This window comes from Rutidosis leptorrhynchoides, chromosome 6 (genome assembly GCF_046630445.1).
Source record: "Rutidosis leptorrhynchoides isolate AG116_Rl617_1_P2 chromosome 6, CSIRO_AGI_Rlap_v1, whole genome shotgun sequence".
Lineage (NCBI taxonomy): Eukaryota > Viridiplantae > Streptophyta > Magnoliopsida > Asterales > Asteraceae > Rutidosis > Rutidosis leptorrhynchoides.
The window spans coordinates 364,156,093-364,228,181 of NC_092338.1; the positions used below are offsets into that span (position 1 = coordinate 364,156,093).

At 33.4% G+C, this 72,089-nt stretch overlaps 1 protein-coding gene across 1 annotated transcript; it reads right to left on the reverse strand.

Moving 5' to 3' along the window:
• Positions 1 to 26,230: 26,230 nt before the first annotated feature.
• On the reverse strand, positions 26,231 to 27,321 carry LOC139854856 (uncharacterized). Its single transcript, XM_071844133.1, has 2 exons — positions 26,463 to 27,321; positions 26,231 to 26,373 (listed from the first exon to the last, which is right to left on the reverse strand). Exons 1-2 carry the CDS (start codon positions 27,319 to 27,321, stop codon positions 26,231 to 26,233), a joined length of 1,002 nt encoding a protein of 333 aa, XP_071700234.1.
• Between the last annotated feature and the right edge of the window lie 44,768 nt (positions 27,322 to 72,089).

The following is a 72,089-nucleotide window of genomic DNA, read 5'->3' on the forward strand; positions in this document are numbered from 1 at the left end:
TATTAAGTCTGGTAATCTAAGAATTAGGGAACAGACACCCTAATTGACGCGAATCCTAAAGATAGATCTATTGGGCCTAACAAACCCCATCCAAAGTACCGGATGCTTTAGTACTTCGAAATTTATATCATATCCGAAGGGTGTCCCGGAATGATGGGGATATTCTTATATATGCATCTTGTTATTGTCGGTTACCAGGTGTTCACCATATGAATGATTTTTATCTCTATGTATGGGATGTGTATTGAAACATGAAATCTTGTGGTCTATTGTTACGATTTGATATATATAGGTTAAACCTATAACTCACCAACATTTTTGTTGACGTTTAAAGCATGTTTATTCTCAGGTGAATATTAAGAGCTTCCGCTGTTGCATACTAAAATAAGGACAAGATTTGGAGTCCATGTTTGTATGATATTGTGTAAAAACTGCATTCAAGAAACTGATTTCGATGTAACCTATTTGTATTGTAAACCATTATGTAATGGTCGTGTGTAAACAGGATATTTTAGATTATCATTATTTGATAATCTACGTAAAGCTTTTTAAACCTTTATTTATGAAATAAAGGTTATGGTTTGTTTTAAAAATGAATGCAGTCTTTGAAAAACGTCTCATATAGAGGTCAAAACCTCGCAACGAAATCAATTAATATGGAACGTTTTTAATCAATAAGAACGAGACATTTCACCTTAAGTGCTTTTTCTTTAGACAAAGATTTAGGTGCTTTAGAATTTTGCGACGCTATTTATAAATTTTAATTCCTTTTATGTTTTGACGCGCTACTCTATTTTTATTTTTTGACGCCTTTTTTTTTCGACCTTTTATTTTTCGACGCACTTTTTCTTTTTCTTTTCGACGCTCTAGTTTTAGGACTTAGAATTTTCTCTACTTCTTCTCTAATATTTCAAAACGAAAAATTATTTTAAGCGGTTAAATTGATAGACATCCAAAATTTTCTGGTTCGTAGTAATAGTTAGATTTGTTAGTGGCTGAGTTGTGAGCTTCCGATTTAATGGGTTCTGGCTCACTGCTACTTCTATTGGCTATTCGAAACGTGGGCAAAATCAGAAAAGTCTATTAATTTGAAAAGTTATATAATTTTTATCTTTTATAACTAATAGGATATTCAGTGAATGCACCGAGCGAAAGGTTCACCACCTTTTATACGTTCACCACATGTAACTCGATCAAGACATCTAGCTAATATTGTCGCCATTGATTTTTCTTTAGAATCGTCATCAAGTCGACCAAGTACTCCAATTCAAATTTCCGATAATCCATTTTTTGAACCCGACCTCACAATTGAGAATCCGGAGAATATTCAGGGACAATTCAGAGATCCTGAACCATTAATCTTTTCTCCGGAACCACCAATCATTCAAACAGAGATTGTTGAGGAACAAACCATTAAATCAGAATACTCTAGTGATTCAGATTCAACAAATTCAATCATGAAAAATCTGGAACCTCTAAGTATGGAAGACCGAATGAGAGCTAAATGCACTGGCCAAGGTCACGCAATTACTCAACCAGACATTAATGCGCCAGATTATGAAATCAAAGGATAAATCCTACACATGGTAACTAATCAATGCCAATTTAGTGATGCACCGAAGGAAGATCCAAATGAACATCTTCGTACCTTTAATAGGAACTGTACTCTATTTAAAATCCGAGAAGTTGAGGATGAACAGATATATCTCATGTTATTTCCCTGGATTTTAAAGGGAGAAGCCAAAGATTGGTTAGAATCGTTACCTGAAGGGGCGATTGATACATGGGACGTTTTAGTTGAAAAATTTCTTAAACAATTCTTTCCGGCATCTAAAGCCGTGAGACTTCAAGGAGAAATTGTTACGTTCACATAAAAGCCAAATGAAACTCTATATGAGGCGTGGACAAGATTTGGAAAGTTATTAAGAGGATGTCCGCAATATGGTTTAGACACTTATCAAATAGTACAAATATTCTACCAAGGATGCGACATCACTACACGAAAAGACATCGATATAGTAGCTGGTGGTTCCATTATGAAGAAAACCGCAACTGACGCTTACAAAATTATTGATAACACTGCTTCCCACTCACATGAGTGGCACCAAGAAAAAGATATCGTTAGATCATCTAAAGCAGCTAGAGCCGATTCTAGCCATGACTTTGATTCCATTTCTGCAAAGATAGACGCTGTCGAGAGACGAACGGAAAAGATGACTAAAGATATTCACTCAATACGAATTAGTTGTGAGCAGTGTAGAGGACCACATTTGACAAAAGATTGTCCCAGTATTGAACAAACAATGGAACAAAGAGAGAATGTTTCATACATAAACCAAAGGCCTGGAAATAATTATCAGAATAATTATCAACCGCCAAGATCAATTTACAATCAAAACCAGAATTATAACCGAAATGTTCCATACAACAACCAACAAGGTCCTAGCAATCAACAAGTATCTAATAATACTTACAATCAGCAAAGACCTATTTTTCAAAACAAACCACCACAAACCGAAGATAAAAAGCTAAATTTAGAAGATATGATGTCAAAGCTAGTTGAATCTCAAACTCAATTTTTCACATCTCAGAAACAAACGAATGAACAAAATGCTCAAGCATTTAGAAATCAACAAGCTTCTATTCAAAATTTGGAACAAGAAGTGAGCAACCTAGCAAGGTTGATAGGTGAAAGAAAACCGGGAAGTCTACCTAGCGATACAAATGCTAACCCCCGGAATGAAACAGCTAAAGCCATTACCACAAGAAGTGGTATTACACTTAAACCACCTGAAATGCCTGTAATTTCTGATGACTCTATTCCTACTCCACAAGAACCACAATCTGAACAAGATAAGGAAAAAGAACCGGTAGTTGAAAAGGTTAATGAAGATAACACAGTTAAGGCAAAACCTTATGTTAAACCATACCAACCACCACTTCCTTACCCAAGTAAAATGAGAAAAGAAAGACTTGAAGCCGAACAATCTAAATTTTTGGATATGTTTAAACAAATAAATGTTAATCTTCCTTTCATTGATGTGATTTCAGGAATGCCTAGATATGCTAAATTTCTGAAAGATCTAATCACAAATAGAAATAAAATGGAAGAACTCTCGGCTGTTACTATGAATGCTAATTGTTCTGCAGTGTTGTTGAATAAGATACCAGAAAAATTATCAGATCCAGGAAGTTTCACGATTCCATGTTTTCTGGGTAGTCTTAGTTCAATACAAGCATTGGCAGATTTAGGTGCTAGTATAAATTTAATGCCGTATTCACTATACGCTAAACTAGACCTTGGAGAATTGAAACCAACAAGAATAAGTATACAACTAGCCGATCGATCAGTAAAATATCCTAGAGGGATAATGGAGAACATGCTAGTTAAAGTTGGTACTTTAGTATTTCCAGTAGATTTTATTATTCTGGACATGGAAGAAGATTCTCGAGTTCCTCTCATATTAGGAAGACCATTCTTAAACACGGCTAAAGCAATAATAGACGTGTTTGGTAAGAAACTGACCCTAAGTATAGAGGACGAGAGTGTTACCTTTTCTGTTGATAGAGCCATGCAACAACCGCAATCTGCATATGATACATGTTATTATATTCAAAATATAGATTCACATGCAGAATTGTTAGAAGAATTTCCAGAATTACAAGGAACATGAGAATGTTCTTTAGGAGAAGGAACTGAACCAATTGATGAAGCTGAAATGTTAGCTACACTCATGGTTAATGGATATGAACCAACAACAGAAGAAATTCAAATGCTAAAAGAAGAAGACAGATATCGATACAAATCATCGATAGAAGAACCACCGATATTAGAGTTAAAGCCACTTCTAAACCATTTGGAATACGCTTATTTACATGGTGAATCTGAATTACCTGTAATATTATCGTCTTCTCTTACAGAAAATGAAAAATCTCAACTCATTTCTGTGCTAAAAGCTCATAAACCAGCTATTGCATGGAAAATTCATGATATTAAAGGAATAAGTCCTTATAGAAGAAGGTCATAAAACGTATGTGCAACGCCAACGAAGACTAAATCCTAATATGCAAGATGTTGTTAAGAAAGAAATTATTAAACTGCTTGCTGCAGGTTTAATTTATCCAATCTCTGATAGTCCATGGGTAAGCCCAGTTCAATGCGTACCAAAGAAGGGTGGCATGACTGTCATCACAAATGAAAAAAATGAGCTTATTCCTACTAGGACTGTAACAGGATGGCGTGTTTGTATTGATTATAGAAAATTAAATGACGCCACCAGAAAAGATCACTTTCCCTTACCTTTCATTGATCAAATGTTGGAAAGATTAGCCGAAAATAGTTACTATTGTTTTCTTGACGGTTTTTTCGGATACTTTCAAATTCCAATAGCACCCGAGGATCAAGAGAAAACCACATTCACGTGCCCTTATGGTACTTTTGCTTACAAACGCATGCCATTTGGACTTTGCAACGCCCCTGCAACCTTTCAAAGATGCATGATGGTGATTTTTCATGACATGATAGAAGAATGCATGGAAGTTTTCATGGATGACTTTTCAGTCTTCGGTGATACTTTTGAATCATGTCTAGTTAATCTTGAACGAATGCTTATTAGATGCGAACAATCAAATCTAGTACTTAATTGGGAGAAATGCCATTTCATGGTTAAAGAAGGCATCGTTCTTGGTCATAAAATTTCAAAGGAAGGAATTGAAGTGGATAGAGCTAAAGTAGATGTGATTGCTAAACTTCCACATCCCACCAATGTTAGAGGAGTTAGGAGTTTTCTAAGGCATGCAGGTTTTTACCGACGTTTCATAAAAGATTTTTCTAAAATTGCCACTCCTATGAATAAACTCCTAGAAAAGGATGCTCCATTCATCTTTTCAGATGAATGCATCAAATCTTTTAATATTCTTAAAGAAAAACTCACTAATGCGCCGATCATGATAACTCCAAATTGGAATCTACCATTTGAACTAATGTGCGATGCAAGTGATTTTGCAATGGGAGCCGTTTTAAGTCAAAGGATTAAAAAACAATTTCAACCTATATATTATGCTAGTAAGACGTTACAAGGAGCTCAAACGAATTACACAACTACTGAAAAAGAACTCCTTGCTATTGTCTTTGCTTTTGACAAATTTCGTTCATATCTCGTTATAGCTAAAACGGTAGTCTATACCAACCATTCTGCTCTTAGATACCTATTTTCAAAACAAGATGCTAAACCACGATTAATCCATTGGATCTTACTCTTACAAGAGTTCGATATTGAAATCCGAGACAAAAAGGGAGCAGAAAATCTCGTAGCTGATCATCTTTCTCGTCTTGAAAATCCTGAATTAGAAGTTCTAAATGAATCAGCCATACAAGATAACTTCCCTGATGAATATCTATTGAAGATAGATTATAATGAAATTCCATAGTTTGCAGACTATGCAAACTACTTAGTATGTGGATTCCTTGAAAAAGGGTTGTCGTACCAAAAACGAAAGAAATTTTTTAGTGATATAAAACACTATTTCTGGGAGGATCCACATTTGTTTAAAAGTTGTCCCGATGGAATAATACGCCGATGTGTATTCAGAGATGAAGCCAGTCAAATTTTAAACCATTGTCACACAGGACCAACAGGAGGGCATTATGGGCCTCAACTTACAGCAAGAAAAGTTTACGACGCTGGATTCTATTGGCCTACAATTTTCAAAGATGCACACCTTCTTTGCAAATCCTGTGATGCTTGTCAAAGGGCCGGAAAAATAAGTCAACGTGATGAAATGCCACAAAATGTCATTCAAGTATGTGAAGTATTTGACATTTGGGGTATTGACTTTATGGGTCCATTTCCAAAATCTCATAATAATGTCTACATTCTCGTTGCCATTGATTATGTATCTAAATGGGCGGAAGCACAAGCTCTCTCAACTAATGATGCACGAGTTGTAGTCAACTTTTTAAAAAGCCTTTTTGCAAGGTTTGGAACACCGAAAGCTTTAATAAGTGATCAGGGTACTCATTTTTGTAATAATCAACTTGAGAAAGTTCTCAAAAGATATGGAGTAACTCATAAAATCTCAACCGCTTATGATCCACAAACAAGTAGACAAGTTGAAAATACCAACCGAGCTTTAAAACGTATTCTAGAGAAAACCGTAGGATCAAATCTGAAGAAATGGTCCATGAAATTGGAGGATGCACTCTGGACTTTTAGAACAGCCTACAAAACTCCAATTGGTACCACACCTTTTAGACTCGTTTATGAAAAAGCATGTCATCTTCCAATAGAAATTGAACACAAAGCATTTTGGGATTTGAAGACATCTAATCTAGATTTACATGAAGCTGGACGTCTAAGATTAAGTCAACTAAACGAATTAGAAGAATTAAGACTTGAGGCATATGAAAATTCCTTAATCTATAAGGAAAGAACGAAGAAATGGCATGATAAAAGAATTAGAAGTTCAAAAGAATTTAAAGAAGGAGACAGAGTTCTTCTTTTCTATTCACGATTCAAGTTATTTCCTGGAAAATTGAAATCAAGATGGTCTGGACCATTTATAGTCAAAAGAGTTTTCCCATACGGAACAATAGAGTTAATAAATTCAAATGGGATTGAATTTAAAGTTAATGGTCGCAGAGTTAAACATTACATACATGGTCCGATGGAAGTTGACAATGAAGTCAATCATAATTTCACCATTCAAGAAAACCCTCAAAATGAAAACATAAATATGTTATCAACAACATATGAAAAATCAAAATTGGAAAATAGGGAGGATTCAAATTGGAGTGATGAAGAAGAATTCCTATATAAACCTCCCATTCCAAGAAATGAAGAAAAAGAAGTTCAAATAGAAGTGAAAGAATCAAGAAAAGAACACCCAAAAAAGGTTTACAAACCAACTCGACTTACTAAAGTAGGAGACCCGGGTGAATTTATCATTTCTTGCTTGCTTAATGATGGTGCTATATATAATGGACTTGCAGATTTAGGAGCAAGTGCAAATATTATGCCTCTTTCCTTATACAAAAGATTAGGTATGGATAAATTAAAACCAACCAAAATAGGTGTTCAATCATTTGACCTAACCATTAAACATCCGGTTGGAATAGAAAATAATTTACTTGTTAACGTGGGAAGTTTGACCTTTGTTGCAAACTTCATAGTTATTAATATGGAGGAAAACCTTGATATTCCTCTAATTTTAGGTCGCCCATTTTTAGCAACCACCGAGGCGTTCATTGATGTAAGAGAAGGTAGAATGACACTTAGGGATGGTGATAAATCGGTCACCTTTGTGAACCGAAAGTTTAAATATCCACCAACCAAAACTGTTAAACCAATAAAAAAGCCTAAGTGTGGGGAAGATGAAGAAACACTTAAAGATGATCCGATAACAAAGAACCCTGTTGATGATACGAAATTAGATGAACCCGTTTTTAATAGTTCAACGAAGAAACTTTATAAACGGATTCACGATGCTAGGATTAAGGGAAACTTTAAGTTATGTAACCGATTAGTATCCAATTTATCGCCAAAAGAAAAGGCAATGTTAGTTGAATTTGTGAAAGTTACAGAGGAAATCAACAATTGGCTTGAAGTAAAAGTCAAAGATATACAAGTTGTTGATAGTCCAATTGAAAACGAAGTTAATCACAATTTCGACACCAAATCTAACTAAGTGTGGGGAGAATAGAATCTATTTAGGGTTATTTATATTTCTGTTAGAGTTAGATATTCTGTTTTCGTGTAGTTTCCAAAAATGGAATCCGTATGGTCTTTCCCTAGCAGACCCTAAAGAACTAGTCTTCTCCCCCCATTCTGAATTTTTATTTTTTTAGGTTTTACGAGATGAAGAATTCCTTTGATCTGAACCATGGTCTAAGGCTACATGCTATGATTACTAAACGTAATAATGACACACTTCCGAGTGAACTGGTATCATTCATAAGAGGCAAAATGGACGGAGTAAGAAAAGAACTCAGAAAAGATCATCATAAGATACATTTTGGTAAAGGAAAATCAAAATCCGCAACAAAAAGAAGAGCACAACACCTTGAAAGATGTTACAAATGCGGAAAATAGTCACACGAATGTAAATGTTCAAATAATCAAACATATTCAAATACCGAATTTGTTACTCTATGCAGAGAAGGACCGTTCATATGTTTAGAAGAAAAGATATTGAAGATTTGAGGTTATGCTTACGTAGCTATGGAGAACCAAATCACACGACTCTCCTATGAGTCGGCTAAAGCAGGTCTCTGAGAATTCTTTCTCACAGGTAAGTATGTACAGTTTTTATTTTTATTTTTATTGCTTTTAACCTTTTGATAATAAACGCTGAATCGTTCGCTATAAAGTATTAAATTGGTATTCAATAAAATTAGGTATGCGTAACCGAAATTATTGATATCATACAAAAATTTATTACATCACTGCGAAATTTACCGTTTATTCTTAAGGTATAAGTATCTTTAATCAATCAACCCAAAATATTTCAGAAATTCGTCAGGACTAAAACTAGGTCGTTGAAGCGAAATTACTTTACCGAAAAGAGGAGCGTATATTTTTGATAATATTTGATTGATTAAAGTGGGATAAAAGACCAAAAAGATTTTTAATTTTATTTTTTTACCATGTTTTTAAAATTAATATAGAAATATTAAATTAATATCATAAACTTTTTAGAATCAATATATTCAAGTTTGTAATAATTTGAAAAAAATTTTAATATTTTTAATATAAGTTTGTATGTATAAAAACATAATATAAATTTTGTGTGAATTTTTAATATTAATAATATGAATTTTTAATTTTATGTATTTTAAATTTAAGTTTGGTGTGGATTTAAAAACAAAAATTTACTTTATTTCACTAAGTTAAAAATATGATTTTTAAAATTCATCATGAGTTGAAAACTAGGTCGTTGAACCGAAATTGCTTTACCCAAGGGAGGGACGAGAACTTTTATTATCATTATTTTTAATCTTATTGAATTAAAGTATGCTAAAAAAATTTTAATATTTTTAATATAAGTTTGTATGTATAAAAACATAATATAAATTTGGTGTGAATTTTTAATATTAATAATATGAATTTTTAATTTTATGTATTTTAAATTTAAGTTTGGTGTGAATTTAAAAACAAAAATTTACTTTATTTCACTAAGTTAAAAATATGATTTTTAAAATTCGTCGTGAGTTGAAAACTAGGTCGTTGAACCGAAATTGCTTTACCCAAGGGAGGGACGAGAACTTTTATTATCATTATTTTTAATCTTATTGAATTAAAGTATGCTAAAAAAAATCCAAAAATCTTTGCTTTTAAAACCGCGCTTAAAAATGACAAATTTTAAAATTTTGTCGAGGGACGGACTAGGACAACGATCCGAAAAGCCCTCATTCTTAAAAGAAACAAATTTTTAAAATTTATTAATTTATGTTGTATTAAGTAAAGGTTTTTATAAAAAAAAAAACTCCACACTCGCGGTGTTTGGAGTGGGACCACCTCCACACTCGCGGAGTTTAAAAATTCCAGAAAAGGATAACTGGTCGAACAGACCAGTCCCCAACACACCCCAACTCAATTTTCTGCGAAAAAAATCCACAAAAACACTCTCAAATTCGAAATTTTTCACCATAAATCATCAATTTTTTTTGTTGCTAAAATCACAGTGAGGAGATTATTAACAAGGAGTTACTCAAGGAAAACGGTAATTTATACATCTAAACACTCTTTAATCCGGATTTTTAATGTTCTTGAGCAAATTTATACCTAATTTGATTTTGATGATTTTTAGTGTAATTGTGCTTAAATTGATTGTATATTATGCTTGTATAACCTAGATGGATGCTATTTAACATGATTAGAAGCCTTAAACTTCAAATTTTGAGTAATCTAGGGTTTGTGTTCTTGAGCAAAATTGGGGCTTTTTGATATAAACGGGTTATGGCCGAATTTTGTTGTTAGTTTATGTTAAATTGAGTTTTGTAACATGTTTAGGTTGCTAAATGATCAAAACTTTGATCGTAAACACAATTTATGAAGATTAAAGTGGACTTTTTGAGTCAAAAATACATGAACTTGATCTAATTGATATGAATGTCATGTGGAACCTGTTTAATTGCTATAATGATTATTTTTGACATATTTTAGAAGTTAAATGCTTTGGAATGTTGTATACATTTTCATATAAGTTTATTTGTAAAAATATAGAATTGTTAGTATTATGAAAATGTGTATAAAGTTTAATATGGTTTAAACATGTCATTGTAATTGTTTTGATTTATGATTTTGCTAACACTAATGCATATTTGGATGCACAAAAATTGTGTTTGATGTGTTTTGCAGACTGAAAGGGGTGAATCTTCATCCCAGGCTCGCAATGCTCCTCCTCCTGAGAATGCGGAACAACAGGAAGTTAATGACTTTTATCGACAAAATGTACCTCATTCAGTCGCTTCATATTCAAATATTCATGAGGCAGATTTACATCCAAATTTGAGATTCGATAGATTTTGGATAGACTATCCAAAATATCAGAGGAACTTGCACACCCTTCAGTCTAATGTTGTTGAGGTGCCTAGGATAATAGAATGGGACCCGTTAGAAGCAGTTGGATTAGCCAAACAAATCAGAGAATTACTTACACAAAGGTATGGTAATTCTACTTTTAATGATTGGGTACGTTTATTCAACATATATAGGCCTGTATATAGAGAATGGTGTATGGAGTTGTTATGTAGTATAGAAATAAATGATCGGGTATCTACTTTAACCGATCAAAGTTTTCTTAGATTTTTATTAGGAGGTGAGATGCGCTATATGTCCCTACTAGATATGGCTCAGGCTTTACGTATATATACGCCTGAGGAGTTAGCGTCTGCTGATTGTCAAAGGTTAATAGTTGAGGGTAGGAGGGTTGATGAGAATTTTGATATGAATGGTGTATAGAGTAGAATGACTAGCCATAACCGATTCAAAGGGGGATTTTACTCTTATCTTGATATTGATAGAGCTGAATTAAGAGTAATCCACAGGTTTTTAGCCAACTCGATTACACAGCGAGGTAGAAACAAAGAAAAGGTAAATGAACAAGATTTATTCTACCACATGTGTATTCGAGACCCACAGAGCGCTGTAAGTATACCTTATTATGTAGGTTATTATCTATCAACTATGATTAGGGGTATGCGGCCTAATAGCATAATAGGAGGTGGTATCTTTGTTACATTAATTGCTGAACATCTCAGTGTGGATAGAAGTCGGGGGGGATTATTAATGGTAGAACCAGAACCCCGTGATAGGATAGATTTACGCGTGTATCATGGTGCTAAGGTTTTAAAGAAACGAAACAACGCTGCAGCACAATATGATGGCAGGCATCCACAGGTCGAGAGAGATCAACAGCAAGGTAATGCGGGAGGGGGTAATCAGATGACAGAAATGCAACTTTTTATGGCTCATCATGAGTATGAAATGGCTAGACAACGAGCATTTCAAGTTTGACAGTATCATCAAAACCAAATCATAAGTCATCGTGCACACATAAATGCAAACTACATTGCTACTCCAATGCCCGTATTTCCTCCCTGGACTATAGAGACCCGCCCACCGTACCCTACATATGACCCAGCTCACGCATTCTACAGCACATACGGCTATGAATGGGATCCCTACTGGCACCATTCTCATCAACCCTGATTTTCTTTTATGCTTATTTTTATTTATTTGGTAACTTGTAATTTTATACTTTTTATATTTCTTTTGATACTATAATAGTTTTTATAATTTTCTAACTTTTATTATTAGATCTTAATAATTTTTGAATGTGGGGTGATATACTCAACTTCAAAAATATGTATATATATGTTTGTAGTTTATCTCATGTACAAAACAGGGTAAAACAGCGCATTTTCAAAGACTGGCATTAAGTTCAGCAAAAGCAACTAATTTTGATGACAAGATGCAAAATATATGTGAAATAACAACTGCAGAAATGAACAAATGATGTGCACCATTTATCATTCAGCAAACAAACGCCAATATATTTGGAAACTTTGGTAAAATTTAATCATTTTTCTGCGCTAATTACCCTCAATAATTTAAATTGTTACTGATTTCTTGCAAATGAGGGCATTGCAAGATCTTAAGTGTGGGAAGGGGTTAAATTCTTTCGGATTTTTAAAATTTTTAACTTATACACTTGGTTACCATTAAAAATACTAGTAACGCAGTAGTTGTATTAGAATCTAGTGCTCTCTGATAATAAAGAACAGCCCTAGTCTTATATACTAACTACCCAATTCTAGTAAAATTTTTCAAAATTTTCAAATAAATAAATTCAAAATCATGTTTATACATATTTATGAACGATAAAACTAGGTTTTAACACCGAAATTATTGTTACTTCGGAAAGGACATAAATTGAGAAACAACTTAAAATGTTAGAATTCATTTAAAATGGAATAGAGGACAATAAAAAGGCAAAGAAAGGAAAATAAAAGCCAAGTGCGGGAAAAATTTACCAAGATATTTAGAACATATATCACATATTTTTGTACAAATAATTGAAGATACTTTTGTTTTGGACAAAATTAACCGTTTTACCCGGTAAATTGTAATATATTTGAAAGAAAGATGGATCTACACGATGAATCAATTCCATCATTAAAAGGAAGTAAAGTCTTCTGAAAAAGAAACGCGCTTCTTGATTTAGGTCAGGAAGTTGTCGTCCAGACCAGTTGTAGAGTATACGAAAAACCTTGAAAAGTTTTCTCGAAAATTAGCTGGAAATCCACGGACCTCGGCATCAAACAGGGTCGCCAAGTGGTCAGACTTATCCTAACCATGAGAGGATCTGTCTCGTAAAATGGGGAGGCGCCGTGCAAATTAGCTTGATAAGACTAATGAATCAGATTCCCAGAAAGGATAATCTCCTTAAAAGATTAAAAAAATCATCTTTTAAGACTGATATTACTCAATCCTTGAGATTGACTTTTAAAGATTGAGAATTCAAACTCATGGAATTCGATGATATCTAAACTCGAGCTTGAACGAGAAAATATTTTGATCAAAATTACAAACCGGTTTGTTTTCTGAAAACCCATTTTCAATGCGTTCATTACCATTGAACATAAAATCCTAGGAATTCACCTGGAATTCATTAGGTCACCTGAACCAAATCGGGTGTCAACCGTAAGAATGGTGGTTGCATAGCATGATCGAAGACAGGACCTTGTGCCAGACCGAAAAATTATAGGGTGATCTTTACTATTGCTCCTACAAAGGATAGTAATTGCATCCGACATGATATATACCATAATCAAAAGCATGTCACGGGACATTGCCTTAACAGTTGCTTGTTCAACGCTTTCCTTTACAACCGGACGATAGTTTACCGAAAGGTAATATACGGAACAAGTATACTGGACGTGTTGCTTTCCCAATACAAGGTTAGCAAGTGGGTGACACAAAACCGCAAGTTTTGAGCTAAAATTTTCAAATCTGAAACCCACCAAACCCACAAAAACAATTTGAAAACACCGGTGAAGGGTTATTCTGGAAAACTTATCTAGGGTAAAAGCTAGATTTAATTTTCAAAAGATCAAATGTTTTCATAAAGATCCAATTTCCTAACGGATCTAAATTTTCATAGCCATGTGGGACTGTAAACCACATCGTTATTACCATTGTTCATACCGCCTTATAGAAATCACTGATGTATAAAGTGTGAAGAATAAAGAAGTGATTCTAGTATTTTTATTTCAAGACTATATTGCTTGAGGACAAGCAACGCTCAAGTGTGGGAATATTTGATAATTCTAAAAACGAACATATATTTCATAGCATTATCCCTCAAGAAAGACAAGCTTTTAGTTGCAATTGTTCTAGTTACAAGTGATATTCGTTTAAATATTAAAAGGTGAAGACAAAAGGCAGATTCGACGAATTGAAGACGCAAATGACCAAAAAGCTAAAAAGTACAAAGTACAATCAAAGAGGTTCAAATTATTAATGAGAAACGACTCAAAAATACATGAGTACGAGCCGCAAAACGCAAAGTTCAATTTATTAAATCGTACAAAAGGACGTTTGAAAATCCGGAACCGAGACATGAACCAACTTTCAACGTACGACGCAACTTACCAAAAATTACAAGTCAACTATGTACAAGAATATAATATAATATATAATTAATTATATATATTATTATATAATATATATTTACGCAGCCCACATTTTGGATCATAATGTGAGCTGTATTTCAGACCTCCGCACTCGCGGAGTTTAGAAGAGCAAAAGCTCCGCACTCGCGGAGCTACACAGTAAATTGTGGGCCTATAAAAGCCCTCGAATTCTGCACTTCAAAAACACATCTTTTTCTAATCTATCTCTTACTCTCTACGTAATATATATATATATATATATATATATATATATATATATATATATATATATATATATATATATATATATATATATATATATATATATATATATATATATAATTTATAATTTTAATTTTAATTTTAATTTAATAATAATAAGGGTATGTTAGCGAATGTTGTAAGTGTGTAAGTCGAAATTCTGTCCGTGTAACGCTACGCTATTATTAATCATTGTAAGTTATATTCAACCTTTTTAAATTAATGTCTCGTAGCTAAGTTATTATTATGCTTATTTAATGCCGAAGTAATCGTGATGTTGGGCTAAATATTAAAATTGGGTAATTGGGCTTTGTACCATAATTGGGGTTTGGATAAAAGAATGACAGTTGTGAAAATTAGACTATGGGCTATTAATGGGTTTTATATTAAACTTAACGATACCTCGTTAATTTAATATAAAGGTTATAATTTGACATATTTATATATAACCACATACGCTTGACTAGGTACGGTGGGCGGGATATCTATAAATACCAATAATTGTTCATTTTACCGGACACGGAACTGGATTAATAGTTAATGGACTAGTTGAAACAGGGGTGGATTACATTCAAGGGTAATTGGTGTAATTGTTAACAAAGTAATAAAACCTTGGATTACATGCAGTCGATAACCTGGTGTATTCATTAAACAAAGTATTAAGACCTTGTTACAATTCGAATCCCCAATTAGTTGGAATATTTGACTTCGGGTATAAGGATAATTTGACGAAGACTCTCGCACTTTATATTTATGACTGATGGACTATTATGGATAAAACCGTATGGACATATCAAATAATCCAGGACAAAGTACAATTAACCCATGGTACTAAACTAAAAACAACACGTCGAACATCATGATTACAGAAGTTTAAATAAGCATAATTCCTTTATTTCATATTTAATTGCACTTTTAATTATCGCACTTTAATTTATTATCATTTTAATTATCGTACTTTTTAATTATCGCTATTTTATTTATCGTCATTTTATTTACCGCACTTTTATTTATCGCAATTTCATTATCCTTATTTACTTTATGCTTAAAATTAAGTTATATTTATTTTTAATATTTTACATTAGGTTTTAACTGCGACTAAAATTTTTAAAATCGACAAACCGGTCATTAAACGGTAAAAACCCCCTTTTATAATAATAATACTAATTATATTTATATTTATATAAATATAAATATAGTTTTTAAAAAATATAGCGTTAAACTTGGCTAGTTCCCTGTGGACGAAACGGACTTACTAAAAACTACACTACTGTACGATTAGGTACACTGCCTATAAGTGTTGTAGCAAGGTTTAGGTATATCCACTCTATAAATAAATAAATAACTTATGTAAAATTGTAACGTATTTAATAGTATTTCCTAGTAAAAATTAATATTATTTCGTATACACCTGTACGCACATCACATCCTAAGGAACAATTGGTTGTAACAGCGAACATTAATGAAACTACAAATGGGTTTTCTTAAATGAAAGTGAGGGTGATAAATGGGTCTGCGTTTTACTCATCCAAAACAGAAAAATATAGCAGCAACAATAGCGATATAATGTAACTTATGGTGGTTTGGTGGTTTACAATGGTGGTTGTACATGGTTCTTGGTTACAAGGATTTGGAGAGAGAGAAAATATGAGAGGGAGAGATATATAGGGTGGCGTTGATCAAAGGTGGTTGTGGGTGTGATGAATCAACGGTGGTTTTCATGGTGGTCGATAGTGTTAGACTGGGCTGTAAGACAGGAAGTAGCAGAGTTATAAGAAGCGACGGGTTCATGGTGGTTTGTGAGTTTTTGAACCAAAATGGGAAATAGAAAAATAAACATGATGATGGTGATATGGTGATTGTCTCGGTGGTAGCCGGTGGTGGTTAGTGGTGGTTAACAAGGGTTGAAGGTGATGTGGCTTTGGTTGACATAGACAAGTAGTAGAGAAAGGAAAATGTTAATCTCCATATCTCTATGTGGGTATATGTAAGTGCCTATATATAGATATATATGTATACTATAAGGTTAATTTAATATATAATAACAATAATGTAATAATGACTCTCAATCATTCGTAATATAATTTGAAAAAGGAAATAGTGAATGAATAGATAAGCAGCCATTGAATTTTGTTTATTAGTACCGACAGTTCTCACGGACTGTGTATCGTGCGAAAACGGTGGCGGATAAAAGTGTTCAGAAAAATCCCATATTTTTAAATTTACTATATTTATTTATTTTGGTCATTATGGTATAAAATTCACTCATTAATTATTAAATAAAAATTACATTAATTATTCACCCCCATCCCCCAAGTAAAATATAAAAAATTTTAAAAATTTGACAAACAACTTCCAAATATATATTAATAAGCCTAAAATTTATAAAACTCAGTTTCGGCTAACCGTTTATAATAATAGTTTGAATTTAACTTATGTAATATCCATTGAATGATGAGCGAGTGCTACTATCATTTACTAAATGAATTCGAAACCAAAATATATATATATATATATATATATATATATATATATATATATATATATATATATATATATATATATATATATATATATATATATATATATATATATATATATATATATATATATATATATATATATATATATATATATTCAAAATATACTTTATGTATATAGATTTATTTTAACAATAAGTTTTATTATTAATTTCATCATTTTTCATACTTATTTCTAACAATTAAGTTGTATATTATTTTACATATTTATTTAAAATAATAATTTCATATAACGATTAATAACATTTATTATGTACATATATTTAATTATATTTATATACATATCTACTCACAAATAGTTGTTCGTGAATCGTCGGGAATGGTCGAAGGTCAATTGAATATATGAAACAGTTCAGAAATTTTTGAGACTCAACATTATAGACTTTGCTTATCGTGTCAAAATCATTTAAAGATTAAGTTTAAATTTGGTCGGAAATTTCCGGGTCATCACAGTACCTACCCGTTAAAGAAATTTCGTCCCGAAATTTGATTGGGATGGTCATGGTTAACATTAAGTATGTTTTCATGACTCATACGAGCTGGAATATAGAGTTTTATCATCAGTGAGTGATATGAATAAAATAAATCGTTTATGTGAAGAGTACGAGTGAAGCTATCACAAAATAATGGAATGAGGAAAATAAGTTTCGTCATAACTTTTGATGTAATCATGGTTGAATTCCGGAATTCAAGGGATTCAAAAGAAAATCTTGAAAATCTATAAGATCTGATTCTTCGAGATTTAAGGAAATTAGGATCTCTTTAATTAAATGTGATAATCTGTCCCGATTACTACGAATGATATTTCCATTATAAATTTACCTTTTCCGTTCCATCAGTATTTATCACTTCTATACTCAATTCCCAATTTCAAAAGATTGTGAAAATATTTAATCCTGTTCTAATCCTTGTCCTTATCCTTATTATTGCAACATTCATTCTCCTTTTCCAACTTCCACCGGAGGAATCTGTTTTCTTCTACTTCGCCCTTGGGGTTATAGTGTTTTTAATTCTCCCGTGTCTTTAGGTTGCGATAAATATTGATATACACGGTTTGTAATTTATGTGCTGTTATCGGGCTTTATATTTTCTCTTATATTTCAGAGCTCTTTGCCTTTTTATTCTGTTCTCGACTCTAAGTCAAGCGAATAATGGTTCAGAATTTGTAGATATGAAATTCGGAATGAACATAGTTAATGTTCTAAGAAGGAACTTGTAATGGCACGATCTTGATTTGTTAAATTACCAGAAAGATAGAACTATCAAGAAAGATATATTCTTGATATGTTGGGAGATTAGGTAGAATGTAAGAGTCGTGTAACATGGCACATGACGACATTATGTTCTGTGAATCATCACGTTCCATTAGAAACTCAGCATGACTTACTGTAATATAATCACGTTGATCAAGTCTCATTATATTATACTAACTCATGCTTCTGTACCCAACACTACTTCAAACCATTCATATTTTAAATTTGAAGATTTACATAATATAGGAACCAAAACAGTTTCCTTTTATGAGATAGCACAGATAGCGTGGAGAGATAATTAATATCGGACAAGAATATTTATGAAAATATCTTCAGAAATATTGAGGATATTTATACTGAAAGATATGATGGTATCTTAGAATTTTATAATCAAATTGTGATGAAGAAATTCATTCACGATGATTTAGAACGATTAAGGAGGAAGGTATTCGCTAAAGATTTCATCAGAAACAGAATCATCAGAATTCTTTATGTACAAGTTTAGTCCTTGTTCAGAGTCTCTTTCATGATTTGCTCAATTCATTTTTCGGTATCAAAACCTTTGAGCTTTTTCAACACTCTATTCTTTATCATCAACTTTTGGCTGTTGAGGTCGTTTACAGTTTTTGTTGCTTCATTCAACTTTTCAAAATTCAGAGTATTAATTCACAGACTAGGTGCTTTTCAGAATTTCAGAATTGAAGATCATAGTTCTAAGAGATAAATGTTATATGGATACATATAACTGTTGATGTGGAAATGTTGCGAGACTCACAATACAGATTTGTTGATTCCCGGTTATTGGTATGGCAATTCTTGTTACAAGATGCGGATGAGTACATGATGAGACTTCAATAGGTAAATATAGTGATTTGTCGGAGAGATTTAAGCCAAGGAGCAACGAGGTTGTTGGTACGTCTGCTAGCAATGTGGTGGAATATAAAAGGTTCTCTGGTAACAATAAAAGGGCACACGTATATATATCAAGGTTATAATAAGGTTGTTTCGAACAAAAAGTCGAAGTTGACTTGCTGGATCTATGACAAAATTGGCTACTTTGGAAAGGAATTGCAAAGTTATTTTTTAGTAATAACAACGCCAAAGGATCATAAATTCATTTTAAACTTCTACTTAGGTTCCAAGAGTTTTCAGATGCATACTATATGCATCAATCGTTTCTCCCGTAGATGAAGTGCGGTTGGTTCATCCTCTCGATTGAGGTGTTTTCAGGAATCATGAAAGGTTTGAACGCAGATTGTAATCGTCAAGATACAATTGAGGGTTAAGATGAAATCAAGTGGCAAACTTGAAAAAATGTTTAGTTTCATATGTTATAATCAATATTTAAATTCATTTTAATTGTCCAATGTTATTAGTCCATAGTCGATAGTCCACAGTTAACAGTCCAATAATTCATATATAGTTTAATATATAATATTCTAATTAATTAATACATATCGTGACCCGTGTACATGTCTCAGACTCAATCACAACTCAAAGTATATATATTATTGTAGAATCAACCTCAACCCTGTATAGCTAACTCCATCATTACTGCATATAGAGTGTCTATGGTTATTCCAAATAATATATATAGATGCGTCGATATGATATGTCAAAACCTTGTATACGTGTCCCGATATTTAAAGTGCGTAAAATAAATAACAGAAATTAAATGACGATAAATAAAATTATGAGAATATAAACTGCGATAATTAAATTGCGATAAATAAAATGTAATCAGTTAGCTAGGAACAGTTAGCGTGAATTCTTAACAAAATTTCTCATAGTTAATTTGTTTGTTTCTAACAAATTTTTTTTTTTTGTCATATGTTTTCTTCATTATGCCACTTGTTGGATTCTGATAGGTCAAAATCCAAATATGAAATTGAATGAAAATGGTTATTCTACGGTGAACGGATACGTATATCGGTGGTTGTATGTAGGATAGTAAATGACTGTTGAATCAGCTTCGACGAATGTACATTGTAACTTATTAAGGTAAAATCTAAATATTCCTCGGTATTACCTACCCGTTAAAATATTTTCACCATTAACAGTTTGTACGAAAGAATTTTTAATTACAATCTTTATGAAAATATATTTGCATATATATTTTCTTCAGATGTAATCATGGATTTAATGAGTTAATAAGATATTAAACTCATTTGATTTACCGTTAGAATAAGAATATATAATCTCTAAAACATTAGAGATTACATAATCGCCATGTCAAACGAAGATAAATGATGTAAAACGTCATGTAGAACGAAGATAATTGAGGTAGGACATCATGTAGTATGATGATTATGCTGGAGGTACAAACTGTGAATTTGAGGCGTGTAGTGTTGAGGCTTGTACTCCGGATGCTGTTGGTGGTACTGGTGTTGCCGGTGCTGTTGTTGAAGCTGGTAAGTTTTGCACCATGTTTTTCTAAATTGATTACTCGAGCGCGAAGCTCGTTGACTTCTTCCATTATTCCGGGATGATTGTCGGTTCGAACGAGCGGATGAATAAGATCTAGAATTTTAGATAGAATATAATTGTGGCGAGATACTCTGGAAATGAGTGTGAAAATGGTGTTTCGGATAGGTTTGCCGGTAAGTGCTTCAGGTTTTTTACCAAGAGGTGAATTCGGTTGGGGGAAGGGATCGCCTTCTTCGCGTCTCCATTGATTAAGTCGGCTACAAACCCATCAGATGAATTGGGGATGGCTGATTGGTTGATTCATTTCATTTATACTGCTTTCAGGGCTTAGGTGAATATCCATGTCGGAATAGCTGTCGGAATAACTATCAGAATAGCTATCAGAATCTGAGGGACTCGAACTGGTTGAGGGATTCATCTTGTACGATCAGATGAAGGATTTTAGATAAGAAAAAGATTATAGGATGTAGATTAGTACCCTGCAATACATAATTTACATATGCATATATAATACTAAAATCCCATAAATTACGGAGGAATTTACGAAAACTGTCAAGCAAAGGTAACAATAATAGATACGCTAAGATATGAATTTATCTATACACTGTCTATGCAAATAGAGGTAGTAAGACGTGCCTAGACTTTAAGGATGATAAGCAAATAATTTTCGACACGAAATGATAAGCAAATCTTTTGACATGCAGACACGGTCGAAGTCCAGACCCACTAATGCATCTAAACAACTATCAGTTAGACACACTAATGCAAGACCTGGTTCGCTAACACCACCGCTCTGATACCACCTATAACGACCCGTCCTAATCCATCTGGACGAATACATTACATTTGGTTACATCGCGAGGTACTTGACCTCTATATGATACATTTTACAAACATTGCATTCGTTTTTAAAAGACAAACTTTCATTTACATCGAAAGTTGACGGCATGCATACCATTGCATAATATATCCAACTATAATTGACTTAATAATAATCTTGATGAACTCGACGACTCGAATGCAACGTCTTTTGAAATATGTCATGTATGACTCCAAGTAATATCTCTAATATGAGCAAATGCACAGCGAAAGATTTCTTTCATACCTGAGAATAAACATGCTTTCAAGTGTCAACCAAAAGGTTGGTGAGTTCATAGTTTTATCATAAAGCAATAAAATTCATCATTTTGATAGACCACAAGATTTAAATGCAGCATGGTACAAATGGGCCCGAATCCTATACCCACCTGTAATGTACATGCGATATCTTTTAAACACAGTACACCTTTCTCGTGTACGAAATCATCTTTCATAAATCTTAGTAACCGTACACATATCTCGTGCACAAAAATAACATACACATAAACTGTGTATAAAATCATTCTCTCGATACATAACATTCACTTTTCATTACTTTCATAGCTTGGCTTGGTAACCGACCTTAACATATAATGCGCATAATAATATCCCCAAAACAGAACATCTCGTCTGTATAATAATCATATAAACTTCGAAGTACTAAACACCACGCCCACTAGCCCTTTCGTCTAGTGAACATTCTGGGTGGGGGTGTTAAACCCGGTAGCTACCTTTAGGATTCGCGTCAATTAGGCGTGCACTAATTCTCAAAATTAGTGATGTTCCCTAATTCTTAGGTTACCAAGCAATAATAATCAGGGAAAAAATATTCATATCAATTGTGGCAATTATCACGTCCACATAATTCAATGGTGGCAATTATCACGTCCACATAATTCATTCGAGGAATGTTTTGCTTGTGTCTATCTCGTCAAACATTTATAAAAGCATTTCATGTATTCGCAGTTCAAAATGTATTTCAAAAGCATTTAATAAAGCAGTTGTAAAAGTAGCGCATGTATTCTCAGTCCCAAAAATGTAAAGAGTAAAAGAGAATCAAATGAACTCACCTAATGTATTTTGTAGTAAAAATACATATGACTATATTGAACAATGCAGGGTTGGCCTCGGATTCACGAACCTATATCATTTATATATATGTATATATTAACACACATAATTGTAATCAAACAAGTTTATATATATTATTATTAATAACATACTTGTTGTATTATATGTTATATAGATAAATTTAATATATTTAACTCATAAATTATATATATATATACTTATCATATTAAATTTTATTATAGTATAAGTAATAGCTTTTATTGATAAAACATAGTATATGTAATATCAATATGATTGTAATGTATTTTTATATAAAATATTATTTGTAATAATAACAGTGATAATAATAATAACAATAATGATATTCCATTTTAATCTTGTTTTAAAATTATCATAATAACATTTATATTCATATTTATAATCTTTATATTTATAACCTTAACAACATCATTAAAACTTTTATTTTCATAATCATAATAATGTTAATGATAATATTATTCATAATACTAATATTAATAATACTGATAGTTTTATTGATAACATAATGATACTTTTAGTAAAATGATAATAATTTTTAATAATAACAATAATGATAATCATATTAATAATAATAATGATAATATTAATAATAATACTTATGTTAATAATAATAATAATAATAATAATAATAATAATAATAATAATAATAATAATAATAATAATAATAATAATAATAGTAGTAGTAGTAGTAGTAGTAGTAGTACTAATAATACTTAATGATATTACTTAATAATAACCAAAATGATAATAATAATAATAATAATAATAATAATAATAATAATAATAATAATAATAATAATAATAATAATAATAATAATAATAATAATAATAATAATAATAATAATAATAATAATAATAATAATGTAAAAAAAATGATAATAATAGGGTACAACCTTTGAAGAAAGGAGCCTTAAAAATTAAACGCCACTGCCCAGGCTCGAACCCGAGACCTCTCGCTAATCTGGAAATACCCCACACCGCTCCTCCATTTTTGTTTTTCTAATATTTAATACGAACTTAATTTACTTAATCCAAAAACTGCTCAGCCTAACCAAAAAATAATCAATAGACCATGGCCCAACAGATCATAGAAGTTTCGACCCAACAGAAATTATAGTTTCGGCCCAACAGAAGATTACAGTTTCGGCCCAAAGTGAAACATGAAATCACGGCCCAAGTATCTTTAATCACTAAAAGGGTTCTGGACATTATTTATTCCTTTACAGAAGCCGTTTACAAGCAACATTAAACAGTAGACCTGAGTTCTTGATCGAAGGTTCGCGATTTGAAGTTGGTTTTGGTGCACGAATTAAACAGGTATATATCAGCGTAACACAGTAGTAATAACAACAGAGAAAAGAAGAAAATAAATGGTGGTTCTTCTCGGCAGCAGGTTATCAAGAGTTACACGAGTGGGTTTCGTTTCTATTGGGTTTTCGTTTACTCGAAGGGGAAACAGAAATAGGAATATCAGAAAGATGGTTCGATTGTTGGTGATTGGAACAAAAACATAAAATTTACAGATGGGTTTGATTGAAAAAAAAATGTTGTTCATCATCATCATTTATCATCATTCCTCTATCATCTTCATTATTTAAAAAATATATATAACGAAGCAGAAACAGAAATTTAGCGGTTGTAACTTGACAGGTGGGTATGGTTCTTAACCATACTTGATTAAAACAAGACAATAACTTCCTAAGGAATAATTGGTTGTAACAGCGAACATTAATGAAACTACAAATGGGTTTTCTTAAAGGAAAGTGAGGGAGATAAATGGGTCTGCATTTTACTCATCCAAAATAGAAAAATATAGCATCAACAATAGCGATATAATGTAACTTATGGTGGTGTGGTGGTTTACAATGGTGGTTGTACATGGTTCTTGGTTACAAGGATTTGGAGAGAGAGAAAATATGAGAGGGAGAGAGATAAAGGGTGGCGGTGATCAAAGGTGGTTGTGGGTGTGATGAATCAACAGTGGTTTTCATGGTGGTCGATGGTGTTAGACTGGACTGTAAGACATGAAGTAGCAGAGGTATAAGAAGCGACGGGTTCATGGTGGTTTGTGAGTTTTTGAACCAAAATGGGAAACAGAAAAATAAACATGATGATGGTGATATGGTGATTGTCTCGGTGGTAGCCGGTGGTGATTAGTGGCGGTTAACAAGGGTTGAAGGTGATGTGGCTTCGGTTGACATAGACAAGTAGTAGAGAAAGGAAAATGTTAATCTTCATATCTCTATGTGGGTATATGTAAGTGCCTATATATAGATATATATGTATACTATAAGGTTAATTTAATATATAATAACAATAATGTAATAATGACTCTTAATCATTCGTGATCTAATTTGAAAAAGGAATTAGTGAATGAATAGATAAGCAGCCATTGAATTTTGTTTATTAGTACCGACAGTTCTCATTGACTGTGTATCGTGCGAAAGCAGTGGCGGATAAAAGTGTTCAGAAAAATCCTATATTTTTAAATTAACTATATTTATTTATTTTGGTCATTATGGTATAAAATTCAATCATTAATTATTAAATAAAAATTACATTAATTATTCACCCCCATCCCCCAAGTAAAATCTAAAAAAATTTTAAAATTTGACAAACAACTTCCAAATATATATTAATAAGCCTAAAATTTATAAAACTCAGTTTCGGCTAACCGTTTATAATAATAGTTTGAATTTAACTTATGTAATATCCATTGAATGATGAGCGAGTGCTACTATCGTTTACTAAATGAATTCAAAACCAAATATATATATATATATATATATATATATATATATATATATATATATATATATAGATTTATTTTAAGAATAAGTTTTATTATTAATTTCATCATTTTTCTTAATTATTTCTAACAATTAAGTTGTATATTATTTTACATATTTATTTATAATAATAATTTCATACAACGATTAATAACATTTATTATGTACATATATTTATTTATATTTATATACATATCTACTCACAAATAGTTGTTCGTGAATCGTCGGGAATGGTCGAAGGTCAATTGAATATATGAAACAGTTCAGAAATTTTTGAGACTCAACATTACAGACTTTGCTTATCGTGTCGAAATCATATAAAGATTAAGTTTAAATTTGGTCGAAAATTTCCGGGTCGTCACAATGTAGTCTTTTGGAAGCTTTTGTTTTAGTTTGTGTTTGGTATGTTTTTTGTTTGTGAACTTGTTTTGGTTTTATGTAAATGTAATCAGTGAATGGTTAATGAAATGAATGAAATGAATGGTTATTTGATTAATCAGTGTTGGTAGAATGTAAATGTGTACAATTGTTGATGTAATCAGTGAATGGTTGTTGAAGTAATGCAATTGCAATTTGCATTGACCTGCTTTGAACATATAATATCAAATAACAATGGAACACAACTTGAAATGTCAAATTAAAACTACCATTGCATAGTCAACATAAGACAATTAGTTTACTACCATTACATAAACTGTTTCCAAAAGACAGTAACACAAGTACCAAAAGACAATAACACAAGTACCAAATGGAAAGTAGAATTGTTCAGGTACACAACCATAACAAATTTAAACACTAAATATCCAACATAATTTGCTATTTCTTTTTCTTCTCAACTGCTGCAAACTTTCCCTTCTGCTTCACACTTCCACCACCACTAGTAGATGACTCCCCTTTTTCTTTACAGCCTCTCTTGTTATGTCCATACTCTCCACATGATCCACACTTCTTCAACTTACCTGACAGTTACATAGAAACAACCATGCTAAGAAACTTAAACTAAATAGGAATAAATTGTAAAAGTTAAGTAAGCATACCTTGTGTTGACAATTTTTCTCCATTACCAATCTCATCAACCTCATTTGCAGACAATCTCCTTTTTTCTTAGGTCTTCCAGGAGTGGAAACCTTTTTTGGTGCCACAAGTGTGTACAAATCACCAGCTTTTGGCCATATATGCCTGCCATTCAAAGGCTCAATTGTAAACTGATAGGTGTTGTTCCAAGTAGTTAACTTATACACAGAATGAACCCAAGTTTCTGGATCACCAACTTCAAAACCATTTTCAACCATATTCCAGTTAACTGCAACTGCATATTTGCATGGTATGCCAGTTAACTCCCACTTTCTATAGGCACAATTTCTGGTCTCCATATCAACAACAAACTGCTCTTGTGGTTGTTCACTGATAGCTGTTCCAGTAACTTGATATTTTTGGTTTCCTCCCCATAAAACATTGCATTTGTTAGCTTCAGATTTGATTTTTTCAAAAACTTTAGTAGCTCCAATACTTAAAGGGCCATCACACTTTGACTTTTTCTTGATAACATTCACAATCGTCTTCATACAATACTCCCTAATATACTCTAAAGCTGTGATAATGGGTTTGTCTCTTGCATCAACAAGCCATCTATTAAAAACATCACACATGTTGCTAAGTAAAACATCATAAACAAGCCATCTATTAAAAACATCACATATGTTGCTAAGTAAAACATCAGAAACAGCCCTACCAGTAAAGTGACTCCTTGCCCATTGATGAGGAGGGATATCACTTAACGAAACATAAGCAGCATTATCAAATTCTTTTAACCGGTTCATTGCATGTTCAAACTCAGGTACAGTTGTCACAGTGGCACACCTCCACAAGTAATTTTTATATGCCACTCCTCTAAATTGGCCTTTCATATTACCATGAATATGCCTTAAACAGTGTCTGTGCTCAGCACATGGAAACAAATTCTCTACAGCATGTACCAAACCCTAATAACATAAATTAATCAAAGTAACTGTTGGTTAAGATTTAAAGCATAATATTCAAAAGTTAATTACTTTGTTTTGATGATGACACACAAGAACTAAGTAGTTAAATCATATGTAGGACGACATGAGTTCATGAGCCTAAACTATCTCTAGCAAAAGACCAATACTTAAGAAATCATCTTTGGAAAAATGATACACGGCTGCACCACGGTCGACCGTGACATCATCCGTGTGTGTCCTGCACCAACGAGTTCAAGCTTTTCTAAAACTGCAAACCCACGGCTGACCTCACGGATGACCGCAGCCCGACCGCAGTTTTCTATGTTACCAATCTTGACCAAATAATGTTTGACTAGTTCCCAGCATCTATAATTTACAAAACCTTTTTTAACATACTTATAATAGTTGTCCTTTTTGATCTCAAAAGAGTTTTGAACCAAAAGATGTTAATTTTTACTAATCACACCTAATGACACTTTAAGCTTGATTTAGGCTGAAACACTCAAGTATCATATATCTTTATCATAGTGTCATTTAAACATATTAATAATGGTCGTTAAAGTCCCAATTAAAGAGTTGCTCTCTCATTGATTTTATGTATCATTATTTGTATGAAATTGTAATTAGCTCAAGTCTAGTCAAGATGTAACAAGAATCATTATGTTCAAACTAGACTCAAACTAGTTCATTTAAGTTGTAACAATGTTCTAAAAGGAAAGAAAATCCCATAAGCTAAATGACAAGTGATTAAGAAAGGTTGATGAAGATTTTGGAAGATAATGGTTTGTCAAGAGACAAAAATCTGCAATTACCTCTTTTGGTAATCAATGACAAATGATCAAAGATTGAAGACTTTCTTCTTTAGAGGACATGTCAACCTCCAAGCTTATGTCCAAAACATAAAGAGTAATGAGGATAATTTCAGAAGTAATTGGCCTTTAGTTGCAGCTATTCAACAAGGGAAAATGACAATTTTCAAAGGACAAAAACGGCCATAAGAATCAGATATCAGATGTACACGGTCGAACCACGATCGACCGTGCAGTGAGCCGTATGTCTTCCAGGCAGATTTCTCTTTCCTATAAAAGCCAAGCCTTGAAGCATTTGAAGACTCACCTCTCGCACTCATATTTTTTCATACTTAATGATATCATTGTTATACTTAATTTGTAATCTTTTAGAGTGATTCTAGCAAGAGTACTTGTAAGCTTAAAGTTGTAAGTTTACTTGTAAACTATCTTCTTAAAGGGATCTAGAGGATAGTTGTGTTTTCACTAGGATAAGTTCATTAGGATCTTGTGGTAAGAGCTATAGGTGTTTGTGAAGTCTTCAAAGGGATGTAAGAGTTTACAAGGTGCGGCTTATCGAAGTACTAGTGTTGTATCCGGACACTCCACCGAGTTTGGAGTATCTGTAGCGACCCGACAAAATCGACATTGACGGCGCCGTCTACTTAGGTCCCGTTACGTGGTCATAAGTCTTTAAAACAGACGTTTGACCCAAAATATGTCGCATCCATTTCAAATGTAAAGATTGTTTCAAAGTTTACATGAATAGTTCAACCACAAGTTACGTTACCACGTTATAAGTACAAATGAAACCTATGCGACACAATTTAAAAGTAGCCAAAAGACGCTCCATGTATGCGTAAATACTCGACATCCAATGAACTATCAAAATAATGAGCGGAAGCATGTATCACAAAACGTTCAAGGACCTAAGAAAAACATAGAAATCTGTCAACGAAAACGTTGGTGAAATCATAAATTTAAGTAAGTAAGTAAGTAAGTACAAATGAACCATAAGATTTATATCATTGAAATAATAGTAAACCATTCTAAAATTTGTTATCACGAGCACCCAATTATCAAGGCTTAACTTTCCATCCATAGAACCCCATCACAATAGTGTTAGAACATACACTGTTTCTCGAAAATATATTTCATCCGAATAACGGTAGCGAACCGTCCGAATGAGGGTTTGTCAAACCCATATGGCCATACAACATAAGTTCTCGCTTACACCCGGCAAGTGTAACTAATGATAATCGAATTGAGGATTTTGTTCTAACTCGTATGTAGAATGTTTGTTTTCGTACTTGTGTTCACTTTGTAAAATGAAACGTTTATGTTTTCTCATCTCAAATGTAAGTTTAAAAGAGTAAAGGTGGGACTATGATCTCACCTTGAGTGCACGAGTAATAAAGTAATTCACAAGTAAACGTGTGCAAGGACAATTGCTAGTCTTGACCTAAACAAGTAGGTTGTATCAATAATGGTAAACACGGTTGGTCAAAGATGTTCGATTAGTCCTATGGCTCGTTACGACTCGATTATATAGCATGTGAAACAAATTGCCAAGTTTCATACAAGATACAAGCATAAGAGCAAGTTAGAATGATTGCATAAATATTTGGTTATGTTTGACTAAAAGTCAAACTTGGTCAAAGGATAGCTATACTCGTATTTCCGTTCAATTTCCTCAAGAATTCTACTCGCATTTATACAGTATTTTTACCCGTAATATACACAGCTTCTAGAAGTATTTACTATTGGTATATACCAATAGAAATCTGCAATTATTTGTGTAATATGTCATCCATGACCTAATCAATTTAATATGTCATCCATGACATATTACATTTTAACTTATCTTAGATATTTTTACTAAAAACCAAATTTTCAAGCCTATAAATAAGTACAATTTCTAACTCATTTTTACACATTCATTTTCCAAATTTTACATCCAATTTTCACACACACTTGCAAGAACTCTCTCAAGTTTTGTTCTACTACTTCTTTCCAGAAACTTTACATTCTAAACTTAAGGTAAAAACTCTACTTCAACTCTTGTTCAATTCATATGTTTATAGCTATCTATATAAGAGTTTATAAACTAGAACATAGTTCAGTTGATTCTAAACTTGTTTGAAGAACTAATCTAATCTTTCTAACTTAAATCTAATAACACTTATTTATATGTATTATGATGTTATATTAAGTTAATATAAGAACTTATAACTTGTACATATGAAGAACACCTTGAAACTTAACATATGTCATTTAATCTCCATTCGGCAAAAAGCAGGCTGTTTTGGGTTGGGAATTAAAAACCTATCTTAGACTTTGAGTTCGTGGCTAAGACTTTGGAAATATGTTAATATATGTAAATAAGACTACCAATATTTTTTCATGATTTTAGACAAAGTGGAAGTATTTTATCAAAAATCATATATTGGGTGGGTGCCGGGATTCTTCCAAATCTGTCCACCGGCACAAAAAGAGGGTAAAACTCTGAATATTAATACATGAGCTGAACTTTTCGAATTGTTTTTGAAAAATTAACTTCTTAAGGAATCCATAACAATTTTATTCACTTTAAACGGAGTTGTAATGAATATTTGGCGAGCAAAACAAAATCTGCTAAAATTAACGTTGTATGGACGAAATTTATATTGTAAAAACTATATTAACCATATTCTTGCTAAATTTTCCTATATCCTATATATATTTGGACATGTTATCATTAGTATAACAAAATATTATAATCTTAGTTAATTCCGAGATTGTGTATATATATAATAATCTTGGTACATTTCATGACAATAAGTATACAATACGTTTTGATAAATTCTAAGACAATAAGTATACAATACGTTTTGATAAATTCTAAGACAATACGTATACAATACGTCTCTAGATTGATGTAAAGACAATACGTATACAATACGTCATGGGGTAATTCTAAGATTATATATATACCGATTATTGGACTATTGGACATTTCGGACTATTTTGGACTACTAACAAAGGACTACTAACATAAAAATGTAGAAAAATTAATATATAAGTGTTCTATGAACTTGTTTTATTTTATTCACATGTCGTATTATTATCTGAATCATTATTATTGTTATAGGTTCGTGAATCCAAGGACGACGGCCATATTTTTAATAAGCTGAAAACTTATTATGAATATACTTTTACTACAGTGAGTATATAGTCCCATTTTTAAACTCTAAAAATATTTTGGGATGAGAATACATGAATTTTATATTTACGCCATGGACACAAGTACTTAAAATATATTCTACGTTGAGGTATACCACCTTGCATATCTTTCCTAATAGCTTGATAACTAATATTTACATGTTGTAAGAACATGTAAGCGTGAATCCTATTGATAGATCTATCGGGTTTGACAACCCCAACCAGGCTAGTCGCTCTAGTATCGTAAACGGTTACATAGTACTTTGTTTTTACTACACTTGGTACAGTGTAGGGAGATTTCATAATAAAAGGGAATATGCTACATTAATGGTTAAGTATGGTTACCGAAGCGCTCAACAACTTATAGAATACTTTTATACACTTGCGAGTGTATATATATTTATAACTATGAAATCTTGTGGTCTATATTTATATCGATGTTAAACCTATATATCTCACCAACCTTTGTGTTGACTGTTTAAGCATGTTTATTCTCAGGTCCTTAAGAAAGTCTTCCGCTGTTGCATTATCTGAGCAAGCTGTGCATGGAGTCTCATGCTTTTAATTAAATAAAGTGTTGCATTCAATAAAACCTTTGTCATGTATTATTTTGACTGTTATGTCACGTGTGTAGTATTTGAAAATCGATGTATTATGGGGATTATTCCTTAAATAATCGCCCAATTGTTTAAAACAAGCATTATGCATAATAATAGTGTGCTTTTTATGAAACGAATGCAATATTTTCTAAAACGCATCATATAGAGGTCAAATACCTCGCTATGGGACCAATGAATAACGTACCACATTTATAGTAATATGGATGAGTCGTTTCAAAAAGTCAAACTTGGTCAAAGTCAAAGTCAACGGGGTCGGGTCGGGTATTCGAAAATTTTCCCATGATGAGGAATCATATATGAGCATGTTAATCAAATTTCATGTTAATCGAAGTTGCGGTTAAGCGGGAAAGATTTTGTGAACAATAAAGCACAAGTAAAATTGGCCTAGGGAATGCGCGATGCGCGCAAGAGTCAACGTGGAACCAGATCAAATACCAATCCAGGGGTTAAGCACTTTCACTTCACCATGTGCGCGGCGCGCGAAAGGATGCATGGCGCGCGTTCCTGGAAAAAGTGCTGGTTGCAGTATTTTGTTAAGTTTCGAACCAAAACTCAATTTATCATAACTCATGAACCGAAAACATTCAAAATGCATGTCATACATCGTTGGAAAGGTAATTTAACGAGGAACACAACTACACACGTTTTATCAATTAAAAACATCATTGAAATAATCGAATTTCCAAATTGAATGCTCAATTAATGCTCATTATTAATACTTCAAGTTCATAAATACACATTTATGATTCGGGAATTAAATGCATATATATAATACACCATTTTGTAGGTAATTATGCATATAATACCACTAAACACTAACTCAAAATCACAAATTTTTACTTCTATCAAACCCTAACTCAAAATCACAAATTTAACAATTATGTTTATGAAGCTAATCCATGCCAACCTACATACCAAATTGAAGCTAGTGATACTAGGAACACATTTAATACATGCACTTTTAACATCTAACAACATTTAAGCAACCAAATCTCAAAATCAAACACACTCATTTCAAGTTTAAGCTAGTTACATCAAAATGACAAGAACAAGCATATATATCATATGTTCATATTAGACTTGAGCCATAGACACTAATTAACACTTTTATAAGTTAAAAACATCAAGATAAAAGAATTTAGTGATTTTAGAAAGTTACCCAAACTAGATGAAATCGGTATGGAATTGAAGAGGAAGATGCAAGGTTTCCAAATATGTAATTTTTTTTTATGTTGGCTTGCTAGATCGAAAATGGATGATGAATCTTTGTAGTTGGGGTTTGAGAGAAAAGTGGAAGTATTAAGATGAAGATGGGAGGTGAATGAATGGTGGGAGGTGGGTTTGACTAGATCACTAGTCACCACTTTGCCCACTTGACAACATTAGTCCCTCGAGTTTAAAAGCGAGTGCGTGAATTACTAAACGAGATATTTTAAAGAAATGCGTATTAACGGAAGATGTTATAATTATATAACGGACTTTAAAATAATTAAACGGAAGGTAGACAGAAAAAGGCGGGATGTTACATTACCTACTCCTTAAAAGAAATTTCGTCCCGAAATTTAAGTAGGCGTAGTAGTCATTGTTTCTTCCTCGAGATCTTGCGTTTCCGCATTCACGAATAAGTGAGGGTACTTCCTTTGCATTTGATCTTGTCTTTCCCAAGTAAACTCGGGTCCCCTTTTGGCGTTCCAACGGACCTTGATAATTGAAATTCGGCTTTGTTTTAGCGTTTTGACGGAGTGGTCCACAATTTCAACAGGTTCCTCCATAAAATGAAGTTTGTCATCAATAGTAAGCTCCTCGAGAGGGATGACGAGTTCGGGTTCAGCAAAACACTTCTTCAAATTTGATACATGGAAAGTAGGATGAACGGTGCTCGGTTGAGGCGGAAGATCTAAACGATAAGCAACGGTTCCAACACGCTCCAAGATTTCGAAAGGACCAATGTACCGCGGATTTAGTTTCCAGTGTTTCCCGAAATGGATTACACCTTTCCAAGGTGCGAATTTTAACATTACGCGGTCGCCGACTTGAAATTCGAGGTCGTTGCGTCTTTTGTCGGTATAACTCTTTTGATGACTTCGGGCCGTCCTAAGCCTTTCTCGGATTTGAACGATCTTCTCGGTTGTTTCATGAATGAGTTTTCGGGTCCGGTGATTTGTGTGTCGCCTACTTCGGCCCAACAAAGAGTAGAACGACATTTTCGGCCATACAAAGCTTCGAAAGGTGCGACGTTGATACTCGCGTGGTAACTATTATTGTAAGAGAATTCGGCGAGAGGCAAGTGCTTGTCCCAAGCTTTTCCAAAATCGATAACACAAGCTCATAGCATGTCTTCCAAGGTTTAAATTGTGCATTCGCTTTGTCTGTCGGTTTGTGGATGATATGCGGTGCTCATGTCTAAACGCGTTCCCAACACTTCTTGTAAAGTACGCCAAAATCTTGAAACAAAACGGCCATCTCGGTCCGAAATAATCGATAAGGGTACACCGTGACGGGCTACGATCTCTTTAATGTAAAGTTGTGCAAGTTTTTCCATTTTGTCGGTTTCCTTCATGGCTAGGAAGTGGGCGGCTTTGGTGAGACTGTCAATAATAACCCAAATGGTATCATAACCGCTCGCCTTTCTCGGTAGGTTGGTGATAAAGTCCATCGTTATTCTTTTCCACTTCCATTGCGGGATTTCGGGTTGTTGAAGTAGTCCGGAAGGTCTTTGGTGTTCGACTTTGACTTTGGAGCAAGTTAGGCATTTTCCAACATAAGTAGCGACGTCCCTTTTAATGTTACGAACGAATATAGTTCCTTAAGGTCGTGGTACATCTTATTGGCACCGGGGTGAATCGAATACCTTGACTTATGGGCTTCGTCTAGAATAAGGAATCACAAGTCCCCATAATTAGGCACCCAAATTCTTCCGGCAAAATATCGAAGTCCGGTCTCCTTAACTTTGAATCGAGAGGTGAGGACGTTCAAGCGTTCGAGTGAGATGTTTTCATCCTTGAGAGCCTGGTCTTGGGCTACACGAATTTGACTATTGAGGTTGGTGTGAATGGTGATGTTTAAAGCTCGGACACTAAGAGGCACCGCTCTTTCCTTTCGACTTAAGGCATCGGCTACTACGTTTGCCTTCCCGGGATGGTAACGAAGCTCACAATCATAATCGTTTAAAGTTTCAATCCACCGGCGTTGTCTCATGTTTAGTTGCTTTTGGTCGAAGATGTGTTGGAGGCTTTTGTGATTGGTGAAGATAGTACTCTTGGTTCCATAAAGATAGTGTCTCCACATTTTAAGTGCAAAGACAACGGCTCCGAGTTTGAGATCATGTGTTGTATAGTTCCGTTCATGAATTTTCAATTGTCGAGAGGCATAAGCAATGACTTTCTTTCGTTGCATCAATACACACCCAAAACCATGTTTCAAGGCATCGCAATATACAACAAAATCATCATTGCCTTCGGGAAGAGACAAGATAGGAGAGGTGGTTAGCTTTGTCTTCAGGCTTTGAAATGCGGATTCTTGTTCGGTTGCCCAAATGAATTTCTTTCCCTTGTGAGTTAACGCGGTTAGAGGACGAGCAAACAAAGAGAAATCTTTGATGAATCTACGATAGTATCCGACGAGACCCAAAAATTGACGAATGTGAGTAGGAGTAGTAGGAGTCTCCCATTCACTAATGGCTTCGATTTTTGATGGATCGACCTTAATACCTTGATCACTTACAACATGACCAAGAAATTGAACTTCCTTCAACCAAAATTCACACTTGGAGAATTTGGCATAGAGTCGTTCTTGTCTCAAGAGTTCAAGCACAAGTCAGAGATGTCCTTCTTGTTCTTCTTCGCTTTTAGAATAGACCAAAATATCATCGATGAAAACAATAAGGAATTTGTCGAGGTATGGTTTGAACACGCGGTTCATGAGATCCATGAACACCTCCGATGCGTTAGTGAGACCAAATGGCATTACAAAAAATTCATAACTACCATAACGAGTCTGGAAAGCGGTCTTAGAGACATCTTCCCCCTTAACCCTTAGTTGATGATAACCCGAACGGAGATCGATTTTCGAATATACACAAGACCCTTTTAGTTGATCAAAGAGGCCATCGATGAGCGGAAGAGGATATCGGTTCTTAACCGTCAATTTGTTTAGTTTACGATAATCAATGCACATTTGTAGGGATCCATCTTTCTTCTTAACGAATAAAATCGGAGCGCCCTATGGTGAATGGCTTGGTTGGATAAAATCACGGTCAAGTAGTTCTTCGATTTAACCTTCCAATTCTTGCATTTCGGATGGAGTAAGTCTATACGGTGCACGTGCTACGGGTGCGGCTCCCGGAATAAGATCGATTTGGAATTCTACCGGTCGATAAGGTGGAAGACCTGGCAATTTGTCGGGAAATACATCGGAAAAGTCACTAACAATTAGCACATCATCGATATGCTTCTCATCGATCTTGACTTTCTTAACATGGGCTAGAATCTCGAGATAACCTTTATGAAGGTATTTTTCAACTTTAAGGCATGAGATGAGGTTGAGTCCGGTGCAACTCTTATCGCCATAGACAATCAAGGGTTCACCATTCTCGATAGGAATTTGAATCACTTTAAGATCATAAAGAATGTGAGATTTCATTTTGGCTAACCAATCGATACCAATGATTACATTAAAGCTCCCTAGTTCTATAGGTATCAAGTCAATTTCAAACTCTTTACCCATTAAGTTTAACGTACACCCCCGGTAAAATTTGTCGGCACTCAATAGTTTCCCGTTGGCCACTTCAATGGTATAAGTAGTATCTAGTGGGAGTGGTAGAGTGCTAAAAGAATGAGTCAAAGTCTTGGATACAAAACTCTTATCAGCACCCGAATCGAATAAGCAAGAGACATAAGAATTGTTGAGAAGAAACGTACCCGTGACTAGTTCATTGTCATTTCAGGCTTCCTCGGTGTTAATGTTGAAAGCACGGCCACGCGTATTGGGGTTATCTTTCTTCTTTGGGCATGCATTTCTAAAATGACCCGTTTGGCCACATTCGTAACAAGTGACCGTCTTTGGTAGATTGGGTCCCTTTCGAGCGACGGGGGCGGCACTTTTACAATCGTTGGCCTTATGACCAATTCCTTGGCACCGATGGTAAATTAGCTTGCCACATTCACCAAAGTGATGCTTGTTGCATTTGTTGCAAAGAGGTAGGTTTCCGGCATAACCCTTCTTGCCGTCGGAGGTGAAAGGCTTCTTGGCAAAGTTGTTGTTGCTTGATTGGGGAGCTTCCCACTTTCTTTTGTTGCTACCCGACTTATCCTCGGCTTTAGGTGCCGGCACTACAATTTCGTCCACCGTTTCTATCAATTTGCAGGCCATCTTCAAAGCTTCTTGATGATTAGCGGGTTTGGATGACATTACCCCGTGTTTGATGCTCTTTGGAAGACCATCCATGTAAAGTTCAACCCTTAGAGACTCGGGGTTCACAAGGTTTGGGCACATCAAGGCTAGTTCGGAAAATCGTTGATTATAGGCCTTGAGATCGTTTCTGACCGCTTTTAAAGTTCTTATCTCTTGTTCGATCCTTCGGGTTTCTTCACGGGGAAAATATTCGATGATCATCTTTTCCCTTAAATCGACCCAAGAGAGGGTGTGGGCTTCATCGGTACCCACCGATTGTACATAGGTGTTCCACCAAGTGAGCGCGACACCGGCGAAAGTGTGAGTGAAGTACTTGACCTTGTCTTGGACCCGACAACCGCTTATGCTAAAGACAGCTTCCGTTTACTCAAACCATCGGGTAAGCACAACCGGTCCCCCGGTTCCATCGAAAGTGTGAGGTTTGCACCCCATGAAAGTTTTATAGGAGCATCCCTCGTTTGAATTACCGGCTCCATTGTTGTTGTTGTTGTTGTTGTTGTTGTTGTTGTGGTTGTTGTTATTGTTATTGTTGTTGGATGAGTGATCGGCTATGGCCTCGTCCACGGCGGTGGCTATCATTCGTTGAAGAGCTTGTTCGGGTGTTTCATGGTGTGGTACACGGTGAGGAGGCATTGTTCCTTCAAAACACAAGAATATCGTTGATTAGTATTCTCAATAATACTAACCGTGATATGGAATAAGGATAAATAAAAAAATTTCCTTGACTCGCCTTAAATTCTTTATGTCATAATGTCGGAACGTTCATATGAGTCACCGTAATATAATTCCGACAATTATATTACCCCAATTAATATGTGCATTCGACATTATTTCACTAAGTCAAGGTGGCGTGTCAATCGAATTAAACAACGTGAGATTAAGATGGAATAAGAGTTAGATATGAATAGAAGGGTTCGAGTATAAATGCATAAGTAGTCAAGTAATTCCTACTTCAAGTCTATATGCCGGTTGTAGTCTAGACTCACTAATGTACCCTATGACTCGGGGTTGACACCAATTGTAGCGACCCGACCAAATCGTCATTGACGGCGCCGACTACTTAGGTCCCATTGCGTGGTCGTAAGTCTTTAAAATGACGTTTGACCAAAACATGTCGCCTTCATTTCTTAAATAAAGATTGTTCCCAAGTTTACAATAATTGTTCAACCAAAAGTTTCGTTACAAAGTTATAAGTACAAATGAAATCTAGGCGACACAGTTTTAAATAAAGTCAATAGATACTCCATGTATGCACATATACTCGACATCCAATGTAAGTATCAAATAATGAGCGGGAGCATGTTTCACATATCGTTCAAAGGCCTGAGAAAAACATAGAAAATCTGTCAACAAAAACGTTGGTGAAATCATAGGTTTAAATAAGTAAGTGAGTAAAAGTAAGTCGAACCACAAGATTTGCAACATTGATAAAATAGTAATACATTCTAAAAGTTAATATTCACGAGCACTCAATTATCAAGGCTTAACATTCCGTTCGTTGATACCCCATTAATAGTGCAAGAACAACACTGTTTCTCGAAAATATATTTCATCCGCAGACGGTAGCGAACCGTCCAAGATGAGGGTTTGTCAAACCCATATGGCCATACAACATAAGTTCACGCCTACACTTACACCCTGCAAGTATAACTAATGATAATCGAATTGAGGATTTTGTTCTAAACTCGTATGTAGAATGTTTGTTTTCCTGTACTTGTGTTCACTTAGTTAAGAAGAAACGTTTATGTTTTCTCATCCCAAATATAAGTTCAAAAGAGTAAAAGTGGGACTATGATCTCACCTCGAGTGCAAGAGTAATAAAGTACTTCAACAAGTAAACGCGCGCAAAGATAAACGCTAGTGTTGACCTAAACAATTAGGGTTGTATCAATAACGGTAATCACGATCGGTCAAAGATTTCAATTAGTCCTATGGCTCGTTACGACTCGATTATGTAGCATGTGAATCAATTTGTCAATATATATATATATATATATATATATATATATATATATATATATATATATATATATATATATATATATATGATACAAGTATAGAAACAAGTTAGGAATGTTGCATAATCATTTGGTTAAGTTTGACAAAAAGTCAAACTTTGGTCGGTCAAAGTCAACGAAAAAGTCAACACGTTCGGGTCGGGTCCCGAACTATTTTTCTGAGGTTTTTAATCATATATGAGCATGTTAGAACAAGTTACATGTGAATCGGAGGTGCATAGTATAGCAAACATTATTCGAAAATTGACAAAGTTGGACAGACCACTTTGGCGCGCCGCGCGGGTATATGGCGCGCCGCGCTATTACCTGTGCAGAGAAATCTGACAGTTTTTAAGTTTTATGCACGAACCTAACTTCAAACAATCACCATTTATGACCCGCAAACAACCAAAACATGTATCTTATATCATCAGAAAGGTATTTTGACAAGGAAAACAACTAAACACATTTCAACAATCACATTTACTTTTACAACAACCAAAATCACATTCACTTTTACAACAACCAAAATCACATTCAAAGCTCCTCATTAAATGCATTTAAGTTCATAATTGAAATTTGATGATTCGGCAACCAATTTACATGAATGATATGCCGTTTCGAAGGTGATCAAGCATACAATACAACCTAACACTTACAAATAACATTTCATGTCATTCAAAGCATTAAATGTTCACATTAAATTCTATCAAACCCTAACCAACAACATCAAAATCACTAATCATGTATTTGAAGTTTTCTTAATCAACCTACGCATCAAAACGAAGATAGTGTTACTAGTAACACAATTAAAACATGAACTTAAATAATTTAACAACATTAACTCATCCAAAATCAAAGATTAAGCATACCCATTTTCAAGTTCATGCTAGTTACTCCAAAACAACAAATCGAGCATATAAATCATATATTCATGTTAGACTTGAGCCATAGACACTAATTAACAACTTTATAAATCAAAAACATCAAGAACACAAAATCTAGTGATTTTTAGAAAGTTACCCAAATGAGATGAAATTGGTATCAAGTTGTAGAGGATGAAGAGAGGATTCCAAATATGTAATTTGTTTTGATGTTAGCTCCCAAATCCGAATTTAGATGATGAATTCTTGTTTTGGTGTTTGAGAGAGTTTTGGAGGAAGTATTTAGAAAATGGAAAAAGAAAAGAGAAAGAGATGAATGGTGGAAAATGGTGGGAGGTGGTTGACTTAGTCAACCACTAGTCATCTTTTTGGTTAAATGGCAAAACTAGTCCCTCAAGTTTGTAGTCAGGTGCTGGAATTAGCCGAACGAATATTTTGAATTACACGAGAGTACGGGATACGTTATAATCCAATAAAGAAAAATATTAAGAATGTTAGCTAACGGAGGATACGAATCTAGATACGAAGGATATTATTAAAATAAAAAGACGGGCATTAAAATTGAAATGTCCCGTTCTTATTGATTAAAAACGTTCCATATTAATTGATTTCGTTGCGAGGTTTTGACCTCTATATGAGACATTTTTCAAAGACTGCATTCATTTTTAAAACAAACCATAACCTTTATTTCATAAATAAAGGTTTAAAAAGCTTTACGTAGATTATCAAATAATGATAATCTAAAATATCCTGTTTACACACGACCATTACATAATGGTTTACAATACAAATATGTTACATCGAAATCAGTTTCTTGAATGCAGTTTTAACACAATATCATACAAACATGGACTCCAAATCTTGTCCTTATTTTAGTATGCAACAGCGGAAGCTCTTAGTATTCACCTGAGAATAAACATGCTTTAAACGTCAACAAAAATGTTGGTGAGTTATAGGTTTAACCTATATATATCAAATCGTAACAATAGACCACAAGATTTCATATTTCAATACACATCCCATACATAGAGATAAAAATCATTCATATGGTGAACACCTGGTAACCGACATTAACAAGATGTATATATATAAGAATATCCCCATCATTCCGGGACACCCTTCGGATATGATATAAATTTCGAAGTACTAAAGCATCAGGTACTTTGGATGGGGTTTGTTAGGCCCAATAGATCTATCTTTAGGATTCGCGTCAATTAGGGTGTTTGTTCCCTAATTCTTAGATTACCAGACTTAATAAAAAGGGGCATATTCGATTTCGATAATTCAATCATAGAATGTAGTTTCACGTACTTGTGTCTATTTTGTAAATCATTTATAAAACCTGCATGTATTCTCATCCCAAAAATATTAGATTTTAAAAGTGGGACTATAACTCACTTTCACATATTTTTACTTCGTCGGGAAGTAAGACTTGGCCACTGGTTGATTCACGAACCTATAACAATATATACATATTTATCAAAGTATGTTCAAAATATATTTACAACACTTTTAATATATTTTGATGTTTTAAGTTTATTAAGTCAGCTGTCCTCGTTAGTAACCTACAACTAGTTGTCCACAGTTAGATGTACAGAAATAAATCGATAAATATTATCTTGAATCAATCCATGACCCAGTGTATACGTATCTCAGTATTGATCACAACTCAAACTATATATATTTTGGAATCAACCTCAACCCTGTATAGCTAACTCCAACATTCACATATAGAGTGTCTATGGTTGTTCCGAAATATATATAGATGTGTCGAAATGATAGGTCAAAACATTGTATACGTGTCTATGGTATCTCAAGATTACATAATATACAATACAAGTTGATTAAGTTATGGTTGGAATAGATTTATTACCAATTTTCACGTAGCTAAAATGAGAAAAATTATCTAATCTTGTTTTACCCATAACTTCTTCATTTTAAATCCGTTTTGAGTGAATCAAATTGCTATGGTTTCATATTGAACTCTATTTTATGAATCTAAACAGAAAAAGTATAGGTTTATAGTCGGAAAAATAAGTTACAAGTCGTTTTTGTAAATGTAGTCATTTCAGTCGAAAGAACGACGTCTAGATGACCATTTTAGAAAACATACTTCCACTTTGAGTTTAACCATAATTTTTGGATATAGTTTCATGTTCATAATAAAAATCATTTTCCCAGAATAACAACTTTTAAATAAAAGTTTATCATAGTTTTTAATTAACTAACCCAAAACAGCCCGCGGTGTTACTACGACGGCGTAAATCCGGTTTTACGGTGTTTTTCGTTTTTCCAGGTTTTAAATCATTAAGTTAGCATATCATATAGATATAGAACATGTGTTTAGTTGATTTAAAAAGTCAAGTTAGAAGGATTAACTTTTATTTGCGAACAAGTTTAGAATTAACTAAACTATGTTCTAGTGATTACAAGTTTAAACCTTCGAATAAGATAGCTTTATATGTATGAATCGAATGATGTTATGAACATCATTACTACCTCAAGTTCCTTGGATAAACCTACTGGAAATGAGAAAAATAGATCTAGCTTCAAAGGATCCTTGGATGGCTTGAAAGTTCTTGAAGCAGAATCATGACACGAAAACAATTTCAAGTAAGATTTCCACTCGAAATACGATTGTTATAGTTATAGAAATTGAATTAAAGTTTGAATATGATGATTACCTTGTATTAGAAAGATAACCTACTGTAAGTAACAAAGGTTTCTTGATCTTGGATGATTACTTGGAATGGATTTAGAAAACTTGGAAATAAACTTGCAATCTTGGAAGTATTCTTGATTTTATGAAACTAGAACTTTTGGAATTTATAAAGAACACTTAGAACTTGAAGATAGAACTTGAGAGAGATCAATTAGATGAAGAAAATTGAAGAATGAAAGTATTTGTAGGTGTTTTTGGTCGTTGGTGTATGGATTAGATATAAAGGATATGTAATTTTGTTTTCATGTAAATAAGTCATGAATGATTACTCATATTTTTGTAATTTTATGAGATATTTCATGCTAGTTGCCAAATGATAGTTCCCACATGTGTTAGGTGACTCACATGGGCTACTAAGAGCTGATCATTGGAGTGTATATACCAATAGTACATACATCTAAAAGCTGTGTATTGTACGAGTACGAATACGGGTGCATACGAGTAGAATTGTTGATGAAACTGAACGAGGATGTAATTGTAAGCATTTTTGTTAAGTAGAAGTATTTTGATAAGTGTCTTGAAGTCTTTCAAAAGTGTATGAATACATATTAAAACACTACATGTATATACATTTTAACTGAGTCGTTAAGTCATCGTTAGTCGTTACATGTAAATGTTGTTTTGAAACGTTTAGGTTAACGATCTTGTTAAATGTTGTTAACCCATTGTTTATTATAACAAATGAGATGTTAAATTGTTATATTATCATGATATTATGATATATAATATATCTTAGTATGATATATATACAGTTAAATGTTGTTACAACGATAATCGTTACATATATGTCTCGTTTCGAAATCATTAAGTTAGTAGTCTTATTTTTACATATGTATTTCATTGTTAATACACTTAATAATATATTTACTTATCATTTAACATAATTAACCAAGTGTATCAATATCTTAATATGATTCATATGTAGCTAGTAAGACGTTGTTATAACGATAATCGTTATATATATCGTTTTCGAGTTTCTTAAATTAATAGTCTCATTTTTATGTATATAACTCATTGTTAAAATACCTAATGAGATACATACTTATAATAAAATCACGTTAACTATATATATAACCATATATATGTCATCGTATAGTTTTTACAAGTTTTAACGTTCGTGAATCACCGGTCAACTTGGGTGGTCAATTGTCTATATGAAACCTATTTCAATTAATCAAGTCTTAACAAGTTTGATTGCTTAAAATGTTGGAAACACTTAATCATGCAAATAACAATTTCATTTAATATATATATAAACATGGAAAAGTTCGGGTCACTACAGTACCTACCCGTTAAATAAATTTCGTCCCGAGATTTTAAGCAGTTGGAGGTGTTGACGTATCTTCTGGAAATAAATGCGGGTATTTCTTCTTCATCTGATCTTCACGCTCCCAGGTGAACTCGAGTCCTCTACGAGCATTCCATCGAACCTTAACAATCGGTATCTTGTTTTGTTTAAGTCTCTTAACCTCACGATCCATTATTTCGACGGGTTCTTCAATGAATTGAAGTTTTTCATTGATTTGGATATCGTCCAACGGAATAGTGAGATCTTCTTTAGCAAAACATTTCTTCAAATTTTAGACGTGGAAAGTGTTATGTACAGCCGCGAGTTGTTGAGGTAGCTCCAGTTGGTAAGCTACTGGTCCGACACGATCTATAATCTTGAATGGTCCAATGTACCTTGGATTTAGTTTCCCCCGTTTACCAAATCAAACAAATCCTTTCCAAGGTGAAACCTTAAGCATGACCATTTCTCCAATTTCAAACTCTATATCTTTTCTTTTACTGTCCGCGTAGCTCTTTTGTCGACTCTGGGCAGTTTTTCAATCTTTGTTGAATTTGGATGATTTTCTCGGTAGTTTCTTGTATTATCTCTGGACCCGTAATCTGTCTATCCCCCACTTCACTCCAACAAATCGGAGACCTACACTTTCTACCATAAAGTGCTTCAAACGGCGCCATCTCAATGCTTGAATGGTAGCTGTTGTTGTAGGAAAATTCTGCTAACGGTAGATGTCGATCCCAACTGTTTCCGAAATCAATAACACATGCTCGTAGCATGTCTTCAAGCGTTTGTATCGTCCTTTCGCTCTGTCCATCAGTTTGTGGATGATAGGCAGTACTCATGTCTAGACGAGTTCCTAATGCTTGCTGTAATGTCTGCCAGAATCTTGAAATAAATCTGCCATCCCTATCAGAGATAATAGAGATTGGTATTCCATGTCTGGAGATGACTTCCTTCAAATACAGTCGTGTTAACTTCTCCATCTTGTCATCTTCTCTTATTGGCAGGAAGTGTGCTGATTTGATGAGACGATCAACTATTACCCAAATAGTATCAAAACCACTTGCAGTCCTTGGCAATTTAGTAATGAAATCCATGGTAATGTTTTCCCATTTCCATTCTGGGATTTCGGGTTGTTGAAGTAGACCTGATGGTTTCTGATGCTCAGCTTTGACCTTAGAACACGTCAAACATTCTCCTACGTATTTAGCAACATCGGCTTTCATACCCGACCACCAAAAATGTTTCTTGAGATCCTTGTACATCTTCCCCGTTCCAGGATGTATTGAGTATCTGGTTTTATGAGCTTCTCTAAGTACCATTTCTCTCATATCTCCAAATTTTGGTACCCAAATCCTTTCAGCCCTATACCGGGTTCCGTCTTCCCAAATATTAAGATGCTTCTCCGATCCTTTGGGTATTTCATCCTTTAAATTTCCCTCTTTTAAAACTCCTTGTTGCGCCTCCTTTATTTGAGTAGTAAGGTTAGTGTGAATCATTATATTCATAGATTTTACTCGAATGGGTTCTCTATCCTTTCTGCCCAAGGCGTCGGCTACCACATTTGCCTTCCCCGGGTGGTAACGAATCTCAAAGTCGTAATCATTCAATAATTCAATCCACCTACGCTGCCTCATATTCAGTTGTTTCTGATTAAATATGTGTTGAAGACTTTTGTGGTCGGTATATATAATACTTTTGACCCCATATAAGTAGTGCCTCCAAGTCTTTAATGCAAAAACAACCGCGCCTAATTCCAAATCATGCGTCATATAATTTTGCTCGTGAATCTTCAATTGTCTAGACGCATAAGCAATCACCTTTGTCCGTTGCATTAATACACAACCGAGACCTTGCTTTGATGCGTCACAATAAATCACAAAATCATCATTCCCTTCAGGCAATGACAATATAGGTGCCGTAGTTAGCTTTTTCTTCAATAATTGAAACGCCTTCTCTTGTTCATCCTTCCATTCAAATTTCTTCCCTTTATGCGTTAATGCAGTCAAGGGTTTTGCTATTTTGGAGAAATCTTGGATGAATCTTCTGTAGTAACCAGCTAATCCTAAAAATTGACGTATATGCTTCGGAGTTTTTGGGGTTTCCCACTTTTCAACGGTTTCGATCTTTGCCGGGTCCACCTGGATACCTTCTTTGGTCACTATGTGACCGAGGAATTGAACTTCTTCCAACCAAAATGCACACTTTGAAAACTTAGCGTACAGTTTTTCTTTCCTCAATACTTCTAGCACTTTTCTCAAATGTTCTTCGTGCTCTTGATCATTCTTTGAGTAAATAAGTATGTCATCGATGAAAACAATGACAAACTTGTCAAGATATGGCCCACATACTCGGTTCATAAGGTCCATGAACACAGCTGGTGCGTTAGTCAATCCAAACGGCATAACCATAAATTCGTAATGACCATAACGCGTCCTAAAAATTGGAATATCATCCTCCTTTACTCGCATTTGATGATATCCAGAACGTAAATCGATCTTCGAATAAACCGACGAGCCTTGTAGTTGATCAAATAAGTCGTCAATTCTCGGCAGTGGATAACGGTTTTTGATGGTAAGTTTGTTCAACTCTCTGTAGTCAATACACAACCTAAATGTACCATCCTTCTTCTTGACAAACAAAACAGGAGCTCCCCATGGTGATGTGCTTGGTCGAATGAAACCACATTCTAATAGTTCTTGCAGTTGGCTTTGCAGTTCTTTCATCTCGCTGGGTGCGAGTCTATAAGGAGCACGAGCTATTGGTGCAGCTCCTGGTACAAGATCTATTTGAAATTCAACAGATCGATGTGGAGGTAGTCCCGGTAATTCTTTCGAAAATACATCGGGAAATTCTTTTGCGACGGGAACATCATTGATGCTCTTTTCTTCAGTTTGTACTTTCTCGACGTGTGCTAGAACAGCATAGCAACCTTTTCTTATTAGTTTTTATGCCTTCATATTACTAATAAGATGTAGCTTCATGTTGCCCTTTTCTCCGTACACCATTAAGGGTTCTCCTTCTTCTCGTACAATGCGAATTGCATTTTTATAACATACGATCTCTGCTTTCACCTTCTTCAGCCAGTCCATGCCAACTATTACATCAAAACTCCCTAACTCTACTGGTATCAAATCAATCTTAAATATTTCGCTACCCAGTTTAATTTCTCGATTCCGGCATATATTATCTGCTGAAATTAATTTACCGTTTGCTAATTCGAGTAAAAATTTACTATCCAACGGCGTCAATGGACAACTTAATTTAGCACAAAAATCTCTACTCATATAGCTTCTATCCGCACCCGAATCAAATAAAGTATAAGCAGATTTATTGTCAATAAGAAACGTACCCGTAACAAGCTCCGGGTCTTCCTGTGCCTCTGCCGCATTAATATTGAAAACTCTTCCGCGACCTTGTCCATTCGTGTTCTCCTGGTTCGGGCAATTTCTAATAATGTGGCCCGGTTTTCCACATTTATAAAAAACTACATTGGCATAACTTTCTCCGACACTACTTGCTCCGCCATTACTCGTTCCGACACCATTTGTTCCTTTCGTTCTGTTAACCCCTGGTCCATAGACCTCACACTTCACCGCGCTATGACCATTTCTTTTACACTTGCTGCAAAATTTAGTGAAGAACCCCGAGTGATACTTTTCACACCTTTGGCATAGCTGCTTCTGATTGTTGTTGTTGTTGCGGTTGTTATTGTTGTTGGGATGATTGTTGTAGTTGTTGCTGCTGCTGCTGTTGTTGTTGTTGTTGTTGTTGTTGTTGTTGTTGTTGTTGGGCCGTTTGTTGTAGTTGCGATTGATGTTGCGATTGTTGGGATAATTGTTGCGATTATTATTGTAATTGCTGTTGTTGTTGTATTGGTGATTCTTATCACCGTTTTCCTCCCACTTTCTTTTGACTTGCTTCACATTGGCCTCTTCAGCCGTCTGTTCTTTAATTCTTTCCTCAATCTGGTTCACTAGTTTGTGAGCCATTCTACATGCCTATTGTATGGAGGCGGGCTCGTGTGAACTTATATCTTCTTGGATTCTTTCCAGTAATCCTTTCACAAACGCGTCGATCTTCTCTTCCTCATCTTCGAACGCTCCCGGACACAATAGGCACAATTCTGTGAATCGTCTTTCGTACGTGGTAATATCAAATCCTTGGGTTCGTAACCCTCTAAGTTCTGTCTTGAGCTTATTGACCTCGGTTCTGGGACGGTACTTCTCGTTCATCAAGTGCTTGAATGCTGACCACGGTAGTGCGTATGCATCATCTTATCCCACTTGCTCTAGATAGGTATTCCACCATGTTAATGCAGAACCTGTGAAGGTATGCGTAGCGTACTTCACTTTGTCCTCTTCAGTACACTTACTTATCGAAAACACCGATTCGACCTTCTCGGTCCACCGTTTCAATCCGATCAGTCCTTCGGTTCCATCAAATTCCAAAGGTTTGCAGGCAGTGAATTCTTTGTAGGTGCATCCTACATGATTTCCTGTACTGCTAGATCCAAGGTTATTGTTGGTATGTAGCGCAGCCTATACTGCAGCTATGTTTGAAGCTAAAAAAGTACGGAATTCCTCTTCATTCATATTCACGGTGTGTCGAGTAGTCGGTGCCATTTCCTTCAAAATAGTCAAATGGAACAAGTTAATCATACAGAATATTAAGAGTAGTTAATTGTATTTCGTAGCATAATATGAACTCATTTATAAAAGCTTTTTCTTCATATTAGCGTTTTATAAGTTTAAATTCGGGTAGTACCTACCCGTTAAGTTCATACTTAGTAGCTAATATACAATTCAACTACTACAATTCTATATGAAAAACTGATTATAATAATATTTCGCGTTCAAACTTTTATACAATATTTTACAAACTTACAATACCGCTTATTTTACATAAAGCATGAAATATAGCACACAATAACTTTGATACAAGATAGTTGTGAAGATAATTCTAGCTAGTACACAAGTCGTTCAGCAAAGGCAATAAAGACACGTAATTCATACGTCCAGAAACAAGTCATGCATTCTGGTTTTACTAGGACTACTTCCCATCCTTGGTCTTGTGGAACATAACCATTATGGCCATTGATAAGACAGCGTGTTGTAACGTCGTCAAAGGGACGAGGGTTACGTAATGTCCAACAGTCCTGTAACAATCTAAAAACCTCATTTCTTACCCCAATTACCGACTCCGTTACTTGTGGGAAAGTTTTGTTTAATAGTTGTAGCCCGATGTTCTTGTTCTCACTTTGGTGAGAAGCGAACATTACTAACCCGTAAGCATAGCATGCTTCTTTATGTTGCATGTTAGCCGCTTTTTCTAAATCATGAAGTCCTATATTCGGATACATTGAGTCAAAATAATTTCTTAACCCGTTGCGTAGAATAGCATTTGGATTCCCCGCAATATATGTATCAAAGTAAACACATCGTAACTTATGGGTTTCCCAATGTGATATCCCCCATCTTTCAAACGAAAGTCTCTTATAAACCAAGACATTCTTGAAACGTTCTTCGAATGTCTTACAAAATGATTTCACCTTAAATAGTTGTGCCGAGGAATTTTGACCGACTCTAGACAAGATTTCATCAATCATGTCTCCGGGTAGGTCTCTTAAAATATTGGGTTGTCTATCCATTTTGTGTTTTTAAACTGTAAAATAGACAAGAGTTAGATTCATAAAAAAATTACTTATTAATACAAGCAATTTTTACATATATCATAAAGCATAAGCACACTATATTACATATATTACACCACACGAATACAAATATCTTATTCCGACTCGCTCGTTTCTTCTTCTTCTTCTTCGGTTTTGGTTCGTTTTGCCAAGTTTCTAGGGATATATGATGTTCCCCTAATACGAGCCGTCATTTTCCACATTGGTTTAGAAAAACCTGGTGGTTTAGAGGTTCCCGGGTCATTGTTACAACTTAAGGGCTTCGGGGGTTGACGATACATATAAAGTTCATCGGGGTTGGAATTAGATTTCTCTATTTTTATACCCTTTCCCTTATTATTTTCTTTTGCCTTTTTAAATTCAGTTGGGGTAATTTCTATAACATCATCGGAATTCTCGTCGGAATCCGATTCATCGGAGAATTGGTAATCCTCCCAATATTTTGCTTCCTTGGCGGAAACACCATTGACCATAATTAACCTTGGTCGGTTGGTTGAGGATTTTCTTTTACTTAACCGTTTTATTATTTCCCCCACCGGTTCTATTTCCTCCTCCGGTTCCTCCTCTTCCGGTTCTGATTCTTCTTCCGGTTCCGACTCTTCTTCCGGTTCCGACTCTTCTTCCGGTTCCTCTTCTAGAACTTGTGAATCAGTCCATGAATCTTTCCAATTTACATTTGACTCTTCATTATTATTAGGTGAGTCAATGGGACTTGTTCTAGAGGTAGACATCTATCACATAATATCAAACGCGTTAAGAGATTAATATATCACATAATATTCACATGTTAAAAATATAGTTTCCACTAAATTTGTTAAGCAATCATTTTTCAAGTAAACACGGTCGAAGTCCAGACTCACTAATGCATCCTAACAAACTCGATAAGACACACTAATACAAAATTCTGATTCTCTAAGACCAACGCTCGGATACCAACTGAAATGTCCCGTTCTTATTGATTAAAAACGTTCCATATTAATTGATTTCGTTGCGAGGTTTTGACCTCTATATGAGACGTTTTTCAAAGACTGCATTCATTTTTAAAACAAACCATAACCTTTATTTCATAAATAAAGGTTTAAAAAGCTTTACGTAGATTATCAAATAATGATAATCTAAAATATCCTGTTTACACACGACCATTACATAATGGTTTACAATACAAATATGTTACATCGAAATCAGTTTCTTGAATGCAGTTTTTACACAATATCATACAAACAGGGACTCCAAATCTTGTCCTTATTTTAGTATGCAACAGCGGAAGCTCTTAGTATTCACCTGAGAATAAACATTCTTTAAACGTCAACAAAAATGTTGGTGAGTTATAGGTTTAACCTATATATATCAAATCGTAACAATAGACCACAAGATTTCATATTTCAATACACATCCCATACATAGAGATAAAAATCATTCATATGGTGAACACCTGGTAACCGACATTAACAAGATGCATATATATAAGAATATCCCCATCATTCCGGGACACCCTTCGGATATGATATAAATTTCGAAGTACTAAAGCATCCGGTACTTTGGATGGGGTTTGTTAGGCCCAATAGATCTATCTTTAGGATTCGCGTCAATTAGGGTGTCTGTTCCCTAATTCTTAGATTACCAGACTTAATAAAAAGGGGCATATTCGATTTCGATAATTCAACCATAGAATGTAGTTTCACGTACTTAATATATTTTGATGTTTTAAGTTTATTAAGTCAGCTGTCCTCGTTAGTAACCTACAACTAGTTGTCCACAGTTAGATGTACAGAAATAAATTGATAAATATTATCTTGAATCAATCCACGACCCAGTGTATACGTATCTCAGTATTGATCACAACTCAAACTATATATATTTTGGAATCAACCTCAACCCTGTATAGCTAACTCCAACATTCACTTATAGAGTGTCTATGGTTGTTTCGAAATATATATAGATGTGTCGACATGATAGGTCGAAATATTGTATACGTGTCTATGGTATCTCAAGATTACATAATATACAATACAAGTTTATTAAGTTATGGTTGGAATAGATTTGTTACCAATTTTCACGTAGCTAAAATGAGAAAAATTATCTAATCTTGTTTTACCCATAACTTCTTCATTTTAAATCCGTTTTGAGTGAATCAAATTGCTATGGTTTCATATTGAACTATATTTTATGAATCTAAACAGAAAAAGTATAGGTTTATAGTCGGAAAAATAAGTTACAAGTCGTTTTTGTAAAGGTAGTCATTTCAGTCGAAAGAACGACGTCTAGATGACCATTTTAGAAAACATACTTTCACTTTGAGTTTAACCATAATTTTTAGATATAGTTTCATGTTCATAATAAAAATCATTTTCCCAGAATAACAACTTTTAAATCAAAGTTTATCATAGTTTTTAATTAACTAACCCAAAACAGCCCGCGGTGTTACTACGACGGCGTAAATCCGGTTTTACGGTGTTTTTCGTGTTTCCAGGTTTTAAATCATTAAGTTAGCATATCATATAGATATAGAACATGTGTTTAGTTGACTTAAAAAGTCAAGTTAGAAGGATTAACTTTTATTTGCGAACAAGTTTAGAATTAACTAAACTATGTTCTAGTGATTAAAAGTTTAAACCTTCGAATAAGATAGCTTTATATGTATGAATCGAATGATGTTATGAACATCATTACTACCTCAAGTTCCTTGGATAAACCTACTGGAAATGAGAAAAATAGATCTAGCTTTAAAGGATCCTTGGATGGCTTAAAAGTTCTTGAAGCAGAATCATGACACGAAAACAATTTCAAGTAAGATTTCCACTCGAAATAAGATTGTTATAGTTATAGAAATTGAATTAAAGTTTGAATATGATTATTACCTTGTATTAGAAAGATAACCTACTGTAAGTAACAAAGGTTTCTTGATCTTAGATGATTACTTGGAATGGATTTAGAAAACTTGGAAGTAAACTTGCAATCTTGGAAGTATTCTTGATTTTATGAAACTAGAACTTTTGGAATTTATGAAGAACACTTAGAACTTGAAGATAGAACTTGAGAGAGATCAATTAGATGAAGAAAATTGAAGAATGAAAGTGTTTGTAGGCGTTTTTGGTCGTTGGTGTATGGATTAGATATAAAGGATATGTAATTTTGTTTTCATGTAAATAAGTCATGAATGATTACTCATATTTTTGTAATTTTATGAGATATTTCATGCTAGTTGCCAAATGATGGTTCCCACATGTGTTAGGTGACTCACATGGGCTGCTAAGAGCTAATCATTGGAGTGTATATACCAATAGTACATACATCAAAAAGCTGTGTATTGTACGAGTACGAATACGGGTGCATACGAGTAGAATTGTTGATGAAACTGAACGAGGATGTAATTGTAAGCATTTTTGTTAAGTAGAAGTATTTTGATAAGTGTCTTGAAGTCTTTCAAAAGTGTATGAATACATATTAAAACACTACATGTATATACATTTTAACTGAGTCGTTAAGTCATCGTTAGTCGTTACATGTAAATGTTGTTTTGAAACCTTTAGGTTAACGATCTTGTTGAATGTTGTTAACCCATTGTTTTTTATAACAAATGAGATGTTAAATTGTTATATTATCATGATATTATGATATATAATATATCTTAGTATAATATATATACAGTTAAATGTCGTTACAACGATAATCGTTACATATATGTCTCGTTTCGAAATCATTAAGTTAGTAGTCTTATTTTTACATATGTATTTCATTGTTAATACACTTAATAATATATTTACTTATCATTTAATATAATTAACCAAGTGTATCAATATCTTGATACGATTCATATGTACCTAGTAAGACGTTGTTATAACGATAATCGTTATATATATCGTTTTCGAGTTTCTTAAATTAATAGTCTCATTTTTATGTATATAACTCATTGTTAAAATACCTAATGAGATACATACTTATAATAAAATCATGTTAACTATATATATAACCATATATATGTCATCGTATAGTTTTTACAAGTTTTAACGTTCGTGAATCACCGGTCAACTTGGGTGGTCAATTGTCTATATGAAACCTATTTCAATTAATCAAGTCTTAACAAGTTTGATTGCTTAACATGTTGGAAACACTTAATCATGTAAATAACAATTTCATTTAATATATATATAAACATGAAAAAGTTCGGGTCACTACAAAAATAATTTAATGGAAAAATGCGGGATGTTACATTACCCACACCTTAAAAGAAATTTCGTCCCGAAATTTAGTTGGAAGTAATAGTTGATGTCCCTTACTTGAGACCTTACGTTGTCGATGCTATGAATAGGTGAAGATATGTCCTTGGGCATTTTCATGAATTTGGATAGTCGGGGTTTCACGTCGTATTAAGGCTTGATTTTGTAGGGATTTAACAAGTTCATATATCTTAAAACCTTTTAAGAATCATTATAAACGGAAGCGTGTAATTATCAATTTTACTTGTCATATTTAAACCAATTAAAGCCAAATCCCATCAAGGATCAAGTTGTGAAAATATATATGCTTACAATTAACAAGAAAAGGTAGAGTTATGTACCTCCTTAAACTAAGTTTAAGGGCTGTCCAAAATGGTAGTAAAATGATGAACAAGAGTGTAGAACTTCAAGCCTTTGATCCTCCAACACCACCCTTGAGTTAGCTAGACTTTATAACCTTAACACCCTTGTTAATCTAGCTTGAAAACCCACTTTTCTACCTTGTAAGAAATCGGACAGCAGCAGTTTTTACAGCTCAAAATGAAGATGAATGAGATGAATAATAGCTTCTAACTTGAAGCCTCAAGTGTTGCATACCCCAAGCAATAACCCCAACACCTTTTGCCTTTAGTTGGTTAGGATTTTTGACACTTAATGAAATTAATTAGCAAGCAAAACCCATTCTTTTTCTTACAAAAAATTCGGCCAGCAGACCCATTAGCAAAGAAGAGAGAGTTTGCTTGGAAAATTCATATAATACTTGAGTCAAATCTTTGGTTTTTGAGTTCCCCATTCAACTAAGGAAGTGTGCATCTTAAAAGAAACAAAACTTGCATGTAGTGGACTTCCTTGGTCCATTCAAAACCGCCACCCTTGTGGCATTATATAACAATTTGTTAATTTTTTACAAAATATGTTATATAATCCTTGTTTTTATATGACACTTGTACATGTTATAAGTTATATATACAAGATATAACACAAGTGATTATTTAAACCCATAAATAACTAATTCATTAGGATATAAATTAACCAAATAACTTGACTCAAGTGTTAATATTTTAGAAACCCAATTTTATAAAATTTAAGTGTCGCGTATTTATTTAACGAACCAATCGTTAAGATCTAATACGTATAAGGTGTTGGCAAGCTTGTTATTGGGTATGACCCGACTTGGATCATAACATGTTAGCCACATTAATTTAATATGTCTCTCGGGCATACGAAATACCTTCAATCTCCCACTTGCACGAGAAACATAAGAAATTAATGCAAGTGATGGATACAGCCTAACACACTGTCCATCACCCCTAATATGTTATGACTTTGTGCCATTCAATAACATCATCCCTTTCGAGTCCCATCTCGAATATGAATAGGTGAATCTTTCATTTTATCCTTTCGTCCTAGATGTCATGTTAAATCCAAGAGATATAGAGTGATCACTCTCTTATAGATTTAACTTTATCAGGCCTTAGACATCTGACTCTCAACGAATAAGAGGGACAAATTCCTTCTTGATTACATACGTCCTAGACACTACACTTCATACCATACCTGAAGTCTCCCTTATGAGCTACCATTTTCAGAATAGCGAAGGAAAGAATCAAGGCACAATATTTGGTGAATATCTGAACCCTATATGTATCTCAGGTCAGAGGATACAATGATATTCTCCTTTACTCAAGATTACATGTGATCAACCACAAAGGCTCCATACAGTAAATCTTGAGAGCGGGTCTTCCAATATTTGTATCCCACAAATATCTATGAACCTTGGTAGCAACCCTGCCCCACATTCAACCTATGAATGTATACCAATCCAAGTTCATAATAGTCTAGACCTCACACTCATTCCCACAAATGTAATCGACTACGGAATTTAGAATAATAGCTTATTCATGGATAACCAATATTTGTATCCCACAAATATCTATGAACCTTGGTAGCAACCTTGCCGCACATTCAGTTCGTGAATGTATACCAATCCAAGTTCATAATAGTCTAAACCTCACATTTGCTCCACAAATGTGATCGACTACGGAATTTAGAACAATAACTTATTCATGGATAAAATATGCAAAATAGGAACTTAACTCAAAATAAATTAAACCATAATTATATTAATGAGTTTGAACCACTTCGTTCCGTTACAATACTTAAAACAGATCATAACCAATCACTAGAATGTCGAAGCTCTAATGCACAAACATGTCCATCATGTTTTGATCCATGTAAGAGCTTCGTGAGTGGATCCGCTACATTAAGATCTGTGTGAACTTTGCGAATACATATCTTTCCCTTTTCAACTTCATCCCATATGAAGTTGAAACTCTGCTCAATGTGACGGGTCTTTCGGTGAGCACGAGGTTCCTTGATTTGAGCAATCACACCCTCGTTATCACAAAAGATCTCAAGAGGGTCCTGAATGGAAGGGACCACTCCTAAGTCGTCGATGAATTTCTTCATCCATGCAGCTTCCTTAGCTGCCAATGAGACGGCGATGTATTCTGATTCTGTAGTGGATAAAGCAACAACATTCTATTTTTAACTCTTCCAAGAGACCGCACCTTCAGTTTGGAAGCTCGCGTCCACGTAACCTTTTACAGCGAGTTCCTCCTCACCAGACCCGTATATTTGAAACATACCCTTAGTCCTTCCAATGTATTTCAATATACTTTTAACCACAGTCCCATGACTATTTTCTGGGTTATTCTGGTATCTACTTGTCATGCTAAGAGCGCATGACACATCCGGTGTAGTGCATATCATCGCATACATGATTGACCCAATAGCAGACGCATATGGGACATTCTTTTGCTTTCTTGTTCATCTTTCGTGGTGGGGCACTGAGATAAACTGAGAATTGCTCCTCTTTGAAAAGGTACCAAACTTTTCTTAGAGTTTTCCTTCTTGAACCTTTTCAAGCCTTTTATTGTATGCACTTTGATTCAAACCTATCAATTTCTTGGATCTATCCCTGTAGATCCCAATCCCCAAAATGTATTGTGCTTCTCCAAGATCCTAAATGGAGAAGCAACTACTTAGCCAAGTTTTTAACTCCTTGGATTTGCGGAATATTATTTCCAAATAATAATATATCATCCACATATAGTACAAGGAACATGATAGTGCTCCCACTAGCTTTCTTGTATACATAACTTTCATCACCGTTATTAATGAAGTCAAAATTTTTGACTTCCTCATTAAAACGATGATTCCACATTCTTGATGCTTGTTTCAATCCGTAGATTGATTTCTTTAACTTGCATACTTTATATATGTATCCAAGTTTCCATGTATCTTGGTTTTCTCCTTGAAAGGCCATTTACAATCAACTAACTTGGAGTTAGTAGGTTGTGCAACCAATTCCCAAACTTGGTTGTCATACATGGATTGCATCTCAACGTTCATGGCTTCCTGCCATTTATCTTTATCAGACCTTGATAAAGCATCTTGGTAGTTGGTTGGTTCATCCAAATGAACCACATAGCAACCATCCATGAGAATCCAAATCTCTCAGGAGAATTACTAATCCTACCAGATCTACGAACGTTTTGTATACTTTGATCATCCATTTGATCATTCTCAATATTTTCATGTTGAGTGCTAGTGTCAACCAATTGTGTATCATCTCCTTAATCTTGAACCTATTCAAGATCTATCTTCCTTTCACTATTACCTTCCATAAGGAACTTAGTTTTAAGGAATTCATCCTTCCGAGCAACAAATACATTCTGCTCGGATGGATCATAGAAATAATATTCCATATCATCCTTGGGATATCCTATGAAGATACACTTCGTGGATCGAGCATTCAACTTATTAGGGACGTAACGCTTAGGATAAGCTTCACATCCCCATACCTTTAAGTATGATAGAGATGGAGGTTTACCAAACCATATCTCATGAGGTGTTCGTTCCACTTTCTTGGTTGGGGCCATATTTAAAATACGAGCCGCGGAGCATAGACAATAACCCCAAAATGATAGAGGTAACGAGCTTCTTGCCATCATAGATCGAACCATATCCATTAGGGTTCGGTTCCTCCTTTCGGACACTCCATTAAGTTGGGGTGTTCCTGGTGGAGTAAGTTGTGAGATAATCCCACAACTCCTAAGATGATCTTGGAAGGCATCGCTTAGGTATTCACCTCCTCTATCGGTACGAAGTACCTTAATTGTCTTATTGAGTTGATTTTTGTACTTCGTTTTGATATTCCTTGAATGCTTCAAAAGTTTCGTCCTTGTGTCTTAATAAGTAGACATATCCGAAATGACTGAAGTCATCAATGAAAGTAACGAAGTATCTTTCACCATTCCTAGCTATGGGCTTAAAGGGTCCACATACATCCGAATGTATTAATTCCAATAAGTCCTTAGCCCTTTCTGTGACGATCCGGAAATTTCCGACTAAATTTAAACTTTATCTTTATATTATTCTGACACGATAAGCAATGTTTGTTAAGTTAAATCTCAAGGATTTTAAACTATGTTTATACATTCATTTAAACCTCGACCAAATTCCAATGATTCACGAACCATTAAATGAACATATATGAATATGTATGTATATGTGTATATGTTATAAATTGAAAATGTCAACAAAGTATTTAAAAGTATAATGCTTTATATGAACGTATTTGTTTCAATATGATTATCGACGAAATTAAAAAAATATATATTAAATGATTGAATTATCAGAAACATTGAATTATGATTACAAGTCTCTGTTGAGAGGTCCACTATGATTTGAGAAATCTATTCCTCTTAACGATATTCGGAATAATTTGTAAAGCTATTTATAAATAAAAATAAAAAGTGTCATTTACGAAAGTTAGACAAAAGCTAGTGGAGAATTGGTTTCCATAATATTCTATTAATCTATTTTCAAACGTACAAAAACGTTTTCAGTTTAAAAAAAAACTTTATTATTAAACTTTTATAAATATCTAGAATCACTTTTGACAACTCATTACTTAACCAGTATAATAAATATAACGATATTTATATTTTATTTCATTAAATATATATAACGATTTAAATTAATATTATATATATTTATACGCGTATTATACATACATAGTTTTTATACTTTTACTATACTTTAACTTTACCTTTACTTTACTTTTACTTTACTTTAACTTTAATAATTCACTTTAATAATTCATACTTTAATAATTCACTTTAATAATTCATACTTTAATAATTCAAAAATCTATTATAAATAGAATTCAATAGGTTTCATTATTTCATAGAAACTTGAAAATATATTTCTCTAAACTCTCTCAATCGATTTACATATATATATATATATATATATATATATATATATATATATATATATATATATATATATATTTGCTCTGTATTATTTCAAGATATTATTAGTATACATAAAATATTACGACGGAGTGATGTCCGAGTGATTTCAAAATAGTTTTTTGAATGAGTCGAAGCTAAGGAAATTATGGGTTATAGCTATGGAAGTGATGGGTATGGTTCATGGGTATGCTCGTGAGGTCAATCTAGTGTTTATCATCTCCGTTGCGTCTACGTACTTTCCTGCAATATTGAATCTCAATATTGATACGTGAGCACTCATAACTTAACTTTTATATATCAATAGTGTATCCCTGACTAGTGCTCGAGTATATAGGATTATGCATGCTTGTACATTCGATATTGTCCTTAGATAGGTTTGTTGAATCCTGAATTAGATACATATGCTACTGAGATAGGGTATATGATATGCATGTCATTGGAAAGCTAGCGAAAAATTAAGAACTTTTCATTTAGATATCGAATGGTTTCGATGAACGGATTTGAAGTTATAGTCAACTGAATTTTAGTATTATTGTTAAAATGATTATTATTACTATCGTCGTTATTATTTTAATAGAAATATCATTGTTATTATAAAATATCATTATTACTATTATGTTAGTATTATCATTTTATCATAATAACATTTTTAGTAAATATAAATATTGTTATTTTTTTATAGAATAATAATAATTATTATTATTATTACAAAATAATACAACTTTTACTTATTATTATTATGATCAATATTATTTTATCAAATAAATAGGGGATACAAAGATATTTTTCACCACGCGTAATATAATTACATTAATAATACTTACCACTATAGTTTTAAGATATTAAGTGAACTTTATAAATTTTACTACTTAAGATATATAAAAGTATATTTTATCATATATAAACGTTAATATAAATTTTTATTAATAAATGACTTTTATTATTATAAAATCTAATAAATATATTTAAATATATAAAACGACTATAGTTAAGTTATATAATAAACACGTATAAATTTTAGAAGTCATTTTGGGTCAAGTTGACTTTTGTTGACTTTTGCATATTAGTCTCGAGCATTAGGATTGTGGTACACTATGACTTGACCAAAAATTGTTAGACAAATATTGACCAACATATAAATATATATAATTAATATAGGTTCGTGAATCCGAGGCCAACCTTGCACTTGTTAAATGACGTTATATGTATTTTTACTACGAAATACAGTATGGTGAGTTTCATTTGTTCCCTTTTATATATATTTTTGGGACTGAGAATACATGCGATGTTTTTATAAATGTTTTACGAAATAGGCACAAGTACTAAAACTAATTCTACGTGGGTTTAAACCAGAAATATACCCTTAGCTTGGTAACATTAAACTACTTGTCTATGTACGGTAGGCGCGAATCCTAAAGATAGATCTATTGGGCCTGACAAACCCCATCCTTACTATGGGATGCTTTAGTACTTCGAGGTTATTTTAAACACACCTGATCTGGTGTACTTCAGAGGGTAAAACATGAACGTTAAGGCTTGTTACCGGGTGCCTACAACTTATAGAATAATTTTATACACTTGCGAGTGTACATATATTTATAAACGGAAATCTTGTGGTCTATTAATATATTGAAATGATTGTTATGATAAACCTATGAACTCACCAACCTTTTGGTTGACACTTTAAAGCATGTTTATTCTCAGGTATTAAAGAAATCTTCCGCTGTGCATTAACTCATTTTAAGGATATTACTTGGAGTCATTCATGGCATATTTTGAAAGACGTTGCATTCAAGTCATTGAGTTCATCAAGATTATTATTAAGTCAATTATAGTTGGATGTATTATGAAATGGTGTGCATACCGTCAATTTTTGTTGTAAAGAAAGTTTGTCTTTTAAAAACGAATGCAATGTTTGTAAAATGTATCATATAAAGGTCAAATACCTCGCGATGTAATCAACTATTGTGAATCGTTTATAATGTGTATGAACGGGTCCTTTCAGTTGGTATCAGAGCGGTGGTCTTAGCGAACCAGGTCTGCATTAGTGTGTCTAACTGATAGTCGTTAGGATGCATTAGTGAGTCTGGACTTCGACCGTGTCTGCATTTCAAAAGTTTTGCTCATCATTCTTGTCGAAAATTACCTGCTTATCATTCTTAGTCTAGACACATCTTATTGCATTGATTGCATGAATAGTGTATAGACAAAATTTATATCTTAGCGTATCTGCTAATTCATATCTTAGCGTATCTGTTACTGTAAACTTTGCCTGTCATATTCCGTAAATTCCTCCGTAATCTACGAAACCTTTTGCTCTATATAATTAGAATACCACCCGATAGCCGGAAAATCATTTCATATCTAAAAATTCTTTATTCAATCGTACGAAATGGAATTCGTCATTAGTTCAAGTCCCTCGGATTCCGAAATGGAATCCCACTCAAGTTCCAAAAGCAGTGTGACCGGAATGGATCAACCAATTAGTCATCATCTATTCTGGATGAATTGGGGATGGGTTCGTAGTCTCCTTAATCATTGGAGACAAGAAGAAGGTGATCCCTTCCATCCACCACATTGCCCTCTTGGCGAAGAACCTGAAGCACTTACCGGCGAACCTATCCGAAACACCATTTTCTCTCTTATTTCTAGAGTATCTCGTCACGATTACATACTACACCAAATTCTAGATTTTATTTATCCGCTCGTCCGAACCGACAATCACCCCGGTGTAATAGAAGAAGTCAACGAGCTTCGCGCTCGGGTAGTGGCTTTGGAGAATATGGTGCAAAGGTTACAAACACTAGCAGCAGCACCAGCAGCATAAACAGTACCACAATCAGCAACACTAACAGTACCATTACCACCACCAACAACAACCGCATCGCAAACCTCAACTTCACAATCTGTCCCATGAGCATCGACGTCATACGCCCTGTAGATACTAAGGAATACCACAACGATGAAGTATTGATTCATAACTTCATTGGGAAAACATTCTACGACGATTATGTAATTTCTAAAGTTTAGAAATTATCTATCCTAGCCTTAACCATAAATCAAGTGAGTTTAATTTAATATTAACTCATTAAATCTATATTACATCTGAAGAAATATACACATATATTTCCATAAAGACTGTAATAAAATTCTTTTGTACAAAATATTAATTGTGACATTTTTTTAACGGGTAGGTAATACCCGAGAGATATATAAATTCACAATTAATATGTTACATTCTTAGAATCTGATTCAGCAAATCATCCATTATACTCCCTACTTTCACAACAATATACATTCTTTTATAGAAATCAAAACAACCATACTCATTCAAAAATCTAATTACATATTCTGATTTTGAAATCGCCGAATTCAATTCAAGTTATAAACGATATCATCACTCTTAGATTCTTACATCTTTCAAAGCTATACTTTAACTTCAAAACTGTGTTAGAACATCGTATGTATATTAACGATTATAATCTGTGTTCAAGCCCTTCGAAATACCTGAAGACACTTCAAATAATGAACAATCGAGATGATGATCCAACCACATGTTATCCACAGTTACGTACCTGAAAAACTCTTGAAACCAAAGTCATAATTTAACATGTATCCATGTCAGACCTTTTGGCATTTACTAGCTAAAATAACTTTTCAATCCCTTCTAAAAATAGACGATTTTGTCACAGCTCCAGCAAACCAACTTCAATTGTTCATTCGAATAAGCCTTATTATAATGATTACCCCTTCATCATTATTACCGGGGAACCTTTCATATCTCGCCACATTAGCAGTAAACTTATTAACAACTTCATTGATCTTTGACTTTCCGAAAAATCTTTATATTTATCAAAATCCCATCATTTACTCATCTGCATCTTGTAACGAGAATTGCCATATGAATCATCAGAAATTAGCAATCAGTATTTTGAAATCTCGCAGCATGTCTACGCCAACAATTATATGTGTCTATCTTCTGGACTTATATACTTTGAATGTGAATTTTCTGAAAAACACCCTAAACTGCGAACTAGTTCTCGAAATACTGATGAAGCATCAAAAACTGTAAACGATCTTAACAGTAAAAAGTTTGATGACAAAGAATAGTAAGGTGGAAAAGCTGAGAAAAAGAGAAGGTTTGGAACTGGAAAACGGATTGAACAGACTATGAAGGAGGCTGTGGACAAATCACAAAGACTAAATCTGCCTTTAAAGAATCCAAATGATTCAGTGCATGCTAAAGTCATTAACGAATACCTTACTCTTTATTCTAAACCTTTACAGACAAATCTTCATCATCATCCATCAATATTAGAAATTCTAAGATATTATCATATCTTTCATTATAAATATCCGCGATATTTCTGAAGATATTTTCACAACTAATCTTATCTGAAGTCATTTATCTCTTTGCGCTATCAGTGTTACATCATATAAGAAACTATTAGTTTCTATATTCTATAAACTTTCGAGTTTAAATTATGAATGTTTTGAAGTAGTGTTGGGAACTGAAGCATGAGTTAGTATAATATAATGACACTTGATCAACGTGATTATATTACAGTAAGTCATGCTGAGTTTCTAATGGGACATGACGATTCACAGACCATGCCGTCATCATGTTCCATGTTACACGACTCTTGTATTCTATTTAATCTCTAAAAATATCAAGAATATATTTTCTTGATGATTCGGTCTTTTCAGGGTATTCTGGTAAATTAACAAATCAAGATCGTGCCATTACCATTTCCTTCTTAGAACATTAACTATGTTCATTCTGAAATTCATATCTGCGAATACTGGACCATTACAAACGTTGCTTAATCGCAAGAAGAAGAAACGAAAGGACAAAACTCCAAAATAGAAATTGGAGTATAAATCGCAGCAAATAGAAGGGAGCATTAACTGTGGATGTCAATGATTATAGAAGACAAAAGCAGGGGCTTTGAAATATAAGGGAAGATATAAAACCCAACAACCACCCAAAAATTATAAACTGTATATATCGATGCATATAGCAATATAAAGACACGGAAGAACTAAAAACACTATAAAACCGAGAGTATAGTAGAAGTAAATAGATTCTTCCGGAGGCAGATGAAAAAGAAGAACGACAGATATGAAAGTGAGGAGTATATCGAGAATCAGTACTGGATGAAGCATATTGACAAATACTTTAAAATATGAGTTGAGGGAGAAAGAATAGAAGGTGTGAGTTGTAAGGAAACGAAGGAGGTGGATTTATAGTGAAATACCCGACAGAGAAATCAAGATGGATTATTGTATTAATTCGAAGAGAATCATAATCTCCTTAATCACCGAAGCATCAAATCCAACATAGATTACAAAGATTTTCTTTAAATTCGGAGATCAATTGTGATGACGTAAAAAGATATGACGAATCACTATAATCTTATTTCCTTCATTTACGATAACTTCCCTCATACGCTTTGAGTAATCGAATTATTTTATCCATACTTCTTAGACATGATAAAACTTCATAATCGTCATAATAACATTCTCATTGTTAGCCATAACGACCTCTATCAAATTTCGGGGACGAAATTTCTTTAACGGGTAGGTACTGTGACGATCCGGAAATTTCCGACTAAATTTAAACTTTATCTTTATATTATTCTGACACGATAAGCAATGTTTGTTAAGTTAAATCTCAAGGATTTTAAACTATGTTTATACATTCATTTAAACCTCGACCAAATTCCAATGATTCACGAACCATTAAATGAACATATATGAATATGTATGTATATGTGTATATGTTATAAATTGAAAATGTCAACAAAGTATTTGAAAGTATAATGCTTTATATGAACGTATTTGTTTCAATATGATTATCGACGAAATTAAAAAAATATATATTAAATGATTGAATTATCAGAAACATTGAATTATGATTACAAGTCTCTGTTGAGAGGTCCACTATGATTTGAGAAATCTATTCCTCTTAACGATATTCGGCATAATTTGTAAAGCTATTTATAAATAAAAATAAAAAGTGTCATTTACGAAAGTTAGACAAAAGCTAGTGGAGAATTGGTTTCCATAATATTCTATTAATCTATTTTCAAACGTACAAAAACGTTTTCAGTTTAAAAAAAAACTTTATTATTAAACTTTTATAAATATCTAGAATCACTTTTGACAACTCATTACTTAACCAGTATAATAAATATAACGATATTTATATTTTATTTCATTAAATATATATAACGATTTAAATTAATATTATATATATTTATACGCGTATTATACATACATAGTTTTTATACTTTTACTATACTTTAACTTTACCTTTACTTTACTTTTACTTTACTTTAACTTTAATAATTCACTTTAATAATTCATACTTTAATAATTCACTTTAATAATTCATACTTTAATAATTCACTTTAATAATTCAAAAATCTATTATAAATAGAATTCAATAGGTTTCATTATTTCATAGAAACTTGAAAATATATTTCTCTAAACTCTCTCAATCGATTTACATATATATATATATATATATATATATATATATATATATATATATATATATATATATATATATATATATATATATATATATATATTTGCTCTGTATTATTTCAAGATATTATTAGTATACATAAAATATTACGACGGAGTGATGTCCGAGTGATTTCAAAATAGTTTTTTGAATGAGTCGAAGCTAAGGAAATTATGGGTTATAGCTATGGAAGTGATGGGTATGGTTCATGGGTATGCTCGTGAGGTCAATCTAGTGTTATCATTTCCGTTGCGTCTACGTACTTTCCTGCAATATTGAATCTCAATATTGATACGTGAGCACTCATAACTTAACTTTTATATATCAATAGTGTATCCCTGACTAGTGCTCGAGTATATAGGATTATGCATGCTTGTACATTCGATATTGTCCTTAGATAGGTTTGTTGAATCCTGAATTAGATACATATGCTACTGAGATAGGGTATATGATATGCATGTCATTGGAAAGCTAGCGAAAAATTAAGAACTTTTCATTTAGATATCGAATGGTTTCGATGAACGGATTTGAAGTTATAGTCAACTGAATTTTAGTATTATTGTTAAAATGATTATTATTACTATCGTCGTTATTATTTTAATAGAAATATCATTGTTATTATAAAATATCATTATTACTATTATGTTAGTATTATCATTTTATCATAATAACATTTTTAGTAAATATAAATATTGTTATTTTTTTATAGAATAATAATAATTATTATTATTATTACAAAATAATACAACTTTTACTTATTATTATTATGATCAATATTATTTTATCAAATAAATAGGGGATACAAAGATATTTTTCACCACGCGTAATATAATTACATTAATAATACTTACCACTATAGTTTTAAGATATTAAGTGAACTTTATAAATTTTACTACTTAAGATATATAAAAGTATATTTTATCATATATAAACGTTAATATAAATTTTTATTAATAAATGACTTTTATTATTATAAAATCTAATAAATATATTTAAATATATAAAACGACTATAGTTAAGTTATATAATAAACACGTATAAATTTTAGAAGTCATTTTGGGTCAAGTTGACTTTTGTTGACTTTTGTATATTAGTCTCGAGCATTAGGATTGTGGTACACTATGACTTGACCAAAAATTGTTAGACAAATATTGACCAACATATAAATATATATAATTAATATAGGTTCGTGAATCCGAGGCCAACCTTGCACTTGTTAAATGACGTTATATGTATTTTTACTACGAAATACAGTATGGTGAGTTTCATTTGTTCCCTTTTATATATATTTTTGGGACTGAGAATACATGCGATGTTTTTATAAATGTTTTACGAAATAGGCACAAGTACTAAAACTAATTCTACGTGGGTTTAAACCAGAAATATACCCTTAGCTTGGTAACATTAAACTACTTGTCTATGTACGGTAGGCGCGAATCCTAAAAATAGATCTATTGGGCCTGACAAACCCCATCCTTACTATGGGATGCTTTAGTACTTCGAGGTTATTTTAAACACACCTGATCTGGTGTACTTCAGAGGGTAAAACATGAACGTTAAGGCTTGTTACCGGGTGCCTACAACTTATAGAATAATTTTATACACTTGCGAGTGTACATATATTTATAAACGGAAATCTTGTGGTCTATTAATATATTGAAATGATTGTTATGATAAACCTATGAACTCACCAACCTTTTGGTTGACACTTTAAAGCATGTTTATTCTCAGGTATTAAAGAAATCTTCCGCTGTGCATTAACTCATTTTAAGGATATTACTTGGAGTCATTCATGGCATATTTTGAAAGACGTTGCATTCAAGTCATTGAGTTCATCAAGATTATTATTAAGTCAATTATAGTTGGATGTATTATGAAATGGTGTGCATACCGTCAATTTTTGTTGTAAAGAAAGTTTGTCTTTTAAAAACAAATGCAATGTTTGTAAAATGTATCATATAAAGGTCAAATACCTCGCGATGTAATCAACTATTGTGAATCGTTTATAATGTGTATGAACGGGTCCTTTCACTTTCATAGGTCCCTTTGAAAGGTGCTTTAGTCATTTTGCCTTGAAAACAAGATTCACATACATCAAATGAGCCAAGTTCATTTGATTTCAAAAGTCCATTCTTTTGAAGTGTATGTATTCGATTCTTGTTTATGTGACCAAGGCGACAATGCCATAAGTAGGAATCACTCAAATCCATTTTGAGCTTCTTGGTGCTTGCTTGGTATATTGAGCTATCGAATGATGTGTTATCATGAACCAATTCATAAATACCATTCAAAGGCGAAGCCTTAAAATAGAACATATCATTCAAGAAAACATGGATATCTTCATTAATAAAATTAAGATTAAAACCACATTGTCTTAAACGGGAAACAGAAATAATGTTTCGTGTTAAATCAGGTGCATATAAAACATTTTTCAATATAAGCTCCAAACCACTTGGTAGCTTTTAAAACAAAGTCTCCTTGAGCTTTTACGTGCACCTTTGCACCATTTCCCATGTAGAGACTTGTTGTTCCCGCATTTAGTTTACTTCTTATGAACCCTTGCAATGAATTGCAAATATGAGTTCCACATCCTGTGTCTAATACCCATGTATTAGAAGAAGTAATACTAAGCTCAACGTATATCATGTATACATTACCTGAGGTTTTCCCTGCATCCCTCTTGCATTCAACTCCTTTAGGTAGACCGGGCAGTTACGTTTCCAGTGACCTATCACATCGCAACCAAAGCACGGATCTTCCTTGGGGTTTGCTTGTCTGGCACCCTTTTGCCATTTAGTGTTGTTGGTTGGGGCAACCATCTTCCCTTTTCCTTTGCCCTTATAGGTGGGTCCTTTCTTCTTAGCCACCTTTGGCTTAGAAGAGGATTCATCCTTGGATCCACCTTCTTTGATCATGAGCATGGGTGAAGCCTCCTTACCCATGTTTGATTCATCCGTCCTTAGCATGACATGTAATTCGTCAATGCTCTTATCCCAATCATTCATGCTGTAATTCAACACGCATGTGTCAAACCTTTTTGACAAAGAGTTGAGGATAAGGTCTGTGGTTAATTCATTAGACACGGGACTGTTGAGATGGTGCAATCAATCAATGAGGCTCTTCATCTTTAGTACATTAGATGAAACGGATTGGGAGTTATTTTCTTTCTGAGGAAGGACCTCAATGATAGGTTATTAAAATTGATTGGTGCGTTTGGAATGTTGTTGTTATTGGCGGCCATCTACAAAATTTAACAAAGTTCATTTAAGTATCGATTTTAATTTAACATTTAATACCCTTTTAATCCAATTGATATATTAAATTTTAGAATCCAACGGTAAACCAAATTTCGGTTAGGTGACCTTTATCCCGTTATTTGATTTAGCTAGGTAGTCATTATATGACAATTGCAATCCTTTTGCAACTTCTAATGTATGGGATCATGCAATCCTTTTGCATGGCATATTTATCCCATCAACGCCTATTTGTTCCTCATAAGTTCATGATTCCCAAATCAAGTCGTCCTACTTGTGTAAACGTGTAAACTTAACATACAAATGGTTAGGTGACCTTTATCCCACAAGTATGTCAAATTCACCTTAACCACATTAGTTTGTTCATGACGGTTAGGTGACCTTTATCCCATCACGAGTTCCCTAATATGTTCAAGTGTCACACAAAAGGATGGCGTTAAACTTGTTGCCTTGTTTGTGAAAGGGATTTTAAGTTTTCGTTTAATTCTAGTTTGAGAAAACTATTATGCCATACACTAACATGCATTTAGTGTATGGTACTTATGAAAAACCAATTTCATGTCTTGTAATTGAGCCAATTACTTGATATAAACTATTTTATACACGTTATCCTTTTCTTGTTCTTAATAACTATTTATTAAGGTTTTTGGTTGCCTTTTAATTTAACCATTTAAATTGCCGTTTTGCATGTACTTAGCACGTCTAATTTAACCAATTAAATTGTCGTTTTGTTAGTTGTTATCTTGTGATTAATTGTATCAACCAAACATACAAAACAAATAATCATACAAACAACTACACATGCAAAATAAGTGTGTTCACAATCTAGCCATTTTGGTGAGCATTTGTTTAGCCGAAAACAAATGCCACCGGTTAAGGGGTTTTAACACAAAGCAAGAGATTTCCAATCTCCCACTTAACCTTGCATCCAAATGCTCCTTGTGTTCTTCAAGTCATCATGATCTTGTATCTTCATTTTTACAAAATATGTATCCTAATACATTTTATCTAGAAAATGAAATTACATCCTATTCTATTTTACATACCAAATATAAAATGAATTACATAACAAATGAATGAATTATTACAAACAAATTGAATAATTATTACATGCCATTTGAATGAATAATAATACATACCAAATGAATCATAAATCAACCAAACACACATGCATGCAACACAAGGTCAAGGCTAGGATTGTGAACATTAACATGCAACCAAAATTGACCAAAATGGCAAGTTCCAAACCCCTTTTGGAACCTCCAAAATTTCGGCCATCTCCTCAAACCCACCCAAACCCGAAAATTTTTGTATTCCATTTTCATGCATGTACTTGGAATGCAAATATAGTGGGTTTAAAACAATAATTCGAAGCATATTTCAACAACTTCGGCTCTAGATACCATTGTAGGGATTTAACAAGTTCATATATCTTAAAACCTTTTAAGAATCATTATAAACGGAAGCGTGTAATTATCAATTTTACTTGTCATCTTTAAACCAATTAAAGCCAAATCCCATCAAGGATCAAGTTGTGAAAATATATATGCTTACAATTAACAAGAAAAGGTAGAGTTATGTACCTCCTTAAACTAAGTTTAAGGGCTATCCAAAATGGTAGTAAAATGATGAACAAGAGTGTAGAACTTCAAGCCTTTGATCCTCCAACACCACCCTTGAGTTAGCTAGACTTTATAACCTTAACACCCTTGTTAATCTAGCTTGAAAACCCACTTTTCTGCCTTGTAAGAAATCGGACAGCAGCAGTTTTTACAGCTCAAAATGAAGATGAATGAGATGAATAATAGCTTCTAACTTGAAGCCTCAAGTGTTGCATACCCCAAGCAATAACCCCAACACCTTTTGCCTTTAGTTGGTTAGGATTTTTGACACTTAATGAAATTAATTAGCAAGCAAAACCCATTCTTTTTCTTACAAAAAATTCGGCCAGCAGACCCATTAGCAAAGAAGAGAGAGTTTGCTTGGAAAATTCATATAATACTTGAGTCAAATCTTTGGTTTTTGAGTTCCCCATTCAACTAAGGAAGTGTGCATCTTAAAAGAAACAAAACTTGCATGTGGTGGACTTCCTTGGTAAATTCAAAACCGCCACCCTTGTGGCATTATATAACAATTTGTTAATTTTTTACAAAATATGTTATATAATCCTTGTTTTTATATGACACTTGTACATGTTATAAGTTATATATACAAGATATAACACAAGTGATTATTTAAACCCATAAATAACTAATTCATTAGGATATAAATTAACCAAATAACTTGACTCAAGTGTTAATATTTTAGAAACCCAATTTTATAAAATTTAAGTGTCGCGTATTTATTTAACGAACCAATCGTTAAGATCTAATACGTATAAGGTGTTGGCAAGCTTGTTATTGGGTATGACCCGACTTGGATCATAACATGTTAGCCACATTAATTTAATATGTCTCTCGGGCATACGAAATACCTTCAGATTTTATGATCCAAAAGTCCAACCGGTTTTCCTCATGAAGAGGAGTTTATCTAGGAGAGTAGCACGTTCCTGTTTCGCAGGACACGTCTCTAAGTTTGTTACATGGAACGTAGGGTGATCGGATACTTAATTGAGTCTGAAGTTCTAAACGGTAGGAAGCGGTTCCAATACGCCCCAAAATTTCGAAAGGATCAATATTGTGAATATAACTTTCCTCGATTTTTCTGAATCGGATTACACCTTTCCAGGGTGCGGATTTCATGAGGTTTTCATCTCATATTGG

Coding starts and splice junctions, on each gene's coding strand:
- LOC139854856 (XM_071844133.1), bottom strand. CDS start 27,321: ATGAAAGGCCAATTTAGAGGAGTGGCATATAAAAATTACTTGTGGAGG. Junction 26,374..26,462: donor ATTGGTAATGGAGAAAAATT/GTCAACACAAGG, acceptor TGTAACTGTCAG/GTAAGTTGAAGAAGTGTGGA.